This window comes from Argentina silus, assembly GCF_951799395.1.
Source record: "Argentina silus genome assembly, chromosome: Y".
Classification (NCBI taxonomy): domain Eukaryota; kingdom Metazoa; phylum Chordata; class Actinopteri; order Argentiniformes; family Argentinidae; genus Argentina; species Argentina silus.
The window spans coordinates 17,601,805-17,673,893 of NC_139654.1; the positions used below are offsets into that span (position 1 = coordinate 17,601,805).

General features: G+C 46.1%; 2 protein-coding genes across 2 annotated transcripts in view; both read right to left on the minus strand.

Annotated features, from left to right (window-relative positions):
* Nucleotides 1-21,910: 21,910 nt before the first annotated feature.
* LOC310824191 (transcriptional coactivator YAP1-like) lies at nt 21,911-60,151 on the minus strand. The gene is made up of 8 exons (XM_083697001.1): nt 59,769-60,151; nt 58,568-58,803; nt 41,581-41,699; nt 40,851-40,964; nt 37,021-37,196; nt 32,120-32,250; nt 28,228-28,340; nt 21,911-28,098 (listed from the first exon to the last, which is right to left on the minus strand). Exons 1-8 carry the CDS (start codon nt 59,970-59,972, stop codon nt 27,863-27,865), a joined length of 1,329 nt encoding a protein of 442 aa, XP_083553127.1. The 5' UTR covers nt 59,973-60,151; the 3' UTR covers nt 21,911-27,862.
* A 7,995-nt stretch (nt 60,152-68,146) lies between these two features.
* LOC310824014 (guanylyl cyclase-activating protein 3-like) overlaps nt 68,147-72,089 on the minus strand; it is a gene marked incomplete at both ends in the record, with an annotated part of 4,437 nt that continues 494 nt past the window's right edge. The window contains 4 exons of the mRNA XM_083696918.1: nt 68,147-68,277; nt 68,769-68,808; nt 69,351-69,398; nt 71,771-71,920. Coding sequence (XP_083553044.1) covers nt 68,147-68,277; nt 68,769-68,808; nt 69,351-69,398; nt 71,771-71,920 — 369 coding nt within the window. The remainder of the gene's footprint in view (nt 68,278-68,768; nt 68,809-69,350; nt 69,399-71,770; nt 71,921-72,089) is intronic.

Here is a 72,089-nt window from a genome sequence, read left to right on the forward strand (position 1 = left end):
GGGATCCCCGTGGACATCGTCTCGGACAGGGGACCACAGTTCATATCCCTGGTATGGAAGGCCTTCTGCCGGGCTATTGGGGCTACTGTGAGTCTCTCCTCGGGTTACCACCCCCAGACCAACGGGCAAGCGGAGCGGGCAAACCAATACCTGGGAGCTGTGCTGCGCTGTGTGACGGGCCGGAACCCCTCCTCCTGGAGCACTCATCTTCCCTGGGTGGAGTATGCTCACAATTCCCTGCCTAGTGCCGCCACCGGTATGTCACCCTTTCAGTGCTCCCTGGGTTACCAGCCGCCACTATTCCCTGCTCAGGAGGTAGACCTCGCCGTGCCCTCGGTCCAGGCTCATCTTCGCCGCTGCCGCAAGGTGTGGAAGGATGCCCGTTCCACTCTGCTTCGCTCCACCAGTCGCACCAAGCGACCGTCGCCGGATTCGGGCACCCCTCTACCAACCAGGTCAGAGTGTTTGGCTATCATCTCAAAATATCCCATTGCAGATGGTGTCACGGTTACATTGGATTACATTGTATGTCATTGACTGTGTCATCAATCCCTCTGCTGTCACACTCAAGTTGCCTCCTTCTCTGCACATCCATCCTACCTTCCATGTCTCCCAGTTGAAGCCTGTGTCTGTCAGTCCCTTGTGCCCTCCAGACCGTCCCCCTCCTCCCGCCCGGGTGGTGGCCATTCGCCGCCGGGGTCGTGGGTTCCAGTTTCTCGTTGACTGGGCAGGGTATGGTCCTGAGGAGCGCAGCTGGGTGTCCCGCCGGCTCATCTTGGACCCTTCTCTCATCCGGGCCTTCTACCGTGTGCACCCTGGCACGCCTGGTGGTTAGCCTGGGGGCTCCCGTTGAGGGGGGGGGTAACTGTCACGGTCCCGACCGTGCCTCCCGTTTTCCCCTCTGTCTATGTTGGTTGTCCCTGTGTTTCTTGTTCTCCCCTGTCGGTGTGTGTGTGTGTGTGTGTGTGTGTGTGTGTGTGTGTGTGTGTGTGTGTATGTGCAGTCCTCGGCACTCTCCGGCTCCTGGCTCACCCGCTCAGCTGTTGAGCATCAACTGACTACTCCCTGGCTCAGCTGTGTTCCATCAGCTCATCAACGTCCTACAGTTTATCTACCCCGGTTATCCACTCACTCCTCGCCAGATCGTTGATTCACCTTCAGTGGTAGCATTCGTTCTCGGCCCCTCTGGTTTTCATTGTTATTATTGAGTATTCCAACCCTGACTACGGTGTACGGTTCTAATTGTTTTTTTCTGTGGCTCCAGGATCTCACTGCCTGCTTGCTTGCCTGCCTGCTTGCTTGCCTGCCTGCTTGCCTGCCTGCTTGCCTGCCTGCCTGCCTGCCTGCCTGCCTGCCACTCTCCACCCCGAGCCTGCCTCTTACTATCACAAACTTTTACCCTGCTCCGGAAGCAAATAAACTGTCCTTATTTTTATTCCCGTGTCTGTCTGCATTTGAGTCCGCCTATTGTTCTTAACACAGTTGAATCTGTATGCTAGGATAATCTGCTAGAACTGTACTTTGAATATTTAATGACCCGGTTAAGCCTAGATATATCTTTATAGTCAATTAGTTTGTGATTGCACAACCCAAAGATCAGCGCACAATATGGTTCAGGTGTTCGGTTGGTATTTGTAACATTGTGATTTTGCAATTAGAATCTTATCTCATAATTAGGAAAGATACCTCCTGACATGTTGAAAGTATCTCTTATTTAACTAGTTATTTGTAGACTAAAGACCCATCTCTTCAGGCTACATCTTGACTGTCCCTCCTAAATACCTCCTCATCCCCACTACCCCCCTGTACAGTTTCTCTACTGTAAATAAATAAAAATAAAAAATTCTTCCTTCTTCTAGCATTGTGACTGCCAATGGCCCCTGGTCCTAGCATAGATTTGTTTTTCTTATGATGACTGATGTATAGATGATTCACTTACTTAGGAAAATGTACTTGTTGTAAGTTGCTTTGGATAAAGGCGTCTGCTAAATGTCTAAAATGTAAAAATGTAAATGATTCCCGACTAAATCTGATATTCAAAGAGTCCAGTGTGTTGCTCTTGTTGCTGGCCACAACATTTAAGAGTATTCACACTATAAACTTGATTGTGTTCATTATATTTGGCGAGTGTACGCAAGTAGAGAGCCTCTGAATCATCTTTTGTTCTCTTGGAGTTGGATCAAACTTGTTCACTAACTATTCTACATTCCCTTGGTCAATTCATACTTTTTTACCCATACTATACTTAAGGATAGCTGGTCTTTCCCTGATGGTACTGTTGCTATTAACAGCTGTCAGAAAAAACACCCCTGCCAAAAATACTCCTCATCCCTATTCAACTGCTTGTTTGCGATGGGACCTGTTTCTCTGCTTATTGTTTCGCTTCCACTGTCAGAGCCTGCTCTAGCCCCTCCATCTTCCACTATTTATACTGACTCTGTGGGTGCTGGTGCAGATTTCACCTGGGACACTTGGATCTAGGCTTTCCTCCCTGCCACCTTCACCACGGTGTCTGTTACCAGTAGGATGATGAGGGGCCCAGTCCACCTGGGCTTAAGAACAGCGGGCTGGATGGACCCACAGGAACACCTTGTCACCTGGATGCAGAGAATGAGCCCTTCAGTCGAGTGGTAGACTCTGGTGTGCCTCTTGCACCTGTGAAGATACAGACCGCAAGAGTAAGTTGTTTGCAGTAGTTGAGAAGCCTATCTCCCATCACTTGGAGATCACACTCCTCTGTCTGAGAAATAGAGGTACCTGGCACCATTATGGGCCTTCTCATAGCTATTTCAAATGTTGCCACTGCCCTAGTTGAGTTCAGTACTGCAGGTAAATCATTTACCCATGACCCCTGTTCTGTCAGAAGGGCCTTAGTTAGCTTTTCTTTCAAAGTTCAGTTAACCCTCTCTACCACCCCTGAAGACTGGGGATGATAGGGCATGAATGGAATGAATGTTTAATTTTTAGAGCTTTACACACTGCCTGAATTACTTCCCCTGTGAAGTGAGTTCCTCTACCTGAGTTCATTTAACAATGACTTGGCCACCCACTCTGCAGTTACTCAGGGTGTGGGAAATGCCTCTACCCACTTAGTGAATGTATCCACACACACCAGAACATATTGTTTCTCCTGGCTTGCTGGTAGTGGCCCAATATAATCAATCTGCCAATTGCAAAATGGTCCGTCTGGCAAAGGTATTTGTGTGGTGCTGTGACAGTGGGCCGCGTTGCACTGACTAAACACTATGCATCACTTAGTAAAATCCTCAAATACTGCCAGTGCTCCAGTGCACCATTTCAAATCCAAACTTTTGGAGAGAGAGAGAGACATAGAGATACATGATAGACACAGACAAACAGACACGCACGCACGCACGCACGCACGCACGCACGCACGCACGCACGCACGCACGCACGCACGCACGCACGCACGCACGCACGCACGCACGCACGCACGCACGCACAGGCGACTGATATATGAAAGCCCATGTCTCTCCTCTGAAAAAATAAATGCCACCCATTGGCCTATAGGTGGTGGTGTAACAAGCACCTAAAATCTAAGGCTCAGCCCCGTCGCCCCTGTTGAGTTAAAGTTATGAAATTTGGTATACTGATCCCTCTCCTCACAAGTAACAAATGTGCCTCAAGGACCCACAATTTCCTTCATTATGGATTTTCAGCCATCTTGGATTCTTTTGAAAAACCTTTAAAAATGTTCTTCTCATGAACCGTAAATCAGATTTAATTGAAATTTGCTACACATGCTCGCGGTACTTGTCTCAAAGAAAATTGCGAGAAATCACAAGTCTGTATACGCAACATCGGGCGTAATCACACCTTGAAGCACTTTCATGCTTTGCTTTCATGTAAAATAATATTTTTGTAGCTCAAAAGCTGAATGAAAACATTACATTACATTCAGAGTCCGGATCTCTTTATCACACATATGAGTGTTACCTGCCTATATTTGTAAAACATTTTTATATATACAGTATATTCTTTTTTTCGATTAAAAAAGCCATAGAGACATGAATAATAATGACATGAGTGTTGAATTATTTCTTTTTTTCCCAGAAATTTGTTATTTGGGGTCTCCTTGAGCAGTCATAATTACTGCTTACTTTTAATGCAAGGGAAACTGGGTCCAGGTATCTAAGGGTTAAAGCAGTTCTAAATACTTTGTTCAATAAACATATAATCTGTCACTTAAATTGCCCTAACCTTTGATGACCAGGGTCAGTTAACCCCCCCTTCCTTAACCATTAACCTTACCAGAACCAACCATATCTCCGTTTCCTACCTTATTGCTCTTGCACCTTTTGACCATGATGCAATTTCATAACATTGATGATGATACGTACATGGCTTGAACCCTGTTTTATTGCTGCTTATTATTATTTTTTTATTATTTTTTTATCTGAAGAATCGACTTATGACAATGTTTCTTTTTCTGCAATATGAAAGTCCATGTACGTCACTACTCTGACAAATGATATGGCATCCATTGGCCTATAGGTGGCACTATCATATGCATCTGTAGTCTAAGGCTCAGCCCTGCCGCCCTGTTTGACTTAGAGTAATGAAATTCAGTATACTGGTCCCTCTCCTCACCAGGAACAAATTTGCCTCAAGGACCCATAACTTATGCAATCTTGGATTTTTTGAAAAACCTTCAGAAAGCTTATTTCCATGAACCACTAATCCAATTGACTTGAAATTCGGTACACATGCTCACGGCACTTGTCTCTAACAGGGTTGACAAAAGCTAAGCATTTAAATTTACCGAATGCCACACTAATCAAACTTCTGGTTTCATATAGCCTGTCGTGGAAATTCTCCACTGTGAGATTCAAGAGCCAAGGGTCTTGTTAAAGCCACAATATGAGTTTATTACACTTGCAAGCGGAGAGATACTCCAAACAGAAGTCCAGTGAAATCTCTGAGACGCAGCTCAGCAACCTTCCTCCTTAAAGAACACAATCAAGGACAAAGATAGGGAGGTCGGTGGTTTGGAACTTGTGTCAATAACAGGTGCCACAAGGACTGTTTCCCACAGTCTGCTCCCAACCTTCAACCCCCATTTTACCCAGCAACAATACTCTAAAGTTTCAAAATTTTCCACAGCTCGCCTCGCCATAAGGGTAGGCAGGCCTAGTACATTGTTATAAGCATACAGCAGTATTCTGTCTAAACACATTTCTATCAATAATATTTCTATCACAAACCCCATTAAAACAGTTAAAAACACACTAAATCCAGGTCACTTGGTTCATTCACATGCCAGTTGACACGGGCATCAAGGACATCACTCTGAAGACCTGTACCAAGTTTGGTAGCGATCCGTCAAAAAATTACAGAATAGCAGGCTACTCAAACTTTCAATTTCATATATCCCCATTAAAGCAGTTCTAGATACAGGTCACTTTGTTCAATTCACATGAAACTGGACATCACCCAAGACCAGTACCAAGTTTGATGAAGTTTGGTCGAAGAATCTTTTTGTTCAATGGGACTGGTTGGATTTGGGTCATATCACCAAGTGGCAAGAAGACTGAGGCAAGTACCATGATGTCACCCCTGAGGGTTCTGTCCGGTGACTCTGGCGCCCCCCTCTGGCTATACGGGTCAGTGCCTCCCAATCTACCTTGAATCACCCTCATTCATATCACCTGTGTGTTCCGTCCCCTGTTTGTATAAATAGCCTGTGTGTTCCCCATGTCTTCGTCTGAGATTGTCCCCGTCGTCTGTTAGTATCGCCAGTCCCAGTGATTCCCGTTTGTATTATTTTTCCACTTGTTAAGTGAGTACCTTGTTTACGGAGCTTGTTTTCTCCACCTTTGTTTTACCGTTTGGTCCCAGTGTTTGTTTGTTCCCGAATCCCTACCTTTGCTATTAAAACCCCGCTTAAGAACTTTACGCTGTTGTCTGAGTATCTCTCCGCCCTTGGGTCCACCACACTACCACCCAGCCCTAACACCATGAGGTGCCTGGTGACATTGGTCACTTTGTTAAATTCACACTTGTCATTGAAATTGCCCTAACCTTTGACGACCAGTGTCAGTTAACCCCTTCCTTACCCATTACCCTTACCAAAACCAACTATCTCTACATTTCCTACCTTACTGCTCTTGCGCCTTTTGACCTTGATATCATTTGATAACCTTGATGATGCTTACTGTCACGCCCTCCACTTCCACCTAGCCTGTACCAGGCTCTCTCTCCCCTGTCTGTCTGTCTGTGTGTGTATGTGTGTGGCCGTGGCCCCAAGCTCCAGCTCGATCCAGTTCACGTCTTCCACTCCACCTGCTCTGTCTACACACCTGCGGTTCATCATCCCATCATCATGCAGTATTTAAACCCCGGCTTCCCATCCACTCATCGCCATATAGTTTGTTGTTCTACACGTCAGTTTCGCTCTCGGCCGCATTGCAGCATTTATTACTCAGAGCATTGCTATACTTAGTATTTACTAACGGAGCTCTCTCTGTTGTTCAGTGCCACTCCCCGGTTTCTGCCTGCCTGCTTACCTGTCCTGCCTGCCCTGCATGCCCTGCATGCCCTGCCACCCTACCCTGCTTGTCATTCTGCCCTGCCATTCCGTTCCCTCAACTCCTTCATTAAAAACCGGTTCCTGTGTTATACGTGTCCTGACTCTGTGTCCTGCGCTTGGGTTCTCTAGCTCTGACCGTAATACTTACATGGCTTGAACCCTGTTTCTTGCAGCTATATATAATTTTTTTTCCTTATTTGCTCAGTATATTGATGCACTTGTCAAAATGTGACTGTATTGAATGTACCTTTTTGTTTGTACACATTTTATTGCAAAAAAAAATTTGTGCTATCTGACAATGGGTTCTCTATGGGAGTCATTGACAGAGAACATAGATGACAAGGTGTCAGTTTCATACGTTTTGGCAGTTTTTTTACGGACAACATCTGAACTTTCCACAGTCTGTCCGTCCGCTGAATCAATTAGAAACAAGGTTTCGTATTGAGTTGCTAGGTTGCGTTGTTCTTTGCTGCATGGTGACGTCATTTTCATCACTAAAGTGGTGTCTCCATTGCTTGTGCTCGGTGTGCACGTAGCTCCCAGCTGCAGAGCAAAATTGTAACTTGCGCGCCCTTGGCTGGCACCCTTTTTGGATTTATTTTTTCTTTGTGTCACACTGAGTTGGATTTCCCACAGACTCACATATTGATCAATAACAGTGGCATTGGCCAATGCTACACATACATTCAACAAGAAAAAGGGCTTGTAGGCGCCTGGCAATATGTTCAAACTGTATAAAAGACAAACCTGATCATTGTCTCTTCAGACTTGTGCTGAACGGACCTCCGGTTCTACGCTGGGCTGCTGTGACGCTCTTGTCTCTTGTTTGCAAGCAATAAATACCGGACTCAGATATTGTGGCTACTCAGGACTTGTTTCTTGATTCTTACCTCCGAAGAGCTAAAGTACAGAGTGGTAAATCCTAGACTTCCACCACAATTTGGGGGCTCGTCCGGGATCGCCTGCCCTGAGTTCGTCGTCTCTCTGCCAAGAAGGTCAACTCGTATACGGTCAGGATATATTCCTGGAGCCGAAATCCTCCCTTTGAAAGTTCAGAACGCAAAGGTTGAGAGAAAGGCGCTTGAAAGGAGAGGGACGGAGTTCTCAGGCACGGCGAGTCCATAAAGACATTGAACTCGGAAGAGGTAAGACCACAATATTTGTACTAAAAACCCCAGCTGGGTGCGGGGTCGCTGATCATAACATCTTCAGTGTAAATCCTATTTTGATAATAGGTCTGCAGTTGTAAATCCTATTTGATGTGGGTGTACTGTTGAAAAACCCCAGCTGGGTGCGGGGTCGCTGTTTATAACATCTTCAGTGTAAATCCTATTTTTGGTAATAGGTCTGCAGTTTTTTTTGGTATACCTAATAGTTAGAATTTTTATGAAACGCGTAAAAGACCGGTGAGTAGACACGTGAATAAAAGGTAAGGAACTCACCTATTGTCGTTGACGACACTTAACCTTTCTAAAATACCTGAAAAAGTTGCTATACTAATTTGATAATGGGGAAAGCGGCCAGTAAAGCCAACCCGCTGCCTTTGAGCACGGATGGATGCGCTAAGATAATGATTGAAAAATATGGTCGATGGACATGTGAACAATTGCCTATGTGGGAGATTTTGGGTTTTCCATTGAACGGTAGCTTTAGCCAACGACAGATTAACATGCTAGAAGACAGGCTTGAAAATTATGCTACAGGTAAAATTAAGAAGTTACAAAAAGGGTCACGGCGAGTAGATTGGAAGGCGTTTTGGGCATGGAAAACGGAGGGGGCAATTAGACAGTCACAACAAGAACAGGCTGAACAGCTTAAGAAGGTAAAACAAGTCGAATTAGAGAAGGTAAAGCCAGTTGAATCAGGAAAGGAACCACTAGTTGAGTCAGATAGGCCAGGGCTTTCTAACCAGTGTCCTATAGTATTCTTGTCCGAACAGGTTGATGCGGATCTCGACTGCTCCTCTGTCCGTCCTCCACCCTACAGACCCCTGACAGCACCACGGGCAGATATGGCTTGCCCGAACCCAGCGCCGACCTCGCCGATATCTTCGAGAACGAGACAACACAGCCACGACCCCGGCAGCCAGGGCATGTTCCCTATGGTGGAGATGACTAATCCACAAGCTGGGATGGACGGTCAGCCAAATACCGTCCTGGTGTATTGTCCCTGGACGCCTGCCGACCTGAGAGAGGTGGCCTCAGCACTGCCAAACCCCGATAAGGAAGGGGGAGAGAGACTTGTCACGGCCCTTGAGCTGCTAATTAGCCAATACAAACCCAACACGGCCGAAATCGAGATGGTAATGATGAAAGCCCTTGTGCTAAGGTGGACATTACTAAAGGGGACCTGGCCCCAGTATTCTGTCGTATGGAGTAATGCAGAGGGGAATCACTACCGAACAGCCGTGCACGCATTATATGATCGAATCAGAGAGACTTTCCCTTTGCGAATGAACTGGGAGAAAATTAAAGACTGCCATCAGATAGCGGGCGAAAAAGTGAGCGAATTTCCGACTGCGATTCGAAAAAGTGTTCAGGGATCATAGTGGCCAGGCCAAACCCAATGGGGCTGATGACACTCCCTGGGAACAACAGTGCAAACATAACCTAATAGCAGGACTTTTGCCGGATATTCAGGATTACGTGAAGAACAATTGCATCATCTATGAAACCGGGAGGATGAGAGAGGTCTGGCCGTACATTAAACACGTCGAGAAGGTGGTAGAAAACCAGAAGGCTGAGAAAGGGAAAACTAAAGAGAAAAGGGAAACGAGGTTGCAGTTGGCCCAACTTAACCACTACGACCAAGCCAGAGGAGTACGTGATCGGAGGCGAGGAAAGTTCGGAGGCAGGCGCAACAAGAACGATCATTACAGGTACAAGAAACGGCATGGGTGTTTCCGCTGCCTAGCGGAAGACCACTGGATGAAAGACTGTCCCGAGCCAGCGGAAGGAGAGAAACGGAGCTATGGACAAGGGATTACTGTCAACAATCCGAGGGGAACGGAGCGAGAGGGCGGTTGACGGTCAGAGGAGGCGGGAGAGGTCCCATCGACAGCATTACCCGGTGAGATAAAACCAATACGCGAGCACACACGTACACCACAACTAGACATACAGGCTATTAGGAAAGAAAGTGCATATGAGGTACTACCTAGAATAACATTGAAGGTGGCTGGCAGATCGGTTAAATTTTTTAGTAGATTCAGGAGCAGGGTACTCTGTCTTAAGAACAGAAGATTGGCAACCCCCACCGAAACTCAGTGGAAGGGTAATCACCATAGTCGGAGCAGAGGGAAGAGGGGTGTAACAAGTTCCGTGACACAGAGGCGGAGTCGAGGTTGTGTGGTCTGGGAAATCCCGTTTATTTTATAAAATGTTCGTAATACTTTCGTATTTATCAAGTTCGTAAAACCAACACACTCGGCGACTTTCCAGTCGCCCTCCTTCTTCCTCAAACGCAGAGGTACACACATCTTAAACCATCTAGTCAACGAGGCTTCATTTGCAACAGGTGTGCAACGGAGCCTCGCCGACGTCACCCTGGCCACGGTCCTGTAGCTCCCTCTACAGGCCGAACGCTGCATGTCCCCCCACATACCCCCACCGCCCGACACAGGCCGGGGACACGACGACAGACAACCTACTCCCCCCCCCCCCTGCACGGGAGAGGAAGTCTGCCACGACCATCTGCGCCCCCGGTCTGTGCACGACCGAAAAGTTGAAGGGCTGCAACACGAGATACCACCGGGTGATCCTCGCGTTCACATCCTTCATGCGGTGGAGCCACTGGAGGGGAGCATGGTCGGAGTAGAGGGTGAAAGCGCGACCCAGCAGATAGTAGCGGAGGGCGCCGACCGCCCACTTGATGGCCAGGCACTCCTTCTCCACCATGCTGTACCGGCCCTCCCTCTCCGATAGTTTGCGGCTCAGGTACATCACCGGCCGGTCAGCCCCCTCCACCCGCTGGGTCAGCACTGCTCCCAGGCCTCTATCTGACGCGTCCGTCTGTAGGGAGAAAGGGAGGTTAAAATCAGGTGCATACAGGACCGTTTCTCCACAAAGAGCGCCCTTAAGGGCCTCGAACAACCCCTGGCACTGGCCTGACCATTGGACCGGATCCGGGGCACCCTTCCGGGTGAGGTCTGTCAAGGGACTGGCCAGCTCGGAGAAGCCCGGCACGAACTGCCGGTAATAGCCAGCCAGCCCCAGGAACGCCCTCACCTCCTTCTTAGTCCTGGGCCGCGGAGAGGCGGCGATGGCCGCAGTCTTTTCAACTTGCGGCCGCACCTCCCCTCGACCCAAGTGGTACCCCAGATACCGGATCTCACTCCGCCCGATCACGCACTTCTTCGGGTTGGCCGTCAGCCCCGCCTGCCTCAGGGACCGCAGAACAGCAGCCACATTCTGCACATGCTGCGCCCAGGTGTCACTGTGAACGACAATGTCATCCAAGTAGGCAGCAGCATAGGCAGAGTGCGGCCGCAGAATGCGGTCCATGAGGCGCTGAAAAGTGGCTGGGGCTCCGAACAACCCGAAAGGGAGCACCGTGAACTGGAATAGCCCGAGCGGAGTGGAGAATGCAGTTTTCTCCCGGGATACCGGCGAGAGTGGAATCTGCCAGTATCTCTTCGTGCAATCCAACGTCGTGAAATACTTGGCCGTGCCAAGCCGGTCCAAGAGCTTGTCAACCCGGGGCATCGGGTAGGCATCGAACTTGGAGACCGCATTAACCTGTCTATAATCCACACAGAACCGTATAGCCCCATCCGGCTTGTTGACAAGCACGATGGGGCTACACCAGTCACTGCGGGACTCCTCGACCACACCCAGCTCCAGCATGGCTTCCAATTCCCTGCACACAATGTCTCATTTGTGTACCGGCAACCTATAGGGACGCGTGCGCACCGTTAACCCCGGCTGCGTTTCTATGTGGTGGTCGATAAGCGTAGTCCGACCGGGCAGGGGAGAGAACACATCCGCGAACGTAGCTTGCAAATCTGCAACGTCCGTGGCCTGGCTAGCAGAGAGATGGTTATCAATACCGACCGGAGTGCTAACTTTTGATTTTGGGACTTCCGGACCGAACTCATCTCTCTCTGGAATTATTGTAGCCAGAGCAACAGTGACCACGTCGTTCCATTTTTTTAGGAGATTTACGTGATACACCTGCAAGCTATCCCCCCGGTCCGAGCGTACTACCTCGTAATCCACGTCCCCCATGCGGCGTGTGACCACAAACGGCCCTTGCCACTTCGCTAGTAATTTCGTGCTGAAGGTGGGTAACAGTACGAGCACCTTATCTCCCGGTGTAAATTCTCGTAGGGTAGTACCCCTGTCGTACTGTCGCTTTTGACGCTCCTGGGCTTGCAGCAAATGCTCGCGTGAGATAACCCCTAGGGCGTGGAGCTTTGTGCAAGTCCAGGACGTATTGAATCTCATTCTTACTGTCGCTAGACCCTTCCTCCCAATTTTCTTTAAGAAGGTCTAGGACACCCCGGGGCTTACGCCCGTAGAGTAATTCAAACGGGGAAAACCCGGTGGAAGCTTGGGGGACTTCCCGTACCGCAAACAACAGGGGATCTAGCCATTCATGCCAATCCCGACTATCCTCGTGTACAAACTTCCGGATCATTGACTTCAAGGTCCGATTGAACCTCTCACAAAGGCCATCAGTGGCCGGGTGGTAGACACTGGTTCGAACCGCCTTGATGTTCAACAAGCTATACAGTTCTTTGAGGGTGCGTGACATAAAATCAGTGCCCTGATCGGTGAGAATCTCTTTTGGGATTCCCACGCGGGAGATTACTTGAAACAATGCCTGCGCTACACTCCTGGCAGAGATATTGCGCAGCGGTATTGCCTCGGGGTATCGGGTTGCGTAATCTATCAAGACCAACACAAATCGATATCCCTGTGTACACCGATCAAATGGCCCGATAATATTCATGGCTATGCGGTCGAATGGGTTCTCGACCAATGGTAAGGGCCGCAAGGGGGCCCGTGGAATGGCTGGGGGATTTACCAACTGACATTCGCGACAAGAAGCGCACCACCTACGCACCTCTGCCCGAAATCCCGGCCAATAAAATCGAGCCATTATACGGTTTAGTGTCTTATCATACCCTAAATGGCCCGCCATGGGGTTGAAATGAGCCGCCTGGAAGACCATTTCCCGGCGGCTACGGGGAACCAACAACTGGGTTACTTCCTCCTGGCTATGTGAGTCACGACTTACTCGGTACAACCTGTCGCTGATAATCGCGAAATAGGGGTGGGCGCGTACTGTGTCCGGCCGTACCAAAGTACCATCAATCGCTATCACTTGGTCATAGGCCGATCGTAGGGTCTCGTCACGAGACTGCTCGAGGGGGAAGTCACCTAGCAGCGGATAGTTCGGCGGGGAAATCTCGGGTTGAGACCCCCCCGCCGGCTCCGGCTCCTCGGCAGTGTCGCGAGGCGCCGCCTCAGCACAGAGCACATTACATGCCTCACACCTCCCTCTCTGTCGTGCACGCACCCCGGTAGCCCTCTTTACCGCTTGAGGAAACCCCTCCCAATCTACACCCAGAATAAGGGGATGCGCGAGGCGCGGTCTAACCGCCGCCTGTACACTATGCTTTTTCCCCTTCAAAATGAATTTCGATAGCGACCACAGGGTATTCGTGAATGTCCCCATGCACACACTTCACCAACACCCTCGATGCCTTTAACAATGCCCTCGGCCGAACCAGGCGCTCCTGGATCATGGACTGCATGCAGCCCGAATCCAAGAACGCCTGGTGCGTATCATGTTGTATCCTTACCGGAACACGATACGCCGCTCCTGGTCCGGGGGGAGGGCCCGGTATGTCGCCGATGCGGACGACCTGCCCCACCTCCCTCACTGGGCACTCCGCTTGTACATGGCCCAGCCGTCCGCATCGCCAACACATCCCCCCTGTCGCTCGGGGTGCTTCTTGTGGGGCCAGGGCTGGTTCTCGACATGCCTGCCCCTGTCATCTCGTCCTCGGGGCGGGCGCCGGTCTCTCCTCCTCCGGCACCATGGCTCCTTCCGGGTGCTTGGTCGCCGGGGCTCCTGTGGCGGGAGGGAGAGATGGTCCTCCGCCAAGGTAACGGCGGCCGCGAGATCCTGGGGCCTGTGGTACTGGACCCAGGCGGCGGTCCGGGCCGGGAGCCCCGTGAGGAATTGCTCCAACACCACCCGGTCCCCGACCTCCTCCGCCGAGCTGTTCCCTGGGTCCAGCCACCGCCATGCGCTGTCCCGCAGCCACTGGGCGTAGGCAAAGGGCCGGCTCCCCTCCTCCATCGTCAGGGCCTGGAACCGGCGACGGTGTTTCTCCGGCGTGAGGCCCAGGCGGTCTCGAATTGCCCGGGCCAGGGACGGGTAGTCCCGTTGGGCGGCCGCTGGCAGGCTGTGGTCAGCGAGCTGCGCCTCACCTGACAAGAGGGGCAGCAGATGGTGTGCCCACACGCCGTCCGGCCACCCCGAGATCCTCGCCGTCCCCTCGAACACCGCCAGGAACGCCTCCGGGTCGTCCAGGTCCCCCATTTTCTGGAGGTGGACCTTGTGCCGACCCAGGCGCCGGCCCTGTCTTGATGGCCCCGACGAGCTCCAGGAGGAGGGTACGGTCCTCAGCCCTTGCCGTCACCATCTCCCTCACCGCGGTCTGGTGCTCCTGCTGGAGGTGGGCCTGCTGCTCCAGTATAAGGGCCATCCTTCCGATAGCCGCGCTTAACGCCTCCATTCCCTTTTTCTCCGCCTTCGCTGTGCCCCATGTTGGGCGCCACTGTAACAAGTTCCGTGACACAGAGGCGGAGTCGAGGTTGTGTGGTCTGGGAAATCCCGTTTATTTTATAAAATGTTCGTAATACTTTCGTATTTATCAAGTTCGTAAAACCAACACACTCGGCGACTTTCCAGTCGCCCTCCTTCTTCCTCAAACGCAGAGGCACACACATCTTAAACCATCTAGTCAACGAGGCTTCATTTGCAACAGGTGTGCAACGGAGCCTCGCCGACGTCACCCTGGCCACGGTCCTGTAGCTCCCTCTACAGGCCGAACGCTGCATGTCCCCCCACAAGGGGTAAAAGAGAGATTCACAGTCCCTCTAGCGGTGTATGATGAAGATAGTTATCAATATAGTAAACATTCATTAATATTATCTGACTGCTGCCCAATCAACTTACTAGGTAGAGACTTGATGTGTGGGATAGGACTAAATCTGTGGTGTTCAGAAGATGGAATTAGAATAGAAAGACGTGTAATGCAAAATATATCGTTGGGTAATGCACCACTAAATTATTTTTACGGATGGAACTTGCCCGTCTCTCGGCTGAGATCAATTGCACAGAAATTGTTGGCGGAAGCCAAGCTAAGAATTAGAAATTGTACGTTCACAGATGAAGATAATTTTCATTGTACAGCTAAGGTCTCGGAAATTCAGGATGAGTGTTGGAAAAGTTTAGTTCAGAGAGAAGCCATAGATGATATTTACACTAGCTTTTTAGGCATTATTGGAAAGAGGCATTAAAAGAGGCATGTCCTGACAGCCGTTTGTCATACTCTCATGTTCCCCGTAAAAGAGGCCAAACAGGAAGGCCAACCACAAACCTGGCGCTTTGTTCGGGATCTTAAAAAGGTTAATGAAGCAGTCCAAGCGTGCGCCCCTATTGTTACGGATCCATATACTAAATACACATATAAGTAATGCTACATATTTCTCAGTGGTCGACCTAGCTAATGCGTTCTCCAGTATTCCTGTACATAAGGATTCCAGTTCTGGTTCGCATTTCGCTTTAAGGATAAGTGATATGATATGATATAATATATATATATATATAGATAGGTATAGATAGATTGATTGATTTATAGATAGATACATGGTCTAGAGCCCCTAGGGGCTACGTTGAGAGCCCAGCAGTATTTGGGCAGCTTTAAGAGATAACTTGGTGTTGAAAGGGGGTAGGCACCCTTAAAATATTTGGCAGATATTACTATATGTAAAGGTTGTTGCTGTTGTTGTTGTTGTTGCTGTTATTGTTGTTGTTGTTGTTTGTTTTTGGGCCATAAGCTCACCAGGGCTTTTTAAAGCTTTTCCATTGATCCTCACAGCTCGGCGAGGGAGGCCGAGGGCAAAGAACGGCCTGTCCTGACTGGTAGACCAATGCTACGTGAATTACTCTATGCTAACATGCTGTGCTAACTTGACGAGAGTTTTAAGAGGCATCCACAGAACCATGAAGGAGGCACTCCTCACACCACTAGGGGGACCTCTCCACGACATCCAGCAAGGGGAGTGGGTGCTGATCGAGAACTGCAGGAGAAAACACTGGAGCAGTCCATGGTGGTTGGGTCCTTTCCAGGTACATCTCGTCACGCAGTCTGCAGAGAGAGGCACGTGGGTACATGCCACACACAGCAAGAAGGCACCACCACTGGAAAGACCAGCGGGGACGTCAGCAGGCAGACACTGAGTGACCCGGTGAGACCAGCCATCGGCGGGCAGGCCAGGAGCGACCCAGTGAAACCAGCCATCAGCGGGCAGACCAGGAGCGACCCAGCGAGACTAGACGTCAGCGGCCAGCCCAGGGGCAACACGACAGGACCAGGTGTGACCAGCCAGGAGGAGAGAAGTAGCAAGGCCCAAGACAAGGACAACACTGAGCCACCGCAGGGCTCCAACAAGAATCACGTGCTAGTAACCTCTGATTCCAACATAATTGAAACACCATGAAGCCGCTGAGACGATTGCGGCCTACGGAGTGGCTGTATATGAGCTACATAATGTGACTGTAACAAAGTCCGTAGTACACAGAGGCAGACGCAGTATCGTAGTGAGGGATTTTGTCCCGTTTATTATCACAAATATTCACTTTATCGGCTTTCCAGCCCGTCTCAAAGTTCCTGCGACTTTTCAGTCGTCTCTCTCGGAAGCCACTCCTGACGTTCCCAGCCCACCTCCTGAAATGACAAAGACACACACATCTTAAGCACTAGCCAACGAGGCTTCATTTGCAACAGGTGTGCAACGAAGCCTCGCCGACACAACCCTGGCCACGGTCCTGTAGCTCCCTCTACAGGCCGAACGCTGCATGTCCCCCCACATACCCCCACCGCCCGACACAGGCCAAAGACACGACGGCCGACAACCTACTCCCCCCCCCCTGCACGGGAGAGGAAGTCTGCCACGACCATCTGCGCCCCCGGTCTGTGCACGACCGAAAAGTTGAAGGGCTGCAACGCGAGATACCACCGGGTGATCCTCGCGTTCACATCCTTCATGCGGTGGAGCCACTGGAGGGGAGCATGGTCGGAGTAGAGGGTGAAGGCGCGACCCAGCAGGTAGTAGCGGAGGGCGCCGACCGCCCACTTGATGGACAGGCACTCCTTCTCCACCGTGCTGTACCGGCCCTCCCTCTCCGAAAGCTTGCGGCTCAGGTACAGCACTGGCCGGTCAGCCCCCTCCACGCGCTGGGTCAGCACTGCTCCCAGCCCTCTATCCGACGCGTCCGTCTGTAGGGAGAAAGGGAAGTTAAAATCAGGCGCATACAGGACCGTTTCTCAACAAAGAGCTCCCTTAACCCATTTGTGCCGGATGCTGCGCTACGCAGCATTGCATCTACCGCCGGTTGCTGCGTTACGCACATTTGAATTTGCCGCCAGTTGCTGCGTAGCGCAGCATTTTTGATTTGTCGTAATTTTCATGAGTGCAGCATATAATGCACTGTCATTGGTTTAAATACACATGAGGTGGGTCTTGTTGATTTTTTAAAACCACGTGAGCACCCAAATGTCGTGTAAATTCAAATGTGCGCAACGCAGCAACCGGCGGTAGATGTCGCGCGCCAGTCGGCACAAATGGGTTAAGGGCCTCGAACGACCCCTGGCACTGGCCCGACCATTGGACCAGATCCGGGGCACCCTTCCGGGTGAGGTCCGTCAAGGGACTGGCCAGCTCTGAAAACCCTGGCATGAATTGCCGGTAATAGCCAGCCAGCTCCAGGAAGGCCCTCACCTCCTTCTTCGTCTTGGGCCGAGGAGAGGCGGCGATGGCCGCAGTCTTTTTAATCTGCGGCCGCACCTCCCCCCGACCCAAGTGGTACCCCAGATACCGGATCTCCCTCCGCCCGATCACGCACTTTTTCGGGTTGGCCGTCAGCCCCGCCTGCCTCAGAGACCGCAGAACAGCAGCCACACTCTGCACATGCTGCGCCCAGGTGTCACTGTGAATGACAATGTCATCCAGGTCGGCCGCAGCATAGGCAGAGTGCGGCCGCAGAATACGGTCCATGAGGCGCTGAAAAGTGGCTGGGGCTCCGAACAACCCGAAAGGGAGCACTGTGAACTGGAATAGCCCGAGCGGAGTGGAGAATGCAGTTTTCTCCCGGGATACCGGCGAGAGTGGAATCTGCCAGTATCCCTTCGTGCAATCCAATGTCGTGAAATACTTGGCCGTACCAAGCCGGTCCAAGAGCTCGTCAACCCGGGGCATCGGATAAGCATCGAACTTGGAGACCGCATTAACCCGTCTATAATCCACACAGAACCGTATAGCCCCATCCGGCTTGTTGACAAGCACGATGGGGCTACACCAGTCACTGCGGGACTCCTCGACCACACCCAGCTCCAGCATGGCTTCCAACTCTCGGCACACAATGTCTCATTTGTGCACCGGCAACCTATAGGGACGCGTGCGCACCGTTAAACCCGGCTGCGTTTCTATATGGTGGTCGATGAGCGTAGTCCGACCGGGCAGGGGAGAGAACACGTCGGCGAACTTGGCTTGCAAATCTGCAACGTCCGTGGCCTGGCTAGCAGAGAGATGGTTATCAATACCGACCGGAGTGCTAACTTTTGATTTTGGGACTTCCGGACCGAACTCCTCTCTCTCTGGAATTATTGTAGCCAGAGCAACAGTGACCACGTCGTTCCATTTTTTTAGGAGATTGACGTGATAAACCTGCAAGCTATCCCCCCGGTCCGAGCGTACTACCTCGTAATCCACGTCCCCCATGCGACGTGTGACCACAAACGGCCCTTGCCACTTCGCTAGTAATTTCGTGCTGGAGGTGGGTAACAGTACAAGCACCTTATCTCCCGGTGTAAATTCTCGCAGGTTAGTTCCCCTGTCGTACAGTCGCTTTTGACGCTCCTGGGCTTGCAGCAAATGCTCGCGTGAGATAACCCCTAGGGCGTGGAGCTTTGTGCGCAAGTCCAGGACGTATTGAATCTCATTTTTACCCTTCCTCCCAATTTTCTTTAAGAAGGTCTAGTACACCCCGGGGCTTACGCCCGTAGAGTAATTCAAACGGGGAAAACCCGGTGGAAGCTTGGGGGACTTCCCGTACCGCAAACAACAGGGGATCTAGCCATTTATGCCAATTCCGACTATCCTCGTGTACAAACTTCCGGATCATTGACTTCAAGGTCCGATTGAACCGCTCACAAAGGCCATCAGTGGCCGGGTGGTAAACACTGGTTCGAATCGCCTTGATGTTCAACAAGCCATACAGTTCCTTGAGGGTGCGTGACATAAAATTAGTGCCCTGATCGGTGAGAATCTCTTTCGGGATTCCCACGCGGGAGATTACTTGAAACAATGCCTGCGCTACACTCCTGGCAGAGATATTGCGCAGCGGTATTGCCTCGGGGTATCGGGTTGCGTAATCTATCAAGACCAACACAAATCGATATCCCTGTGTACACCGATCAAATGGCCCGATAATATCCATCGCAATGCGGTCGAATGGGTTCTCGACCAATGGTAAGGGCCGCAAGGGGGCCCGTGGAATGGCCGGGGGATTTACCAACTGACATTCGCAACAAGACGCGCACCACCTACGCACCTCTGCCCGAATTCCCGGCCAATAAAATCGAGCCATTATACGGTTTAGTGTCTTATCATAACCTAAATGGCCCGCCATGGGGTTGAAATGAGCCGCCTGGAAGACCATTTCGCGGCGGCTGCGGGGAACCAACAACTGGGTTACTTCCTCCTGACTATGTGAGTCACGACTTACTCTATATAACCTGTCACTGATAATCGAAAAATAGGGGTGGGCGCGCACTGTGTCTGGCCGTACCAAAGTACCATCAATTGCTATCACTTGGTCATAGGCCGATCTTCGGGTCTCGTCACGAGACTGCTCGAGGGGGAAGTCGCCTAGCAGCGGATAGTTCGGCGGGGAAATCTCGGGGTGAGACCCCCCCGCCGGCTCCGGCTCCCCGGCAGTGTCGCGAGGCGCCGCCTCAGCATAGAGCACATTACACGCCTCACACCTCCCTCGCTGTCGTGCACGACCCTGGTAGCCCTCTTTACCGCTTGAGGAAACCCCTCCCAATCTACACCTAGAATCAGGGGATGCGTGAGGCGTGGGCTAACCGCCGCCTGTACACTATGTTTTTTTCCCTCATAATAAATTTCGATAGCGACCACAGGATATTCGTGAACGTCCCCATGCACACACTTCACCAACACCCTCGACGCCTTCAACAATGCCCCCGGTCGAACCAGGCGCTCCTGGATCATGGACTGCATGCAGCCCGAATCCAGGAACGCCTGGTGCGTATCATGCTGTATCCTTACCGGAACACGATACGCCGCTCCTGGTCCGGGGGGAGGGCCCGGTATGTCGCAGATGCGGACGACCTGCCCCACCTCCATCACCGGGCACTCGGCCTGCACATGGCCCGGCCGTCCGCATCGCCAACACACCCCCCCGTCGCTCGGGGTGCTACCTGTGGGGCCAGGGCTGGCTCTGGATGGGTGCGCCCCTGCCATCTCGTCCTCGGTGCGGGCGCCGGCCTTTCCCCTTGGCATTTCTCCGGTCCCATGTCCCCCCACAGTGACATACTGTTCTCTAATAAGACAAGAGGCCAATTTTATCTGGGAAAGAGTGATTGTTCATGATAACGCAGGAAACCAAACCCAGCTACTCACCGTAGCTAAACCACTGCCAGAGCAAGTGTACTTAGTCTGCGGTCCAAAAGCATACAGTTGTGTACCTAAAAATGCAGGTGGAACTTGCTATTTGGACTATGTGATGCCCTTAATCTTATCGCTTTCTTGATGAAAAATTTTGTATAGTGATGTCGGTGGTTTGCAAGGCATGTACAAGGAGGGCGGCCACCCACATGATGACAATTAACATGGTACTCGAACGAATGGAGACAGGGACCTTTCTAACCTGGATCCCTTTCCCGGGTTTAACTTATTTGATGAGGAGGATATGAGAACCTCCGTCCAGTGAAATATGATATTTAGGCTGAAGTGTTGTTAACATTCAAGGAATTAAATGTTAAAAGGAGGGATTGTTATGGAAAATACATTCATAGAACTATTTTCAGGTTATACACTTTCACATGACTGATACAACTTGTGTAACTACTGTGATTACATTTTCTCTGGCCACACCTCTAAGGTTCTATAGCCATTGTTCTGAGAAGCACTGTATGATTTACCATATGAACAGCGGTGATCTCTGAGGGAGTGGTGGGAGAGAGCAATAATGGGGGGACAGGCGCATCCTGCCAATAGGTGTGAAATGTTGAACGGCGATTTATCAGTAGGAAAGCCTCCCCATTGTTCATTCTCTCCCGCCTTTTCTCACGTAAGCACAAGCCCATCAGCCGATAGCCTTGTAGGCTCCTGGCAATATGTTCAAACTGTATAAAAGACAAACCTGATCATTGTCTCTTCAGACTTGCTGAACGGACCCCCGGTTCTTCGCTGGGCTGCTGTGACGCTCTTGTCTCTTGTTTGCAAGCAATAAATACCGGACTCAGATATTGTGGCTACTCAGGACTTGTTTCTTGATTCTTACCTCAGAAGAGCTAAAGTACAGAGTGGTAAATCCTAGACTTCCACCACAATAATGATCTACATTCCTTCCGTTATAGCCTCAACAAATATATGTCTGTAAGTACATAAATCCTGATTTGAATAACTGAATATGAGTTATTGTAAGTCTGACACTGTTTTTAATGCTAGTAAGAATAACCTTATTTATTATTACAAATATCTGATTTTCTAAATCAGTATACATGTATATGCAGATTGTATCATTTATGCAGTTTTACAGTCAACTTTCTCTGGACAGACAAGTAGTGTGCTCGTAAAGAGAAAGGCGTTCGTAGAATGAAAAGTTATTTTGGGCATTGATAATGAAAATTACCCATTTGTTACAAAGGTGCTAATTGTAGCTTTGATGCAGTCAAATGCAAGTACAGTATCTTTTGTCTTGTAAGACTGTATGGCTGTAATGAAGCTGTGTATAAATAGATGTCAGAAGTATTTGATCAGAAGTAGAACAACACAGAAAGTATTACCACAAAGTATATACTTTATTTCAGGCCAATTTTAAAAGTATTACATAAAGAGTATAATGTAACAGAATTGATAGTTCTAAAATACATACACATACAGTATATCTATTACAAAATTAACAGATCATCATTACTGAATATTTTGTGTGCATTTAGAAAGATCGAAATACCGATCCTTTAACTTGTGTGATTAGTACTACTGCTACAAAATACAGTTACTATATTCTGACACATTAACTAAGCATAAAATCACACTTGTGACAAATACATAATTTAGTCCAAATTCTGTCGACGGGCAATACAAGCACTGTAGTGGACCACCAACTTTATTTATAAAAAAATAAAAAAAATAATACTTTAGTTGCATTGTTCTCTTAAACACCATTTTCCATCCACCAGTCACCATCAAAACTATACTTGATGCCAGATAATCAATATCTAAATGGAAATGTCTGAAACAGATCATTTCCATGGTAACACAATGTCTTTTTGCTTGTTTTCTCTCTGATCTAAATATTTGTTCTGTGAAGTTAATGCTGCCACTTTAGCATCTTGGCTATGTACATCAACTGAGTATGTACTTTGTCACATATTGCATTATCAAAATGTACTCATGTTAAAGACCTCTCTATGGTAGACTGATAATTGTAGATTACTGAACTATTGAATGAATACCCAAGTGTAGTCAAACATGTAAATCACTTGTTTCTCCACCGTTGCTGTTCTCTTGCTCCAAGAATGTAAACAACACATGACAAAAAAAGCACTCTGGAAGAATCACTTACATGCCTGTTCTACAACTCAGGGTTACTCACTCAGAATGACCACCATGTGGAAAATGGCATTTCTTAGCTAGAACTATTCTGACATTAACACACAAACCCTTTTTTTGAAGTTGGCAAATCATTTTGTATGTTGCTCACAGAGGGAGATAATAATCAGTGAATAATTATAAAATAAGAAATAAAAACTCTTTGGAATCTGTCACAACAATTCCTGACTAAAATCTGATTGTTTGAGAAATTATACAGTCTTCCTAACTCACCATTAGCAATCAAACCCTGACTAACTTCTAGTCCTTCTAAGACATGTCCTAGTGACCATAATCTGTGAAAAGACCCTTGTTTCAACACAGCATAGCACAGGCCTAGAAGGCATAGGCCTCCTCTCAGGGGAAACAACTTTGCAACAAGTCTCATTTATAAAGCTGTCATGAGTTCTTATTGATCAAAGTGCATTTGTTTTTGTTGTCATATTACTTTTACTTTTTTGGTTAATGATTTGGAATATCTTAACATAATAGAGAAATAATGAAAGCTGCATGTAATCAATAACATTAAAATTGATAAGTCATAGACATGACTTATCAATTTTGACAAAAAAAAAAAAGAAGCTCACTGATGAAATGTGCCCTTTAACTAAATTAATTTGTGTTTTGGAAGTTCCATGTAAGTTAATATCATCTGCTGCAGTGATGTGCTGAAAGGTGACCCTGTTAAAAAAAGTATAAATTCACCTACAAAACAAGCTAAAGTGAAAGCAAAAAATTTGATCTATAAAACATATCTAAGAATCTAACAAAAGATTATAAAAAGATAAACCAACAATTAATTAAATAAGACTGAAAGAAGCGATGGTTCATGAAAAGAAACCAACCAAATTCCCATTATAATACGCTTTTATAAAACTTTAAATGTACAGAAATATACTTTAGATAACTGAAGATTAGTCTAAGTAGAGGAGAGTGTGGTTGGTGTTCATCAATACAACTTCTTGGATATTGCAATACAGAAACTTGGTAACGCTTTGTTTTGCTCTTCTTTCAAAAATACAACTGAAGGCACTTGAGTTGACAAAGGTTTAACTTTGACTTGCTGGCACAGCCAAGCAGCAGAGTAGGTCCCCCAACCTCCAACTCCACCCCACCCGAGAGCTAACATGTCTGAACTGGGCTTCATGTTACCTTAAAGGGTTGGTTCGGGATTTTTGAACCATATAATATACAGTGCCTATAGAAAGTCATCATACCCCTTTGTTTAGTTACTATATTTGTCGTACGGCCTGAAATCAAAACCCATTAAAAAAAAAGCTAGCTTTATGTACAAATTTAGCCATACAACATCAAACTAATGAAAAAAAAGGCGACAGTTCTGAAAATTTATAAAAAATTAATAACAAGAATAACAGGGTTGGAAAAGTCATCAGTCCCCTGATTTAATACTTTGTAGAGCCACCTTTTGCTGCAATTACAGCCATCTGTTTGGATATGTCTTTACTAGCTGCACACCTAGATTGGAGAATATTTGCCCATTCTTCCTTGCAGAATTGTTCGAGTTCAGTCAAATTCCGTGGTGAGCGGCGATGGACTGCTCTCTTCAAGTCCATCCACAGATTTTCTATCGGATTTAAGTCAGGGCTCTGACTTGGCCACTCAAGGACATTGACCTCTATCCTTAAGCCACTGCGTTGTTCTTTTGGCGGTATGTTTAGGATCGTTGTCGTGTTGGAAGGTGAATGACCTGCCCATCTTCAGCTGTCTAGCAGAGGGACGCAGGTTGCCCTCAAGAATTTGGGTGTACTTGGCAGCATCCATTTTCCCTTCAATCCTGACCAATTGCCCAGTGCCTGCTGAAGAGAAACATCCCCACAACATAATGTTGCCACCACCATGCTTCACGGTAGGTATGGTGTGTTTTGGGTGGTGTGCTGTGTTTGGTTTTCGCCAAACATAGCGCTTGGAGTTCAGTCCAAAAAGTTCAATCTTAGTCTCGTCTGACCATAAAACCTTTTTCCACATGGCAACAGAATCTTCCAGGTGTGTTTTTGCATAGCACAAACGAGACTGACTGTGGCACTTTTTCAGAAAAGGCTTCTTTCTTGCTACCCTGCCATACAGGCCAGCTTTGTGTGAAGCTTGTGAGATTGTTGTCACATGCACAGAAAAGACCAGTCCCAGCCATAAAGACTTGCAAGTCCTTCAAAGTTGCCTTTGGCCTCTTGGTAGCTTCTCTGATCAATGTCCTCCTGGCTCGGTCATCCAGTTTGGACGGACGGCCTGATCTCGGCAAGGTGTTGGTGGTGCCATACGCCTTCCACTTTTTAATGATGCTCTGAACGGTACTCAGAGGGATAGCTAAAGCCTTCACCTAACTTGTGCCTTCCTACAGCTTTATCCCGGAGGCCTTTTGAAAGTACTTTTCCAACCATGGTGAATTCTTTGCAAAACCATGCACTTCTAGTAGTGGAATCCTCAAGAAACAGCTGGTTTTATTCTGAAGTAATCAAAACCACTACAATTGATGTCAGGTGGGGGGCAATTAGCCTGGTGTTTGATCTGGAAGTTGATTGGTTGCACCTGAGCAAGTTTATAATGGTATACACTAAGGGGCTGATCACTTAACCAAACCAGGTATTTCACTAATTAATTTTTAATAATTGTCCAGAATTTTTAATTTTTTAATTTTCACTTTGATTAGGGTTATAATGTGTACATACAGCTCAAAAAAGTTAGATTTGATTTATTTTAATTTCCAGGGTGTAATGTGACAAAAGGTAAAGATTTCACAGGGTATGATGACTTTCTATAGGCACTGTATGTATTCTACTTAGCAACAAAATTGTATTTTTTCTGTCAAAGTATGCATTACTGTGACCCTCCGCACAGCAGCTGCGGAGCGATACATTGTAGCTTGTCTCAGCCTGAGAGTGTATCGCTCCGCAGCTGCTGTGCGGGGGGACATAGTTATGCGTACTTCGACAAAAAAAAGTTAACCACTACTACTTTCACCAGTAATGGTTTGAACGTTGATTTCACTTCAAAGTGATGGTGTTAAAAATTAGTTTTGATGGACTGCCGCCGCTTGAATGCCATATCAATGACAGCACAGACAGGTTCTAAAATAGTACCCATCGATCGCCAGCACTGCTGGTCAGTAGAATACATAGATGTGGTTCAAAAATCCCGAACCAACCCTTTAACTCCAAATCAGTATGCTTATTTTTTCACTTCAGACACATACTTTTTGGTTTCTTCATTCAAAATAAAACATCAACATGTTAAAACATGAAAATAAAAGGCCAAATTCACACTATTGCAAGAGATGAGGCTCCAGGTGATGACTGATGATAGAAGTCCTTGTGAAGAGTACATGCACCTGTCCAGTTCAGCCATGAGGGCGGGGGGGGGCTTGGGGAAGGAACAACCCCTGCCCCAGGTAAATAACACCTTAGATGAATGGACAGCCATGTGAAGGATTTGGGGACCCTTGAATAATTGTCTGTTCATGGGCCAGCCTTGAAGACACAGAGAAAAAAATAGAGAAATACAGTGTCCTGCATAAGTAATGGGACATTTAAACATGTTTTCTTCTTTTGGCTCTACACTCCAAAAGTTTGAATTTGAAATCAAACAATTACTATGAGGTTAAAGGAGAGATTGTGTAGATATTGGTTTCACCATTCAGAAATTACAACACTTTTTATGCATAGTCCCCCTAGACTAGTGACAGGTGTTTCTGGTCTTCAGGTGAGTTCAGTCACATCATTTGTGCAGTCATAAGTGAGCTCTCAATGTCTCGTATTGATTCTAGGCTTTTCGTTTGCCTTTGGAGTCTGCTATTGGTGTCTGTCAACATGAGGACCAAAGAGACGTCAATGAAAGTCAGGGGAACCATTATGAGGCTGAACTATCAGACAAAATCAATCTGAATCATAGCCAAAACCTCAAACCTACCAAAATCAACAGTTTGGAACATCATTAAAAGGAAAGAAAGCACTGGTGAGCTCAGAAATCACAAACAGACTGGTAGGCCAAGGAAGACTTCTACAGTGGATGACCGAAGAATGCTCACCATGATTAAGAAAACCCCCAAAACAACTGTCCCACAGATCAGGAACACTCTCCAGGTGGTAGGTGTGAATGTGTCAGAGACTTCCCATCCGCAGAAGACTTCACCAACTACAGAGGCTACACTGCAATGTGTAAACCACTAGTTAGCCGCAAAAACAAGGTGGCCAGGTTACAGTTTGCTAAAAAGTACATAAAAGAGCTTGCAGAGTTCTAGAAAAAGGTATTGTGGACTGATGAGACAAGGATTAACATGTACCAGAGTGATGGCAGAAGTAAAGTGTGGAGAAAAAAAGGAACTGCCCAATATCCACAGCATACCACCTCATCTGTGAAAGATGGTGGAGGGGATATGATGGTTTGGGCATGTATAGCTTCCACTGGCCAACTTCCTGAATTGATGATGTAACTGCTGACGTAAGACAATGACCCCAAACATACTGCCATAGCAACTAGGGAGTTTTTCAGGGCCAAAAAGTGGAAGGTTTTTGACTGGCCAAGTCAATCTTCAGATTTAAATCCAATTGAACAAGCATTTAATTTCCTGATAATAAGATTTTAGGCAAGAAAAGCTCAAAACAAACAACAACTGAAGATGGCTGCAGTACAGGCCTGGCAGAGTATCACTAGAGAAGATACCCAGTGTCTGGTGGGGTCAATGGGTCACAGACTTCAGGCAGTTATTGCATGCAAAGATTTGTTGAGCAAATACTAAACATGAGTGTTTAATTATATGAATCTGCCCCACTACTTTTGGCACCCTAAAATAGGGGGACTATGTATAAAAAGTGTTATTTCTAAATGGTGAAACCAATATGCACACAAATACCATAAAATAAAAGCTGAGAATCTACACTTTAACCTCATAGTAACCTCAAACTTTTGTAGTACAGAGCAAAAAGAAGAAAAAATGCTTCACTGTCCCATTATTTACGCAGGGCACTGTAAGTGAGCAAAACAACAGAACAGGCCACCACTGCCTCAAAAGAGTTTGGCTGTGTAAGCCGAGACAGAAAAACAAGTCCAGAAAGGGGAGTTGAAATGTCTTTTACAAGCATCTACACATCCTTCACAGATTTGACCAGGCAGCAGTTCAGAGTGTAGAGAGCAAGGAGTGTCCTGCTCTGTAGGCGCTCTATAACCATGTGAGGAAGCTCTCCTTGTCGATCTTGGTAGCTGCCAGCACAGACTCCATGTCGTTGAGGATGTCAGAGCTCAGGGCCTCCTGAAGGCTGGGCATCAGCTCCTCGCTCTCCACCGCCATGCTCTCACCCTCCAGAGTGCCCAGGTCCACATCGGTGCCCGGGATGGCATCCAGGTAGTCAGGGAAATGGCTGGGCTGCGTTACCATAGAGGCTGGAAGGGAGTCCCCTGATAACAAAAGAAATGTATATGTCCATGATCAAGCTTTTTCTTGAGAACGGTGTCCAATAAATGGCAGTGACAAACCACTAGCATTTTGTGAGTTAATAAGGACATGGCACTGTTCTCACTGCTCACCTGTGTCCATCTCATCCACACTGTTGAGGAAGTCATCTGGAGTGCGAGGAACACTGTAACTGCTCATGCTCAGGCCACTGTCTGTGCTCTCATCCCTGGAGTGGTATGTCCCGCTGGAGAGACAAGACAACAGGGTTCTCTCACATTTAGTTTGGGCTTTCACACACCAAGGCTTACTTCATACAGTACACTCAAAAGAAAAAAAACCCAGTAAAGACAGGCCAACATTATCCTAAACATCAGAAGGAAAGTTGTTTTACTCAAGCGAATTGGTAGATTACTTTAATCAGTCAATTTTGAAACAAAGCTACTTTAATCAAAGTAACAATACAGACTAACAGTATTACAAAGAGCTCATGGGCAAAAACAACAACTACACATGCTTGCATGATAACAATGACCTAAATTCCCATGAAGGGGATTTAGCATATACATCCAGCTTTACACCAGCCTTTAGCTACATCTTTATTCTACAGCCAGAGTGAGAACTTAGTGAGAGGTCCAAAAGCACCACTCTCTCAGAACAGAATCCCCATGCTAACTCTTTCACAGTAAGAGGTAGTCACAAGGAGAGACGGAAGGACATATTGAGAGAGCTCTGACAAGCCTATACTAATTAGCAGAGAGAAATGTGTAGGCAGAGTATGGCAATGGCAGGATGAATGAGGCCACTGTGAGACAGCAGTGGGGAGGGGAGGGGAGGGGTGGACCAAACTGGCCTGTCTACTGACTGGACCACATGTTCTCACGGGCTGCTTGCTATTCTTAACAAGACTGAGCTGCTCTTCCTCCCGGGGAAAGCCTGCCCTCTCCAAGACTTCTTCATCACAGCAGAGAACTCTACTGTGACCTCCTCCCAGACAGCCAAGAACCTTGGGGTGACAACCACTTATCCTGTGTGGCAAACATCACAGCGACAGCACGCTCCTGTAGATTCTTCCTCTTCAACATCAGAAGGATACGTCCATTCCTCACCAGAGAAGCAGCACAACTTTTGGTCCAAACACTTGTGATCTCTCGCTTTGACTACTGCAACACACTCTTGGCTGGGCTCCCCGCCTCCGCCATTAGGCCTCTGCAGCTCATCCAGAATGCTGCCGCCCGTCTGGTGTTCAATCTCCCCAAATTCTCCCATGTCACGCCCCTCCTTCGCACCCTTCACTGGCTCGGGCGGCAAAGGGAACAGCCCCTCCCTACTTGCAAGCAATGGTCATCCCACTTCTGTCATGACTGCAGAGTCACTACCGACAGTTGTGGTCAGAAGTTTACATACACTTGTAAAGAACAAGTATGTCATGGCAGTCTTGAGTTTCCAATCATTTCTACAACTCTTATATCTTCTGTGATGGATTGATTGGAGCACATACTTCTTTGTCACAAAAAACATTCATGAAGTTTGGTTCTTTTATGAATTTATTATGGGTCTTCTGAAAATGTGACAAAATCTGCTGGGTCAAAAATATACATACAGCACCTTGAATTATCAAAAAAGTTGTGTCAATCAAATTTGCTTTGTGGCATGGCCTCTTAACTTCTTATGAGTGACTACAGCTGGTGACTTATTTCAGCCCATTTAAATAGGGCTCGTTTGATACACTCATTACACTCAGCCAAAAACGCTACAATGGGAAAGTCTAAGGAGCTCAGCACGGATCTGAAAAAGCGCATCATTGACTTGAACAAGTCAGGAAAGTCACTTGGAGCCATTTCAAAGCAGCTACAGGTCCCAAGGATCAACTGTGCAAACAATTGTTTGTAAGTATAAAATGCATGGCACAGTTGTGTCACTGCCACGATCAGGAAGAAAACGCAAGCTATCACCTGCTGCTGAGAGAAAATTGGTCAGGATGGTCAAGAGTCAACCAAGAACCACCAAAAAGCAGGTCTGCCATGAATTAGAAGCTGCTGGAACACAGGTGTCAGTGTCCACAGTCAAGCGTGTTTTACATCGCCATGGGTTGAGAGGCTGCCGTGCAAGAAGGAAGCCGTTGCTCCAGAAGCGGCACCTTAAGGCTCGACTGAAGTTTGCTGCTGATCACATGGACAAAGAAAAGGCCTTCTGGAGGAAAGTTCTGTGGTCAGATGAAACACAAATTTAGCTATTTGGCCACAATGACCAGAAATATGTTTGGAGGAGAGAAGGTGAGGCCTTTCACCCCAAGAACACCATACCTACCGTCAAGCATGGTGGTGGTAGTATTATGCTCTGGGCCTGTTTTGCTGCCAGTGGAACTGGTGCTTTACAGAAAGTAAATGGAATAATGAAGAAGGAGGATTACCTCCAAATTCTTCAGAAAAACCTACAATTATCAGCCAGAAGGTTGGGTCTTGGACGTAGTTGGGTGTTCCAACAGGACAATGACCCCAAACACACATCAAACGTGGTAAAGGAATGGCTAAATCAGGCTAGAATTAAGGTCTTAGAATGGCCTTCACAAAGTCCTGACTTAAACCCCATCGAGAACATGTGGAGTGTGCTGAAGAAACAAGTCCGTGTCAGAAAGCCAACGAATTTAGTTGAACTGCACCAATTCTGTCAAGAGTGGTCAAAGATTCAACCAGAAGCTTGTGGATGGCTACCAAAAGCGTCTAATTGAGGTGAAAATGGCCAAGGGACATTTAACCAAATATTAGCATTGCTGTATGTATATTTTTGACCTAGCAGATTTTGTCACATTTTCAGAAGACCCATAATAAATTCATAAACGAACTAAACTTCATGAATGTTTTTTGTGACAAAGAAGTATGTGCTCCAATCAATCCATCACAGAAAAGTTGTAGAAATGATTGGAACTCAAGACTGCCATGACATACATGTTCTTTACAAGTGTATGTAAACTTCTGACCACAACTGTATCTTCCGCCGTAGATTCAAGACCCATCTCTTCAGGCTACATCCCTGTCCCTCCTAAGGACCTCTTCATCCCCACTACAAGTTTCTCTCCTGTAAATAAAAAAATAAATAAAAAAATGTCTTCCTTTTTCTAGCATTGTGACTGCCAATAGCCCCTGGTCCTAGCATAGATTACTTTTTTTTATGATGACTGATGGATAGATGATTCACTTACTTAGACAAATGTATTTGTTCTAAGTCGCTTTGCATAAAGGCCATAAATGTAATGTAAATATTCAGCTCAGTCCTCAGCTCATCCGCTAACTGTATGGAACAGAGGCAAGGCCAGTCATGGAATTATACCTTTGACTTCCACAGAGTGTCGTGCTTCCCGTAATACATGTGCCATTTCCCACTTTTCCATATGATCAACCTCTGCGATAAAACAATGTTTTTTGCAAGCAAATGTTTGGACACATATTCTCAGTGTATCCAGCTCTTTAAAATACAATGAAATTGTTTTAAAATGACCTGACTGTTAATAGAAGCTCATGGGACACACTTAAAGCCACTGCAATATACAAATACTCCATTACAAAGTTGGACATTAGGCCTCAATATTATATTTAATTTCTCAAAAAGCACAGAAAGTTCAGTGGGTAATGACATCAGTGTTCCATTTCCCTGGTCCTGTACAGCTCGTCCACCAGAGGTCAACATTGTGCAGCCACTTTGAACAACCTCCTGGCCTGAATGAATCATTACCATGTAAAGAGGGTTAAACCCAGAGACTGGCCTTTTGTTTACAACTTGTAACTCAGGCAGCTCACACTGGGGTTCAAACTCCCTCCACCATCAGGCACACACACTCTCTTTGACAGGACAAACAGTTAGCAAGACTAGCTAAAGAAAACCTCACAGTGTAAAGACTTATCAAGCTCTGATCTTTGCTCAGACTGACATCATTGACCTGTAGCACAACAGCCATTATTACACTTCCTTTTATTTTGCAAGAACAGTCAATGAAACATGCACATGTTCAACAGATAAAAAACTCACCTGTTGAGGAATGGGTCAGAGCTGTTGGCTGTCATGGTCCTGGCATCCTGGGCCATAGGGGAGGACACTGGGTTGGGGGTGCCCCCGTCCTGCTCCATGCTGGTGGGCAACTGGTTCCTCAGAGCCAGCTCCTGTAGACACACACAAACCCCATGTTAGATCAGAGCACTCTTCAGCCCAGCTCAGAGCTTACGACACTAATACACTCAGGCAATGTGTTGGTGAAACATGAAGTCCTTGTATGACAAATGAGCTTGATATTCAAGGTCTGATTATGTGACAGAGTTCATCTGTGTTCTATCTACCACCTTGTCATTGTATATATACAAAAGTTACATCGAGGGATTACACAGACACCATTACACTGAGTGAACCTTCTTCGCCACACAAGTTTCCAGTTACGTAAGAGGCAGACTACAGTTGGAAGGGTATCTGCTATTGATGGGGGGATGGGTTGTCGAGGCAACTTAAACTGAGCAGGATAAGTTTTATTAAAAATGTAAACATTTAGCTAGACACCCTGGTGGTTTGTAGGAGCCTTTATTGGTTGAGGTTAGGGAGAATGGACACAATGTTCCTTTCAAATTATTTTAAATTAATTATTTGCTTTCATTAGCTCTCAGAAATGAGGTCTTATAGAGGTTGTTTTTTTTGGGCTGAACTTTTATATTGTTTGTGTGAATAACCACAAATGATTGCTGTATATCAGGAAACCTTTTTTTTTTTTTCTCCAGAGATTTCCAAAAGGTGTTCCCTGTGTTGTATTGGGCAATACAACAAGACCCATCCCACACCCACAAGTAAACTATCTGGTTTGTTTTATAGCCCTTCTGCATGCATGACTGATCAGTGACAGTGCTGAGCTGTCACCAGGGAGTTGCATACATCTTTTCCGACAGCGCTGATCACACACTGTGTGTTTATTTTAGGTGAGGCAGGTATGAGCTAAGATCAAAATTGCAAATAAAGCCTAAAGCTTGCACTTTTTCAATCACTTTGTTAATAATTGTCCAAATGACACATTCTCTGACTGAGGGATATCCTTCAATAACCCATGACTGATACCATATCAATACCACCACAGATAGTCACATCACAGGATACTTGACTTGGCTTGAAGTCACCCTTTACAAACTAAACGATTACCTGAAATCTAATGACCATTTTGTCTAATCAATGCGGGAGTCATAACAGTCAATTTAACACTTTAAAATATCCATATATACTGATTCTGGACTATCTAGTTCATGTTTGGGCATACCATGTCCTAACCATGTCTATTTATTTTGTTCTCTTGCATGAGAACAAAACACACACACACACACACACACACACACAATGTATTTAGTATAATATATATACACAATCGGAAGGATGGCCCTTATCCTGGAGCAGCAGGCCCACCTACAGCAGGAGCAGCAGTCCGCGATGGGAAAGATGGCGACGGCGAGGGCTGAGGACCGTGCCCTCCTCCGGGAGCTCGTCGGGGCCATCAAAGCGGGACCGGCGCCCGGGTCGGCACAAGGTCCCCCCAAGGTCCACCTCCAGAAGATGGGGGACCTGGACGACCCGGAGGCGTCGGCGGTGGCCACGGCGGTGTTCGAGGGGACGGCGAGGATCTCGGGGTGGCCGGACGGCGAGTGGGCGTACCATCTGCTGCCCCTCCTGTCAGGCGAGGCGCAGCTCGCTGCCCACAGCCTGCCAACGGCCGCCCAGCGGGATTATCCCTCCCTAGCCTGGGCGATTCGAGACCGCCTGGGCCTCACCCCGGAGGAACACCGTCGCCGGTTCCGGGCCCTGACGATGGAGGAGGGGAGCCGGCCCTTTGCCTACGCCCAGCGGCTGCGGGACAGCGCGTGGCGGTGGCTGGACCCAAGGAACAGCTCGGCGGAGGAGGTCAGGGACCGGGTGGTGTTGGAGCAGTTCCTCGCAGGGCTCCCGGCCCAAATCGCCGCCTGGGTCCAGTACCACCGGCCCCAGGATCTCGCGGCCGCCGTTACCTTGGCGGAGGACCATCTTTCCCTCCCGCCGCGGGAGCCCGGCGACCAACCTCGAGGAGGGGCCGGGGCCCGTCCCGAGGACGAGATGGCAGGGGCAGACACGTCGAGAACCAGCCCTGGCCCCACAAAAAGCACCCCGAGCGGCAGGGGGGGTGTGTTGGCGCTGCGGGCAGCCGGGCCACGTCCAGGCGGATTGCCCAATGATGGAGGTGGGGCAGGTCGTCCGCATCGGCAACATACCGGGCCCTCCCCCCGGACCAGGAGAGGCGTATTGTGTTCCGGTAAGGATACAACACAATACGCACCAGGCGTTCTTGGATTCGGGCTGCATGCCAATGATCGGCCTATGACCAAGTGATAGCGATTGATGGTACTTTGGTACGGCCAGACACAGTGCGCGCCCACCCCTATTTTGCGATCATCAGCAACAGGTTATACAGAGTGAGTCGTGACTCGCATAGTCAGGAGGAAGTAACCCAGTTGTTGGTTCCCCATAGCCGCCGGGAAATGGTCTTCCAGGCTCCGGAAGTTTGTGCACGAGGATAGTCGGAATTGGCATAAATGGCTAGATCCCCTGCTGTTTGCGGTACGGGAAGTTCCCCAAGCTTCCACCGGGTTTTCCCCGTTTGAATTGCTCTACGGGCGTAAGCCCCGGGGTGTCCTAGACCTTCTTAAAGAAAATTGGGAGAAAGGGTCTAGCGACAGTAAAAATGAGATTCAGTACGTCCTGGACTTGCGCACAAAGCTCCACGCCCTAGGGGTTATCTCACACGAGCATTTGCAGCAAGCCCAGGAGCATCAAAAGCGCCTATACGACAGGGGAACTAACCTGCGAGAATTTTCACCGGGAGACAAGGTGCTAGTACTGTTACCCACCTCCAGCACGAAATTACTCGAAGTGGCAAGGGCCGTTTGTGGTCACACGTCGCATGGGGGACGTGGATTATGAGGTAGTACGCTCGGACCGGGGGGGATAGCTTGCAGGTGTATCACGTAAATCTCCTTAAAAAATGGAACGACGTGGTCACTGTTGCTCTGGCTACAATAATTCCAGAGAGAGATGAGTTCGGACCGGAAGTCCCAAAATCAAAAATTATTTGCAGCGTTCGGCCTGTAGAGGGAGCTACAGGACCGTGGCAAGGGTTACGGAAGTGAGGCTTCGTTGCGCACCTGTTGCGAATGAAGCCTCGTTAACGAAATGGTTTAAGATGTGTGTGCCTCTGCTTTAGAGGGAGGAGAGAGAGAGCTGGAAAGCTCTGACTGGAAAGTCGACGAGAGAGAGAGTTGGAAAGCTCCGACTGGAAAGTTGACGAGAGATTGAGCATTAATAAACGGGTTTTGCCCTTACCAGACCAACTGAGTCCGCCTCTGTGTCAAGGATCTTGTTACAGAAACGCTGTATAATTACCATATGGATAGCGGTGGTTTCGGAGGGAGTGGTGGGGGAGAGCGACAATAAAGGTACATACACATCTTGCCGACAGGAAATGCCGATTGTGAAATGTTGAATGCCGATTGATCAATAAGAAAGTCTCCCCATTGTTCTCTCTCTCTCTCTCTCTCTCATTGTCCCTCTGATTTACGCTGGGCTGCTGTTAGGCTCTTGTCTCTTGTTTGCAAGCAATAATAAATATCGGACTCAGATATTGTGGCTACTCAGGACTTTGTTTCTTGAATCTCACCTCCGAAGAGCTGAAGTACAGAGTGGTAAAACCTAGACCATCCACCACAGTACACCTGTTCAACTCCTTGTTAACGCAAATATCTAGGCAGCAACTCAATGCATTTAGGCATGTAGACATGGTCAAGACGACCTGCTGAAGTTCAAATCGAGCATCAGTATTTCAGAAACTGCTGATCTACTGGGATTTTCACGCGCAACCATCTCTAGGGTTTACAGAGAATGGTCTGAAAAAGAGAAAATATCCAGTGAGCGGCAGTTCTCTGGGCGATAATGCCTTGTTGATGCCAGAGGTCAGAGGAGAATGGCCAGACTGGTTCGAGATGACAGAAAGGCAACAGTAACTCAAATAACCACTTGTTACAACCAAGGTATGCAGAAGACCATCTCTGAACGCACAACACGTCGAACCTTGAAGCAGATGGGCTACAGCAGCAGAAGACCACACCGAGTGCCACTCCTGTCAGCTAAGAACAGGAAACTGAGGCTACAATTTGCCCGGGCTCACCAAAATTGGACAATAGAAGATTGGAAAAACGTTGCCTGGTCTGATGAGTCTCAATTTCTGCTGCGACATTCAGATGGTAGGGTCAGAATTTGGCGTAAACAACATGAAAGCATGGTCCATCCTGCCTTGTATCAACGGTTCAGGCTGGTGGTGGTGGTGTAATGGTGTGGAGGATTTTTTTTTGGCACACTTTTCTGCCCCTTTGAGCATCATTTAAACGCCACAGCCTACCTGAGTATTGTTGCTGACCATGTCCATCCCTTTATGACCACAGTGTACCCATCTTCTGATGGCTACTTCCAGCAGGATAACGCACCATGTCACAAAGCTCAAATCATCTCAAACTGGTTTCTTGAACATGACAATGAGTTCACTGTACTCCAATGGCCTCCACAGTCACCAGATCTCAATCCGACAGAGCACCTTTGGGATGTGGTGGAACGGGAGATTCGCATCATGGATGTGCAGCCGACAAATCTGCAGCAACTGCATGATGCTATCATGTCAATATGGACCAAAATCTCTGAGGAATGTTTCCAGCACCTTGTTGAATCTATGCCACAAAGAATTAAGGCAGTTCTGAAGGCAAAAGGGGGTTCAACCCGGTACTAGCAAGGTGTACCTAATAAAGTGGCCGGTGAGTGTATATCCCAGTGCTAATAACAAAATGATGATGTCATGAGGCTTTCTTGGCTGGGGGCTGGCTGCTTACCTGAGGCCTCTGGCGGAGCAGCTCCTGGTGTTTCAGTCTCAGTCTCTCCTTTTCCATCTGCAGCTGTTGCAACCTCATCTGGTTGTTGCCCCCCATTACTCCACTCTGGGGGCTGGTAGGCAGCGGACCCCCCTGCTTCACTGGGGCACTGTGGGTGATGCGCTGTGGGTTCATGGCTATGAGGAAGAGAGAGAGGGGGAGGTCATTTCTGATTAATCGATATTTTATCACACGCACACACAAAAAAATCTTCTGTTGTAAACACACAGACACCAGCCCCAATAGTACTGATGAACCATATAGTACATGCAAAACTGCCATCACAGTAATATTCCTACAACTTGTAGATTGTATGCTATTTTTCAAGCATGTGGTCATATTGCTAAACAGCAACAAGTATGACAACTTCAGCAACTTGTCTGTTAGTGTTCGTGTTAGTGTTGAGCCAGTGAAGCAGGTTGTGTCGGGTGAAAGAAGTGAGCTAATCGATGCATGAACAGAAGTCTGCCGCAACCCCTCAATCAACAATTATTCCTGTAAGACCTGATTTCTCCCCACTTCCTGACACAGCATACATACAGCATGTACATAACATGTTACAAAGATACAAATACACATAAAAGACACGTGTTAGCAATGCATTTGAGGATTAGCAACAATCGCAGCTATCAAGAACATTTTCATTGATCAATTGACTCATTTTGATTGAGTCATTCATCGATTAGCTCATTGATCACTGCGAGATCAATTTGCCTGCAAGGCCTCTAGGTCTTAGAGCCCTCTAAACACTGTGCTACTGGTTGCTGCATTCAGATCTATCTACATAAGCTCCAAAGGAACTTCACTCAACCAAGGTGATTACCTCAAGCACTCACAAGAAAACTAAATACCTCAATACCAACAAGAGTTGCCTTAGCATGCATGCGCAGCTGTGGCCCTCCATAATCCTTTTTCATTCTTGTAAAAAGCCAGCCATATATAAATGCAAAATAAGTCACATTTTATCACCATAGAGAAAAATAAAATAAACAAATGTGCTTGACAACAAGGGGTGTTACTGTAATCAAACCAATGAGGAGTCGTGTTTACTTATGCGCTCGAGGCACCAATGAAAACAAGGGCCTTGACAGAGGCGCAATTTTCATGCGGAGCCGCTTTTCTCTATGGCGTCCCACCCGCCCCAGCTCTTCTCATCACCATTCAATCAACGTCTGTTTACACTATCTCCAATGCTGAATGAGCCTTGGCTCAGGGCTCTACCTGGGAAGCTACAGAGGCCCTGACTCCTGGCTCCCCACCTCCTCCGACATTGCTACAGCCAGCTACCTCTCCCCCACCACACCAAAACCTTGGGAGAGTGTGCTTCTTCTCTCTGTTCCTTATCTCTGGCAAGTAGGAGGCCTTTGTAACTTGATCGCCCCACCATCAGGGCACCATTAGCAGTTCCCAGGGCAGAAGTGCACGTCAGTGACTGTTGATCTGCTAAGGCATGAGCTCTTCAATGCATGGTTAGGCTAGGGGTCCACTAAACATAACTAAAACATGATAAGAGAGAGTAGTAACTAGTACAAGGTTTCCTTGATGTACTTAGGTTAAGCAGGTTATAAGTCAAGGACTCATTCACAGATCATCAAACAAACAGACTAAAGTTACTGATAGAATATACTGTACACAAACAGAGAGACAGATGTATCCAGGGAAGGAACTATGTCTGTGGATCAAGCAAGAAGTGCAGGTTCATTGGAACATGTGCCTGTCAAACTGCCATGCCGCTGGCTCACAACACTATTGGAAAAGATGAGTACTTCACAAGAGTGACATCATTAAGCACCTGTCAACAAGGAGCAGAGGCGGAAAAAAGAACATTGAGGTTGGAAAGAGCTTTTCATATGGCTTTAAAAACTAAACACTTAAACACGAGGGAACAAAGCAAAAGTGTGTCTGTGGGCCCGAGTTTCTTTTGGGTGTTTTTCCTTGCTGTCCTCACAAAGGATGTGTGAAAAACAACATGAGAGCTCCAGGATACCCCCACATGCCAGCCCCCTTTTGAACTGAGCCCCATTGCACCCATGGCTTGTTCGCTGCTCACCACCTCTTTGGACTTAAAAGGGAACACATGCTTAACCCCCCTTTCACCCTGCCTCTCCACCTCCCCTCTCACACTGGAGTTCTTTGACTGAAAAGGTCTAGAATATTTAAGAGCTGGACCGCAGAATAAGAGGCCTGGAGTCTGTCTGGGGCTGCAGCAGAATTGGGCTGTGGCTGCCCTGAACTGGGCGTCACACAGGGGAAAGCCAGTCGGCAGCAGCCCTCAGTTGAAGGCACTCTGGTACTTTTCTTCTCAGAGCTCAAATTAGCTTCCATTATTAAAGAAGCTGGCTTGTGATTGGAGACATAGATAGCAGCAGTGCCGAGCTCTCAGAATCATCAGAGCCCAATCCCATAAACAAGCAGGAATTAGAAAAGAACAGGAGGAATTTAAAAACATAAAATCATGTTAGATTACCATGTTAAATGATCGCAAAACTAATTTCAAGTAACGCTGTCCTAAATGTACTTCTGAGAGGCCATACCAAATCTATCAACCAAATACATAAAATGGCTGCTAAATCAGACATTAAGAAATCCATAAGAACTATACTATTTTGTACAAGCACAAAATACAAGAGGTCAAAATGTACTGTGATATAGATACAGTCCAGGAGACTTTGAAAGGCACAAAGCCTGTTGCATGTGGCACACAATGAGTTAACGCCATTGCTCCTTCTCCCACTCCCTCTCTTTCTCCCCCTTTCATTACGTCTCTGATTCAGGGGCCCACCAGGCTTGTGCGTTCAAGACTTATACATCTTCAAAGAGCTTACCCCATCTGAGCCTCCTCCCCTTCCCAGCTGCCCCACTCCTTTTTTACCACACTATGTTTTTCATGCCCATAGTCAGAGTGGGGCCAGCATTTACTTGCACAAAACTGCTCTCCAAGGGCCCTAGTTTAGTGACAATATTGCTAAAATTAAACAAGACAACAGGCCTGTGTGCCACACGTTGCCTTTGTGAGTGGGACAAGCTTCCCTGGGGAACAGCTCTGTAATGAAGGGATGGCACCTCAAGCGTAAATGAGTCAGAGTGACACAAGCAGGAACCTTCATCTCTTTAAGCCTTCCTGGCACACAGAGGGATTAGCCAGAGAGAACTCTCACCACGTGTACCTGTGTCTGTGCCTGTCACCAGTTCTCCAGAACCAAAACAGGACTGTGAAAAACAAACTCAGCCTAAGGGATCAATGACCAACTCAGCTGTTGCTGGAACACTGAGATAAAAAAAAGCAAAAAAAAAAATAATTAAAAAAGTTGTTTTTAGTTACTGCTTTTTTTTTTCTTCCTTCCCAGACCCAGTGAAGCCATGTCTAGCTCGATGTTGAAATGTGGCTTTGGGATAAAGTAATGGTCTGACTAGTCACCTCAGTGGAGTAGTTAAGTGAGCTGTGAATCATATTGATTTCAACTGAATTGTAATCTCGATGCTGTGTCCAAAATGAATAACAGATTGGGCTAACCTCAGTATGGGTTTTATGAGTATGACCAAATGGTTTGTTTAAACCCTCCCTCTGTCATATGGCCTACATAACACTACCATGATAAATGACAGAATAGACAGGAATGACAGCTGATGTTGATTTATCAACAATGCCATTGGTGACAATTTTTTTTAATAAAAAATAATAAGCTTTGCTTCTTTATCAAATCAAATGTCAGTGCTGTTATTTCACTGATATGCCAATTGGAGGAGATGAAAAAAAAACAGCCAATTGGAGGTGTGTGAGTTAAGCTCACCATAGCGTGGGTCAAGTCGTGGGTCCAGCCAAGAGGTGGTCTTGTTCTTGTGGTTGATATAGTAAATCTCTCCCTCTGAGGTAATGGCTTGTTCCCAGCCATCGGGAAGAGGACCTGTGGGAGGACAGTGGAGGTTACACTGTGCAGTGATTTTGCTATACTAGGCCTACTACGCTACAATCACTGTACGCTGGAGGAGGGCTTGTGTGGAAATAGGGTTGCATCACAGAGTGATACAGAACAGATGAGCAACAGCTACTTACAGGAAAAACACACAAAAATATATCTGGATGGAAATGTAAACATGGTGTGTCACCACAAAAATCATCATCATCTAATCACTGCTGAAATGTTAAAAATGATGTTTGTCCTGAAAGTACTTATCATATTGACTTAATACAGAAAAGTTAGGAACAGAACTTGGTCCACAAAGAGATAGAGCAGCGGAACTTAGCTTAAGTAATAACAATGGGCCTGATAGAGTGATGGTTGCCAAGAACAACAGAGGGAACGAGAAACTAAACTGCCAATCAAGACCGTCCAAAACATGTCGGACAGGACTAGTCATGTTATACGTCATCCCAACCCCAAATTCCATGTTGGACACTAACTGAAGCAGCTCAATGAGACACACACACACACACGTTCCAATGGTCTCAGTTTGTTTTAGCCAAATGTCACTAACTTAGCAAAGTAACATAATGGTATGTGACTGAAGAAACCAGCTCACCACTGGCTGGGCTCATTATGTTCTGTTGCTGTACTGGCACTGGACTGGCAGGGGCTGCCTGGTTCATCTGGAGTAAGGCCTTGCGAGGGTCTAGCCAAGTGGTGGATTGGTCAAGATGGCTGTAAGGAGACATAAATGGAGAGGAAATAATCACTGATAGTGGTGACCAAGTTTACTTCCATGGTGAGAATTACCAAGGTATGAGGAGTGTAGGATATAAAACAGCAATAAGTTACACGAGTGCGAATGAGTCTTTACAGTTCCAACAAACCCACCACAGGTTTGGCCAGAGCATGGAAGTCTGTGTGACAGTAACTAATTTGGTAAGATTTAGGCACCCCATTTGGAGCTTACACACAACTTTCTGTGAATGATGGCTTGTACCACAGGAAATGCAATCCCATTCTGTCTGTTTGAATAGATATAGACTATCTTCCTTTAAGGAAGAAGTTCCCCAAAAATAATTATTGCCTTCCACTAGATTTGTTTTACTAGTTTTCTTATGTTATAAAAACATAGTTATAACCATAGAATTAGAATTGATATTAAACTCCCAATTACTATTACATCCCTTTCCGGTTTCTTTTGATAATCATTCAGATCACACACTCCTTCCCATATTCCGATACAATTTCTTACTCTTGAAAGTTAGGCTGTCAGAGTTATCAAAGTTATCGATCAAATGTTAGGATCATGATCACTGCACAGAGAACATACATTTTGAATACAAAAATCTAAATCCTCTGTATGCATAATGCGTTTAAGACTCAAACTCAATCTTTAAAAAAACAGTGTAAATCCAGCTGCTCCAGCAATACTCTTGGGAATCAAATAGTCTGAAATAAATGAGCAAAAATGCTTGCAACAGTTTTAACTCAAACATTCTGTAAATTGCACACTTTTTAAAAAGGGCTATGATTGGTTGCAAAATAACCATTGTGAACTCAGACAGTTGCATGGAGATCCTATTAGGGGCTGCTTTTGCCAGGGGGAATGGGTTGCCACATTGTCTTGCGTACTGTGAAGGCATTGAACATTAGTGTTTTGTTGGTACTTGAAGATGAAAAGCTAATATAGGAAACCCTTCTCTCCCGAGCAGGACCCTCTCTATTCAGGGAGGGTAACTCCCAGGGTTCAAGGCAGGGGGCCCTTTTTCCTGGAAGCTGTTCTGACACCACGGAGTGTCAGGGTCTTTAACAATCTGGCGCCACATTTACAAAGCCTTCACCTGCTTGACAAAGGCACAGACTGAGCTACAACCCAACACCCCACTATTCTCTTGTTTTTTTTTACTATCCATTTAAGAAACCACTCCTTTCATGCAAATGGCAAAAGATTAATCAATAAATGTGACTATGCAAGGCTGAAACTATAACATACATATGCATTACAACAATTTTATTCAATACACATTCAAATACACATAGGATAAAACAAACAAAAGTGGACCAAATAAGCAAAATTATCATTGCTCAGCTTACTATCTGTGCAGTTTAATTCACGTTTTTGTGAATGAAAATTGGGGTCGGGACTATGGATCTTTCTCTGTTCGTATGTCACACGCTTCTGTCCATTCGTATGTCACACTCTTTATCTCCGACACCACTGGGACAATTTTGAGAAAACTTAGGTGAATGATGAGTCTTGCCATAGAGATTGTTTTGGAGTTTCGAGGTGACGCTGATTCATTTTGCGATGGTGTGGCTAAAGTGATACGTCCGTCATAATACGGTGCAAAGAGGAGAGCACATCAGACTGCACCTTTTGGCCAATTGACTGTTTTCAAATAATACTGGGAAATCCTGGGAAATTAATCAAATAAGGACTACAAGCTCCAGTAACTACTACAAGCACTACAAGCTCTGGTAAGCCTACCTCAAATCCGTGGACTGTCTGCAAATTAATACAAAGCTGTAAAAAGCAAAACTGATAATGAATCAAATTCAAAAAAGCACTACACTTTTCAGTCATACGTTTGAATTACCAATTATTACCAATTCACACAAGGAGGGGTGCTACATCATTCGTGGGGATAAAATGTTTACTGTACACTTGTTAAACATTTTGGCGTAGGATTCCACCCCATTCCAATCCCCATCACATGAGTGTTGATTTGATCCAAAAGTTCCATGAACACAGATAGTGGAGCAGTTGGAATGAAGTGTGAGATTCATAGAGTTTCCCTAGGCCTCTGAGGTAATCCCTGCCTGCCTGTCTGCTCTCTATCCCAGGCCAGATAGGGCCTGACTCAGCACTTCTCGCCACACACAAAGCCACTAATTTTCAAGCCCCCTCTTATTTATGCTTTACTGATCAAAGGAGCTGCCAAATCACTGCCAAATCCCTGCCCCCCCCGGGATACATTGTTATTGGAGCACAGGACTGAGGTGGAAACATTGCACATTTTAATGTGGGCCGGTAGAGCACCCAGACTGACTTCACTACCCAGGAAACAGGCAGCAAACTAGACCTTTTCCTGGCAACAATTCAATGACTAAAGATTTTACCACGCAATAGGTTTTAACAGCAAGATTGTCCAGTCAGTCAGATAATACAATGACAACAACAAAAAACCTATATGGCTGCAGTATACAGTACTTCTTGTAGATAACCATTATTATATGTTATGCTAACTGTTGGGGTTGGAGGAAGCCACCAGCTGTGAGGCATTACTGAGGTATGCAGGGCCAGTCATAGCTCTGGGACCTGGGAGGACGGGTCACAAACCCCTTGGTGTAGTTCTCACAAATGTCCTTCAAATGAACAGAGGCATGGTCAGGGCAGCCTTTCTCCCCTCCCTTGGGCCCCTGGCAGTACACTGGCTACTCTGTGAACCGGTTGTGGGTCAGTTTGAGACTTAGTGGTCTCTGAAACGCTGGGCGCTCACTGTAATCCCTCCCATCATTAGCTCTATCAGCAGACCCTGCACAGTACAATGCCAGAGCACTGCTGCCAGTGAGTGAGGGCATGGCTTCCTGTGCAAACTCCAGGATACTGATCCATGACCGAGCCGGATCTGGTGCAAAGAGCCCGGGCTTGGCTTTCACATTTCCACTCCAGCTGTCATCACCGCAGCCTGAGGGTAAGGGGAGCACAGAGTGGGCTCTGGATCCACCTAAGCACTCAACATCCCCTTTGATTGATGGCCCAACTATCAGGCCAGTGTTTATTGCGCTAGTGTTATTTATAATGTCAGATGCTAGAGGTGACCAGGCTTTGGGCTCTTCACATGAGGACTAAACCTGACTACACTTAATATATTTGGCACACACTGTCTGTGGGACTGAACTCCTCACTGTTTATGTCTTTTCATTAACTAATGTACTTTTATCAAGAGTCACCTTTATACTGCATATAGAGACATACAGTAAATGGAAAAGTTACTGAGTTTATCATAACTGACAAAAGATACTGTAAGACACATTTTGTGTTGCTTACATCTGCATCATAACATCAATTATCTTTTCACTCTAATGAGGTCTTCAACTGTTACCTAAGAGAGGTTCTGAGAGCAGCTACAGTGCCCTTCATAAATATTGGAAAGAGCATTGTCTTCTTTTAGCTCTATACTCCAACAGTTTGGATTTGAAGTCAAATTACTATGAGGTTAAAGTAGATATTCTCAGATTTAATTCAATGTTTTATTTTTTAAGATTGGTTTCATCATTTAGAAATTACAAACCTTTTTATACACAGTCCCCCTATTTCAGGGAACCAGCAGTATTGGAAAATTGACAGGTGTTTCCGGTTAGTCAAGTGTGTTCCGTCACATCATTTGTTGCAGGCATAAGAGAGCTGTCAATGTCTAGTATTGATTCTAGCCTTTACGTTTTCTTTTTGTTTGTTATTGGTGTCTGTCAACTTGAAGACCAAAGAGTTGTCAGTGCAAGTCAAGGAAGCCATTATTGGGTTGAGAAATCAGAAAGAAATGATCATAAACATATACAAAACAGAATACTTCACCAGCAGAACTACAGTGTAAGGCCACTAGTTAGCAACAGAAACCAGAGGGCCAGATTACAGTTTGCTAAAAAAGCACCTAAAAGAGCATGCAGAGTGCTGGAAAAAGGTCTTGTTCCAAACTGTTGATTTTGGCAAGCCTAAGGTTTTAGCTATGTTTTGGCTAAGTTTCAGATTTTTCAGCCTAATAATGACTTCCTTGACTTTCATTGACACCTCCTTTGGTCCTCATGTTGACAGACACCAACAGCAGACTCCAAAGGCGCAAAGCCTAAAATGAATACGAGACATCGACAGCTTTCTTATGCCTGCACAAATGATGTGACAGAACACACCTGACGTACCAGAAACACCTGTCAACCCAATTTTCCAATAATACTGGTTCCCTGAAATAGTCTCCCTATGTATAAAAAGGGTTGTATTATCTAAATGGTGAAACCAATCTGATAAAAGAAAACACTGAATTAAAGCTAAGAATCTCATAGTAATTGTTTGATTTCAAATCCAAACTGTTGGAGTACAGAGCTAAAAGAAGACAAAATGCTCCCTCTTTCCAATACTTATTGAGGGGGTGTTATGGCTTGGACGTGTATGGCTGCCACTGGAATTGGCTCACTTGTCTTCATTGATGATGAAACTTCTGAAGTGTACAGAAACATCTTGTCTGCTAAAGTACGAGCAAATACTTCCAATCTCATTGGACAGCGCTTCATACAGCAAGACAATGACCTCAAACATACTGCCATAGCAACTAGGGAGTTTTTCAGGGCCAAAAAGTGGAAAGTTCTAGAGTAGCCAAGTCAATCTCCAGATTTAAATACAATTGAACATGCATTTCAGTAATGTTTTGGCATAGTAATCAGACCCAGATGCCGTGCAGATAAAGGGAGGCAGACGAGTAGGTAGCAGTACCAAACAAAAGGATCTTTTCTTAACCCATTTACTCCTAAAACGCCTGCTAAAAACGGCTATCAAAACCTATGGTATTCTAGGATTAATGTCCCTATCTCCTGAGGGTTTTCCGAAAAAATACTAAGAATTGTCAATGTCTACCAAAACCTTAATATCTAAGCCTCTGTAGCACATAGAAACATGAAATAAATTGCATTTTAAAAGGTAAGAATCACAGGTTGTATTAAAACATGCTCCCTTAGCACTAACATACCAACACATTTTTCTAAAAATCCTCAAAATCAGGGGAAGAAAAAATATATTTTATTAGATTTATTTATATAACAAATAACATTTTAAACATGCCAATACACAGACCAAGGCACCTTGGTATGAGAGAGAGGTGGGAAAGGAGTGGGGAGGGGTGGGGAAGGAGTGGGGAAAGTCCTGAGGTGGAACTGGGAACAGTCTCAGTTTCACTATATCCTGAATCGAACGACGTGGTGCATGAAGCACTCGCGGTGCAGTGGAACGTCACACTGCTTGCACCCCATCAGAGTTGACCCAGGACTCACGTTGGTGCCGTAGTGCTTCAGAGAACACTCCCTACAGGTCTTCCTCTTATTGTTAATCTGGACCAGGTCATGCTCAGCAGAAGCTCCAGCTGGGGTGGTGGGGAGCACCTGGGGAGCACTTCTTGCAGTGACGGGGACAACTAGCTCCATGGTCAGATCCTCCAGCCAGTCCTTGTAGCCGCCCCTCCTATACTTCCACTCGGCTCCTCCTGCAGACCTGGCAGCCACAAAGGCATTGTAGCACGCCACCGTAGCAAGGAAAAAGAACAGCCTCCTCCACCACTTTGTAGACCGATGTTGGATCTGGTAGTAGCCCACCATCTGGTCCAGAAGGTCTACCCCCTTCATATATTGCTGATAGTCAGCAAGGCATGCTGGCACCCGAACCTCCATCTGGCGTTGACCATTGGCCTTCCTCCTCACTGACCCATAAGCTGTCGGGTCATGGTAGTTGGAGAGGACCATCACTGCCTTGGTGTCCTGCCAGATGCAGAAGGTCAAGTCATCCCGCTGCGCCACCTTGAACTCATGCCTGTTCAAGCCAGCCTGCTTTGTGAGGTCCTTGTTCTTGGGGAGGTCCTTCCTGTTGGCACGCACCATTCCACAAGCTTGCACCCCCCTGGTCTTGAGGTCCACCATCAACTTCACACCGGTGTAAAAGTTGTCCATGTATACGGACAGGTTGGACCCGAAATAAGGTGTCGCCAGGTCTGAGACTATCCGGTGAGCCAGGTCTTTCTCCGTCTTACCCTGAATGGCCCCCGTGTACACCTGAAAATTGGTGACACAGCCTGTATTGCTCTCCGCCATGACCCACACCTTTACTCCCCACTTCACCGGCTTCATGGGGAGGTACTGCCGGAAGCCCAGGCGTCCCTTGAACTTTACCATGGACTCATCCACGGTCACGAAGCCATTGACCTCATAAAGTGCCTGGAATCTAACCAGGAGGAGGTCCATGAACCCCCGGAGCTTCCAGAGCTTGTCTGATTTGTCCACGGCAGGGTCCATGTTATCTTGGAGATGGAGATATCTGAAAATGCATATGATAAGATTAATGAGTTTAAGCCTAACATGTATTGCCATCATTGTATTTATTTATATGTATTAAGTAAGAGAACGGAACTCGGAAGAGAGCGCAAGAAAACAGAACACAAATCTTTACCTCCAGATCATGTCAAAGCGGTCCCTTGCCATGGCCTTGGGGACGTGGGTCTGGTACAACCATTTGGTCTGCCTCCAGTAATCCCTGCGTGCTGGCAGCTTCAAAATGCCGAAGGTGAAACACAGCCCGACAAATGTCTTCATCTCCGTTTTGGAGACAGGGTTCCACTTGGAGTTGGTGGGGGTCTGACCGCGCGTCGCTTCAGCGTACCGATTCGTTTCCGTCACCAACATGTCCCAAAGCTCATCGGTAAAAATTCGCGAAAAGACATCCAGGGGGCTAGCATCCACGGGGATCGGCTGCTTCACCCCCGGTTTGCGGGTGAACTGTTTCGCATTGCGCGGCTGGTAACCCTCGGTTTTCCAGTCTACCTGGAATCCGAGAAAGTCGTCGTCCTCCTCCTCTCCGTCTGTCTCGAAATCCCACTCCTGCGCTCTATCCAAAGGATCATCGGGTAGATAATCATCCTCTACCTCCTCCTCCCTCTCAAACTCCTCAATCTCTCCCAACTCTATGTCACTGCCCTCGCTGTCAAAATGTTCCTCTGCCGTAGCCATTTCGCCGCTCTCGAAATAAAATCTACAATAAACGCAAGTGTATGTCTGATTGATTGACGTGATTTTCGGCGAACCACACGACATTTGGGTGGTCAAGTATTTTTTTTAAATCAACAAGACCCACCTCATGTGTATTTGAACCAATGACAGTGCATTATATGCTGCACGCCTCATGAAAAATACGACAAATAAAAAATGCTGCGCCACGCAGCATCCGGCAGGAAAGGCTATGCTGCGCTACGCAGCAACCGGCGGGAGAGGCAATGAAGTGCAGACAAAACAGGACACAAACACAGACTTAAGCTCGAAAACAAAGGGGGAGAACACAGTCTCCAAAAACAGTACTCGTATATTCAATTAGCTTACGTTCTCAAAGTGACCAACAAACGGTGAACACACGGTGAAGACTCAGCAGGGAGTGAAGGGAAGTGAGAGCACATAAAGCATCGGTGACAATTACACACAGGTGAGGTGACAAGTCCGTGATTGAGGCGGCACAGTGGACGGCCGGAGGAAGACACCTAGGGACCGCACTGGGGAGTGCGACCCCCACCCGTAACACATTTCATTTGCTGAAGAGGGAACTTAAGGCAAACATACCTGAAAACAAACAACAACTGAAGATAGCTGCATTACAGGCCTGGCAGAGCATCACCAGAGAAAATACCCAGCGTCTGGTGGGGTCAATGGGTCGCAGACTTCAGGCAGTTATTGCATGCAAATGATTGTCTACCAAACACTAAACACAAGTGCTTTATTTAGACATTATATGATTTTTTCAAATACTTTAAATACTGAAATAGGGGGAGTATGTTTTAAAAATCTTCTAAATGGTAAACCCAATCTGAAAGAAAAAAAACATTGAATTCAAGCTGAGAATCTCTACTTTGACCCCATAGTAATTGTTTAATTTCAAATCCAAAATCTAACCCTAACCTCCAAACTGTTGGAGTATAGAGCTAAAAGAAGACAAAATGCTTCCTCTTTCCAATACTTGTCCAGTCAGTCAGATAAGGAGGGCACTGTATATCATATTTTTCTTGATCGTTTCCGATTAACAAACAAAGGTGTGACAATTTATCCAGCACGCTCTCCCCCTTCAAACTATCCGCCAAAAAGTGCTAAACAAAATAAATCCATTATTATCCAACTGAAACCCAAAACCTTACTCCTGTCTCCCATGAAAATTCGTTGCATGATTAAAGCCGAGCTTATTCATGTCAGACTGCGCTAAACATTTCCCCCGCTTCTCTGCGCATATGAACATATTTATGTCTGTGTAGCTGAAATGCGCGGAATCAACTGAGAAACATTATATCCGATGAGTTAATCAATATGCAGTTTCGCGGACACACTGCCACATACAGTATATTCCATGTCTGACATCATTTCATGAAGTGTCCATGAAGACATTAATTATTTCTAAATTAAGGTTCAACCAAAGATATCATCACCCGCCTCACAGCATTTCAGGCAGCACCCCCTCACAAAATATAATTAAGCTAAAACATTTACCCCGCTTCTCTGCACTGTGAGAGAATGCTTGATGACGTTATGAGAGTAGATAGGACTTGGTCCCATTGCTTAGTCCTCATTAAAATAACGAGATATTTACTTCCTACAGTACGTCCCTTCCCCCAAGTATTTGAGCGGCGTGGGAGTGAGTAAGTGTTAATGTTAGTGTTAAAGTGTTAAACGCTCCTTGCTTTGTGAGCGCGCTTGGGGTGGCGGAATCGGGACAAATAGCCAAAATGCGAAGTGGTGCGCGGTGACAGAGTAGGCGCCTGTACTGTAGATTGCAGTGCAGGACAAATATATGCAACGCTTATCAGAGCTGTTTACAAACTGCTCTGATAAGCTGTCTATAGCTGTGTTATTAACCTGAGATCCGATTTCATGCTTTTCACTCACACTAAACACTACGTTATTCTCCTGTCAAAAGTAACCAGATTTGCTTGTTTAACAATATTTTCCTGTCCTTGATACTGTATATTAGCTTCGTAACACGGCGTTACAGTAAAACTGCCCGTTCGGCTCTGACGCAGGTATATCTTCCATTGTGAGATCATCCTCCGTTCGCGATGTAGCGATTACAATTCACAATTTATTACATTACGTGTGAGCTCATTAGTGATCAAAATAATTAACTAAAACACTTTCCAGAAAATGAAAATAATCCGATGGTGGTTATTGTTTGTGCGCGTTGTGAAATGTGCGCTGACAAATGGAAACAAACATGGATAGTTGTAAGTGCAAGACGCATATCCCATGCTTCACAGCTCATCACCACCTTGTGGTGGCTTTCGGCAGCACTTCACACCGTGAAATTTCTGCAGCGACGGGACTTCGACGTACCCCACTGCCTGTACCAATTAAACCCCTGGTTTATAATCTCTTTCCCCTCTCTCCCCTGATGATGTCTCTCCCCCTCATCCAATCGGGCAACCACCTGCCCTCTTGAATTTAAACACCACAGCCTACCTGAGTATTGTTGCTGACCATGTCCATCCCTTTATGACCACAGTGTACCCATCTACTGATGGCTACTTCCAGCAGGATAACGCGCCACAAAGCTCACATCACAAAGCTCACATCATCTCAAACTGGCTTCTTGAACATGACAATGAGTTCACTGTACTCCAGTGGCCTCCACAGTCACCAGATCTCAATACAAAAGAGCACCTTTGGGATGTGGTGGAACGGGAGATTCGCATCATGGACTTGCAGCCGACGAATCTGCAGCAACTGCGTGATGCTATCATGTCAATATGGACCAAAATCTCTGAGGAATGTTTCCAGCACCTTGTTGAAACTATGCCACAAAGAATGAAGGCAGTTCTGAAGGCAAAAGGGGGTCCAACCCGGTACTAGCAAGATGTACCTAATAAAGTGGCCGGTGTGTATATATATTATATACAGTGGGGGAAATAATTATTTGATCCCCTGCTGATTTTGTTAGTTTGCCCGATTACAAAGAAATGAGCGGCCTATAATTTTTATGGTACTTTTATTTTAACAAATAGAGACAGAATATCAACAAAGAAGTCCAGAAAAAACACATTATATAAAGTTATAAATTAATTTGCATTTGATCGAAGGAAATAAGTATTTGATCCCCAAGCAAAACATGACTTAGTACTTGGTGGAGAAACCCTTGCTGGCAAGCACAGAAGTCAGACGTTTCTTATAGTTGGTCACCAGGTTTGCACACATCTCAGGAGGGATTTTGGTCCACTCCTCTTTACAGATCCTGATTACCCTCGTTCTGGTCAAAGGTTAGTTTGAGGTTTAATCCTCATCGTGGTCTATGAGGCTGCCAATAAGCGGTATACACTCTGGATAAAGACATCTGCTTATTTCTTGTTTTCACCCAGAATCCCCAGTGACCAGCAGGAGAGACCAGAGTCAGAGATTCCCAGTGGTCAGTTTGTCCAGAGTCAACATGAACTGGCCTCCATATTCAGGGTGAGCTAAATAGAAAGTATGACATGGAAAATGGCTAAGTAATCCCCATACAAAAGTTATTTTTTTCTTGTTTCAATTGCATGCCAAAGTCAAGTGATGTGTTTTTTTGCATTTAGTCTCTCTACTATATATATATATATATATATATATATATATATATATATATATATATATATATATATATATATATATATATATATACACACACATACAGTGTGGGAAATAATTATTTGATCCCCTGCTTATTTTGTTAGTTTGCCTGATTACAAAGAAATGAGCGGTCTATAATTTTTATGGTACTTTTATTTTAACAAATAGACACAGAATATCAACAAAAAAAGTCCAGAAAAACATATTATATAAAGTTATAAATTAATTTGCATTTGATTGAAGGAAATAAGTATTTGATCTCCAAGCAAAACATGACTTAGTACTTGGTGGAGAAACCCTTGTTGGCAAGCACAGAAGTCAGATGTTTCTTGTAGTTGGTCACCAGGTTTGCACACATCTCAGGAGGGATTTTGGTCCACTCCTCTTTACAGATCCTCTCCAAATCCTGAAGGTTTCAAGGCTTTTGCTTGGCAACTCGAAGCTTCAGCTCCCTCCACAAATTTTCTATAGGATTAAGGTCTGGAGACTAGCTAGGCCACTCCATGACCTTAGTGTGCTTATTCTTGAGCCACTCCTTTGTTGCCTTGGCGTATGTTTTGAGTCATTGTCATGCTGGAAGACCCATCCACGACCCATCCTCAGTGCTCTGGCTGAGGGAAGGAGGTTCTCGTCCAAGATCTTACGGTACATGGCCCCGTCCATTGGCCCCTCAATGCAGTGAAGTCGTCCTGTACCCTTAGCAGAGAAACAACCCCAAAGCATAATGTTTCCACCTCCGTGTTTGACGGTGGGGATGGTGTTCTTGGGATTGTAGCATTCAGCATTTCTCTCCCTCCAAACACGAAGAGTCGAATTTATGCCAAAGAGTTCAATTTTGGTCTCATCTGACCACATCACCTTCTCCCAAGCCTTCTCTGAATCATTTAAGTGTTCATTGGCAAACTTCAGATGGGCCTGTACATGTGCCTTCTTGAGCAGGGGGACCTTGCGGGCACTGCAGGATTTCAATCCGTTACGGTGTAGTGTGTTACCAATGGTTTTCTTGGTGACTGTGGTCCCAGCTGCCTTGAGATCATTACCAAGCTCCTCCCGTGTAGTTCTGGGCTGATCCCTCACCCTTCTCATGATCATCCTTACCCCACGAGGCGAGATCTTGCATGGAGCTCCAGGCCGAGGGCGATTGATGGTTATTTTGTATTTCTTCCATTTTCTAATAATTGCACCAACAGTTGTCTCCTTCTCACCAAGCTTCTTGCTGATGGTCTTGTCGCCCATTCCAGCCTTGTGCAGGTCTACAACTCTTACCCTGATGTCCTTTGAATGTTCTTTGGTCTTGCCCATGGTGGTGGAGAGGTTGGAATGGAAGAGATTGATTCTATTGACAGGTGTCTTTTATACCCATAACAAGCAGAGATTAGGAGTACTTTCTTAAAGTGACAGGAGTAATCTGTGTGCCTCATGGGCATATAACCGGTCTGTATGAGCCAGAATTCTTGCTGGTTTGTAGGGGATCAAATACTTATTTCCTTCGATCAAATGCAAATGAATTTATAACTTTATATAATGTGTTTTTTCTGGACTTCTTTGTTGATATTCTGTCTCTATTTGTTAAAATAAAAGTACTATAAAAATTATAGACCGCTCATTTCTTTGTAATCGGGCAAACTAACAAAATCAGCAGGGGATCAAATAATTATTTCCCCCACTGTATGTATATATATATATATATATATATATATATATATATATATATATATATATACACACACACACACTCACCGGCCACTTTATTAGATACACCTGTTCAACTGCTCGGTAACGCAAATATCTAATCAGTCAATCACATGGCAGCAACTCAGTGCATTTAGGCATGTAGACATCTCTTGGGTTTACAGAGAATGGTCCGAAAAAAAGAGAAAATATCCAGTGAGCGGCAGTTCTCTGGGCAAAAATGCCTTGTTGATGCCAGAGGTCAGAGGAGAATGGCCAGACTGGTTCGAGATGGTAGAAAGGTAACTCAAATAACCACTCATTACAACCAAGGTATGCAGAAGACCATCTCTGAATGAACACGTCGAACCTTGAAGCAGATGGGCTACAAAAGGGGGTCCAACCCAGTACTAGCAAGGTGTACCTAATGAAGTGGCCGGTGAGTGTATATACATGCCCTTCCAAAGCAAAAAAATAATAATTCCAGCAATAATTAAATGACTCCATTTTGATAATCCCAGACAACACAAACATATGTGCAAGACGAAGACATCCTAAACATCATGGAGGAAGTCTTTGTTTAAGAATAAACAAAAATAATAAGAAAATCACCAACCGTAGTTGACATCAACATTTAAAAACCTCATGGTGGGTTAGTGGTGCCAGTGAACTATAAAAGTTTCCCATTTAGTAAGGTTTGTAAGCACATACTGTAACAAAAATAAGGCTATGACTGTACAACTTTGCTGTATAATTTGAAAATGAACATAATGCAAAGAGCAAAGATTTTAAAACCAACAATATTAATCAGACTACTAAAAAATAAATACTAAAAATAAAAAGTACTAAAAATAACTCCCCACCAAAATGTTGCCGCTTTTAACTCACTCACTGACAGAGCTCCCGTTGTGCCTTCCTGGCCCCTAGTACAACCACTATCTACCAAGTTTACTTTGGATCATTGATGTGAAAGAGATTCACTCATCCTATTGGAAGATGTGTTTTGCAGACCTGTCTTTCCTGTGCAGTCAGGGGTAGCTATAGTGGACCATTGTGTTTCCTGAAACTTGAGCCCAAGAAACAGACGCCAAGCACACCAATCCTCTGCTTTGCAGAGAGGGTTTATAGAGCCCAAGCAGAGATCAGAGGAGATAATGGCCTGCAATTTGTGTATTGCAGTTGTTGCTATGACTTTCATACAGACCACTCTTGTATAGTCTATATTACCTCTGCAGACTATTGTCCAACTTTATTTCCTTCAGCGTGGAGATTTAAGTCGAAGCAACTGAGTAACACTTGACCTCAGACTAGATAGATTTGATTAAAGGGGCCATGTAGTAAAAAAAAATATTTTCCTGTGTTTTTATATGGTATTTGCACACTATGAGTTTGAAGTAACACTGATAAATTGTATGATATGATAAAAAAAGTATGATGACCATCTCTTGAGTATGACAGCAGTTAGAAAAGTATGCCTCACATACTTGTTTTCCTTGGGTGTGGTATTGGCTCCTCCCACTAGTCAACAGAGGATCTATTTTAATACACCAATAAAAAATAAAACAATAATATGATTTGGTTACTTTTTACATCAATCCCGAAAAAACTGGGTAACTTGCCTTAATTGATTATGTTACTGCTGACAGCAGCAGCAGAATGTATTCTGAAGTGTACAGAAACATCTTATCTGCTCGAGTACAAGCAAACGCCTCCAAATTCATTCAATTCATTCGATGGCGCTTCATCATACAGTAAGAGAATGACCCCAAACATACTGCCATAGCAACTAGGGAGTTTTTCAGGGCCAAAAAGCGGAAAGTTCTTGACTGGCTAAGTCAATGTTCAGAAGCTTGCATTTCATTTCCTGACGATTTTAGGCAAAAAGACCTCAAAACAAACAACAAAGTCAGGTACGCCACATGCTGCGTGCTCGCTCTCTTGCATTTAGATCAGGCAATGAGACGGAGTACAAAGCTGTGAAGTATGGACTGAAAAAAGCCATGACAGCGGCCAAGAGGCAGTACAGAGAGAAGCTGGACGGCTTCTACTCCACTGCTGACTCCGGGCGGATGTGGCAAGGCCTGCAGCACATCACAGACTACAGGACCACCACCAACACCATCAGCTCCACAGACAGCCTGCCGGACGACCTAAATACCTTCTACACCCGCTTTGAGACCTCCAACCACAGCACAGAGAGGAGGCACACACACACCGGGACCACCCGACCCCCCTCCCCTCCACTAACCATCTCATCAGGCCAGGTAAACAAAGCCCTGAGGAAGATCAACCCCCGCAAGGCAGCAGGACCAGACAACATCCCTGGGCGGGCTCTCAGAGCATGTGCCAACGAGCTGGCTGATGTGCTCACCTCCATCTTCAACCTTTCCCTCAGTCACAGCACTGTTCCCTCCTGCTTCAAGACCACAACCATCGTCCCCCTTCCCAAGAAGAGCCAACCTGCCTGCCTGAATGATTACAGGCCAGTAGCACTCACTCCAATCATTATGAAGTGTTTTGAGAGAGTGGTACTGGCACACATTAAGAGCAGCATGCCGGACACCCTAGACCCCCTGGAGTATGCCTACCGGCCCAACAGGTCCACCTCAGACGCTATCGCTGCTGTCCTCCACTATTCCCTCTCCCACCTGGAAAACAAAGACTCCTACATCAGGACGCTCTTTGTAGACTACAGCTCCGCTTTTAATACAGTCATCCCCCACAGACTCATCCACAAAATGTCCACACTTGGCCTGCACCCCACCCTCTGTGACTGGCTCCTAGACTTTTTGACTGGCAGGCCCCAGTCTGTCAGGATTGGTAATAGGACTTCAGCCAGCATTATTACAAATGTTGGCACTCCACAGGGATGCGTCCTCAGCCCCATCCTCTACACCCTGTTCACCCACGACTGTGTCGCCTCCCACAAGGACAACACCATCCTAAAGTTTGCAGACGACACCGCAGTGATAGGATGCATCACTGGCGGGGACAAAGCGGCTTACAGGAGGGAGGTGGCCAGTCTGGTAACATGGTGCGAGGACAACAACCTCACCCTCAATACGGACAAGACGAAGGAGATGATAGTGGACATGAGGAAGAAGAGGGGACCTCATCGGCCACTGTACATCCGGGAACTTGAAGTAGAGAGGGTGAGCAGTTTCAAATACCTGGGCGTCCACATCAGCGAGGACCTCATCTGGACACTTAACACCACTCAGCTGGTTAACAAGGCCCAACAGCGGCTGTACTTTCTGAGGAGGCTGAGGAAGTTTGGCATGTCGCCCAAGATCCTCAGCAACTTCTACAGCTGCATTGTTGAGAGCATCCTAACTAGCTGTATCACTGTGTGGTACGGCAGCACTACTGCTATGGACCGCAGACGCCTGCAGAGAGTGGTGAAGACTGCTGAGAAAATCACCAGGACTCCACTGCCCTCTCTGCAGAGCATCTACCACCGCAGAGTCCACAGGAGAGCCGCCTCCATCCTCAAGGACCCCACCCACCCCCAGCACGGACTGTTCACACTTCTACCCTCAGGCCGGAGGTACAGAAGTGTTAAATGCAGGACCACCAGACTGAAGAACTCCTTCTTTCCCACTGCCATCAGGCTCCTAAACAACCCATAGGAGATTAATATAACCGTACTACCTCAAATAACTGAATTTTCCAGTTTGCATAATTGCACTGCTACATTTGCACTGTTTTATTATTATTATTGCTGCTATTTTATTTTATGCCTTAAATTTTGCTGTCTTGTACATTTGTTTAATATATATTGTATATTCTTTAGTATTGTATATTTTACATTGGTTGGCATTCTGCGGACAGCAAAGCAAGAATTTCGTTGTACAGGGAAACATGTTTTCTACTGTGCATATGATAATAAACACTTTGAATCTTGAATCTTGAATCTTGAACAACTGAAGGAGTGCTACAGTACAGGCCTAGCAGAGCATCACCTGAGAATATACCCAGCGTCTGGTGGGGTCAATGGGTCGCAGACTTCAGGCAGTTATTGCATTGCATGCTATTGCATGCAAAGGATTGTCGACCAAATACTAAACATAGGGTACTTTATTTGGACATTATATGACTTTTTCCAATACTTTTGTAGCCCTGAAATAGGGGGAGTATGTTTCAAAAATGTTGTACTTTCTAAATGGTGAACCCAATCTGAAACAAAATACAACATTAAATTAAAGCTGAGAATCTCTACTTGGACCCCATAGTAATTGTTTGATTTCAAATCCAAACAGAGCTAAAAGAAGACAAAATGCTTCCTCTTTCCAATACTTATGGAGGGCTCTGTAAATGAACACTTTTCTGGAGAAAAAAAAACATGAAAAAAGTTAAACCTCAGCTGAAGGAACAAAAATGATATAACAACTAAATAGTTGTTAAGTACATAATGCCCCTCTAATGTACACATCTGTAACACAAAATACTGATAAATGTGTGTTATTATTATTTCAATCTTAGAGAAAGACTAAAAATAGTGTGTAGAAACAAACCAAAAGTAGATAAATAGGTGGCGGTGACAGCACACTTACTTGAGGAAGTATCGCTGCCCAGAGGGAGTCTTGGCCATCTCCCATCCTGGGGGAAGGGGCATATCATCAGGGATCTCAAAAGAGGACTGGCGGAGGTGCTGAGGGGGGGCCCCTGCTGGGACCATGCCAGACAGGGAGCCTGGGGACACTGCACCCAGCTGAAGGGAAGCAGGGGACGAGTGGGCACGAACATGCTGGGGGGTGAGGGCACCAGCAGTGCCTGCGTCTGTGCTGGCCTAGGTAGAGAGATAGAGCACACAGGACAGGACAGAGAGAGGAGTCAGGGAAGTGATTCATTGCATCAAGTGCATTGGTCAGACTGAACAAAATATAGTCGAAAACAAAAGTAGTAAAATGGAAAAGTGTTCAATCATGTTACTCACTTCAAGATAATTAGGTTCAAAATAAAACGTCAGTCTTATAAAAAGACATCTGTTGCTTGTAATAAGAAACGTTTAGTTAATTACCTTTATGAAACAAAATAAGATAAAAGGAAAACATCGATCAGACTATCGGGGCAGGGGAGACGTCTTTTGGGGCGGCCAAGCCTTGAGCAAAGAATCACTGAAAACAGAAACCACGGATATCTTGCCACCGTGACCGCGCATGCGCAGTGTTTCCTACACTCACGAAAGATCATAAACTAAAAGGGAAAATACGAGAGCTTCAATCATTTTTTAAACTTATTAAAATATTTCTTAAACGTATTGCTATTAAGTGACATTGTAAAACAATACTCAGCAGTATCGAGAATAGACGTTAAACTTTTAATAAGAAGCCTAGGCCCAAACAACAAATAAGAATTCCTGCTGATATAGTTAAATGAATCTTAATTAGTTATTCTGTAGGCTAGACTGCACAGAACTGTAGTATAGGCCTACAACCTTATAGCTTTAAATTATTGTTCTGAAACATTTCTCATCCTTGCATCAATAGTAGGCCAAATAAGCCGTGCACTTGGTTGAGTGGTGTGAAATTAGTCAACATAATGTTGTTGTTTTATCTAGATTTACTACTTGTTCAATCACTTCTTTCAACGATCCTAGATCATATTTATTGTTTTATTTTGTTTTATCACTTGCCCATAAGGCCTTACTGTGATATGCGCCTGATATGCGCCTTATAAACAACGACGTATAGGCCTAATCATAAAGTTGGAAAAGTCGGACATTGTTAGTGGGTTGAGTGAGGGTGGTCTTACTTGTCTGGAGTGCAACTTTGGCTCAGGCGGTTTAAAGAAGGAGTCTGGCAGCTTCCTCATCCTCATGGGTACAGAGGGGGGTAGAATAGTATTTTTCGGGTTCATAACAGCGTTAAAAAGAGCTTCCAAGTCGGTCTCGGAGTCACCCCGTACATGGACAATTTGGTGCCCAGCGGGTGGGTTATGCTGGGTCGGATCCATCATTCCAAAAATAATATTAAATAATGTGTCCGAAAATGTTGCAAAAATAACAGATCAGGAACAATCCAAAATGTAAAGGAGCAGGCCTACCAAAATAGAAATCTCGATAGCATCATCAAAAGTTAATCCAAGTCACCGCAAAAAGTAATTGGATGAAGTTTGGAGCTGTTTTCTCCAACAGTAGACTGTTAGCTATCGGAATACCCTGAAAGTGTGTTTTTTCTATTGTTTCCAAAGGACACACTGGTAAAAGTAACAACGCGCATATCTACTGAACTATAGACGTAACTTTCCAAGAGAAAACAGAGACGCAGCTGCCCCTTTCCCTGGCTAAATTTAAATAAATTGTCAAATCTATACAATAACTCTATCCAAAGAAGAGCGAGTGACGGAACGCATTGCTAATTACTGCCCTCTCACTGTTCAAAGTTCAGCTTCACTTCGTTCTCAACTTCGGGCAGGACGTCAAACTGTATGACTCATGTGATCTCTGCCTCAAAACAGGCGGGGCTTAGTGTCATTAATTGGGACAAGAAAAACCTTAAAAGCAACCACCTCTCTCTTTCTCGTATGGAGAGCAAACTTTCTCAAAAGCAAAATAACCGTGCAAGATCCTACCATGATTTAGATGGAAGGGATTTACGAAGAACATGTTTTTTATTTATGTAACAATTTAAATGAGTGATATTAAAAAAGAAGCTATAGATTAGATTAGATTAGATTAGATTAGATTCAACTTTATTGTCATTGTGCAGAGTACAAGTACAGAGACAACGAAATGCAGTTAGCGTCTAACCAGAAGTGCAAAAAAGCAGAAAAGTGCAGTGTGAACAGTATATACAGGTAGTGCAGTATAAGTATAAGTAGTGCAGTGTAAGCAGTATATGTATTAGCAGTAACATTATAAGCAGAATACATAGAATGCAGTATGAACAGTGTAAGCAGCATATGAGCTGTATAGGCAGTGCAGTATACGCAGTATATATGTATTAACAGTAACATTAGAGTAAATAAGCAGAATAAATATGGAATGCAGTATGAACAGTATAGACAGATTATGAACAGTATAGACAGATATGTACAGAAGAGCAGTAGTATAAGAGCAGTGTGTACAAGTGAGTATACAGTATGTACAGTTTATAGGAATACTGTAGGGTAAGAGTAGTACAATTGTCGGGGGGGGGGGGGGGTTGGTAGGTTGTCATGTTCAGTTAATATAATTTTTCTTTGGTTATTTGCCTCAGCAATTGGATCCAATTGGCAAAATGTAACACAACTGTTACATCTGGCACTGCTGCGTCAGTGCAATGTGTTTTACGGCAACGTGCGTTTCACGTGACCGTACCTGTTTTCTGTTAGTTGTATTTTGGTTAATAAACGGAGAGCACGCTCCTAAGTAAGCTCTGGCTTCAGTCTCCGTTATTCAAACATAACATTGGCGACGAGAGATGGCTGATTGCTCCCTACCACCACCCTCCCCCTTCCTAGCTCTACCGGGAGAACCACCGGTGCCGTGGCCTCGCTGGATTTCCTCGTTCGAAACTTATATTCTAGCTGCCGGCTTAGAAGATGTTTCGGCAGTGAGGAAACGTGCACTCTTGCTGCACTGCCTAGGAGCGGAGGGACAGCGCGTGTTTGGAACTCTCGGCAATGCAACAACTTACACAAATGCCGTGGAGCTACTAAAAGCACATTTCGCAGCTCCACAAAGTGCTCTGCTCCGTCGCGTCATATTCCGACGGAGGCACCAACGGTCGGGTGAGTCAGTGACGCAGTTCGTGGCTGATTTACGAGGTTTAGCTAGCTCGTGCAAGTTCGGGGCCTTACAGGACGAAATGATAAGGGACCACCTGATACTGCACACGAACTGTGACAAAATAAGGGAAAGACTCCTACTGGAAAATGATGATTTAACATTAGCAGCAGCTCTACACCTTGCAGTTCAGGTTGAATCTGCTCTGGAATGTGCAGCTAGTTTATCTACCGCTTCCAACTCTCTAGCACTGGCCAAGGCAGCGGGCCCACTTGAGTCACGGGTGCCCCTCCTCCACGTGAGTGCAGACAGCAGCGAGAACATATTACTAGCCTCTCAGTCACGTGACCGCCCACACCAGCCATGTGGTAATTGTGGCTCTTCTGCGCACAATTCAAGAGCTCAGATCTGTCCTGCCCGTGGTAAAACCTGCTCCAACTGCGGGAAACTCAACCACTTTCACAAAGTCTGTAGGTCTGCCCCAGCTAGAGCCTCCCAGCCACCTACCACAATCATCCACAATGTTAGCTCAGGACGAGCGCCATTTAAAACATGCTCGTTGATGGTTGGTGATGTTACTCTACCGCTCCTCCTAGACACTGGAGCCACGGTGTCCCTCCTGAACTTGGCGACTTACACACAGTTTTTCTCCCACGAGCCACTGGGGCAGCCCACCACCACCCTGCGTGGCTATGCCAACTCGAAGATTGACATCGTGGGCTCCCTTCAGCTGCCTGTGAAATACGGAGAGAAGACACTGCCACTCTTCAGGTTCAATATCGCACGCCACGGGACCAACCTCCTAGGCCTCGACCTTTTCAACAGCCTCGGTTTCACTCTGCTAGACACCGCTGGCTCAGAGATTCACACTGTTGCCATCCCCTGGCAGCAACAGTGGCCCATGCTGTTCAGCGGTGTGGGCTGCCTCGATGTTTTCGCCCACCAGCCCTTGTTAGACCCGCAGGTGACGCCTGTCATCCAGCCCCTCCGCGATGACATCTCCTCTGAGCTACAGAGCATGCTCGATGGCGACATCATCGAGCAGGTGAATGCATCGCCCTGGATCTCCAACATTGTGGTGGCAAAGAAGAAGTCTGGGGGGCTGCGACTCTGCGTGGATCTAAGAGCGGTAAACAAGGCCATCATCCCAGACAAATACCCTTTGCCAACGACAGAGGAGCTCACCGCCCAGTTCCACGGGTCCACCACTTTCTCCAAACTAGACCTCCGCCAGGGTTACCTCCAGGTGCCACTACACCCTGAGAGCCGCAACCTCACCGCATTTATCACCCACAAAGGGGTCTTCCGTTACAAACGCATGGCTTTTGGTCTAAGCTCTGCCCCCAGCTGCTTCCAAAAGATAATGGCCTCCATCTTCGCTGGGATCCCGGGTGTGGCCATCTACCTGGACGATATCGTGGTTCACGGGGCCACTGTCGAGAGCCACGACGAGCGCCTCCACAGCGTGTTCAGTGCACTGGCCAAGCACCACCTCACACTCAACGGCGAGAAGTGTGTCTTCGCTGCCCCGGCCATTGAGTTTGTGGGGTTCCGTCTCTCGGCTGATGGCATATACCCACTCCACTCGAACACAGACGCCATCCACCGTGTCCCGGAGCCCACCTCAGCCACTCAGTTGGCCTCCTTCCTGGGCATGACAGCGTTCTACCTACGTTTCCTGCCACAGTACTCGGCCACGACTGCGCCACTGCGACAGCTGCTGAAACATGGTGAGCCCTGGCTCTGGACGTCTGCCTGCTCGGACGCTGTGCGCCTCCTGAAGTCCCAGCTCACCACACCACCGGTCCTGGCGCACTTCGACCCAGCCAGCCCCACCCTCGTCACATGTGACGCCTCCGCCATGGCCATCGGTGCTGTGATGTCCCAGCTGCAAGGGGGTGTGGAGAGGCCGATCGCCTTCGCCTCACGGGCTCTCAGCCCCACGGAACAGAGGTACTCGGTGGGGGAGCGGGGAGCCCTAGCGTGCCTCTGGGCATGTGAGCGCTGGCACATGTACCTCTACGGACGCGCATTCACACTGAGGACGGACCATCAGGCCCTCACCACCCTCCTAGCCACGTCTGGCACCGGCCACAAACCACTCCGTCTCCATCGTTGGGCCGACCGCCTGCAGCAGTACAACTTCCGCCTGCATTTCACGCCGGGTCGGGACAACGTGGTGGCTGACCTGCTGTGACGTGCAATCCCCAACCCACCCCCAGATCCATCTTTGGCCCCCGGTCAGGACCAGGCCGAGCACGACCTCGTCCAGCTCCTCCACACACCCCTCCAGGAGACAGTGTCACTGAGGGAGATCCAGGACGCCTCAGCTGACGACCCCACCCTCTCTACACTCTCGACCTACATCAGACAGGGCTGGCCAGCGAGGGTACCAGATGAGATGCTCCCCTACTCCAGGGTCAGGGATGAACTGTCATGTTGGAACGACACCTGCATCGCTCGCGGGCTCTGCACTGTGGTCCCGAGTGCCCTTCGGGCGCGTGTCCTTGCTATGGCGCACGAGGGCCACTTGGGCATAGTCAAGCTCAAACAGCGGTGTCGCGACGCGGTGTGGTGGCCAGGCATCGATAGGGAAATCGAGACCCTGGTCAAGGACTGCACTGCTTGCCTTCTTAGTGGTAAGACCAGGGCCCCAGCCCCACCCCCGCCCATGCAACCGCTGGACTGGCCGTCCCAACCCTGGGAGCACCTACAACTTGACATCTGCGGCGAGCTGCATGGAGTACCGCATCACCAGAGGTTCCTCGTCGTTGTCTACGACCTCCACTCTAAGTGGCCAGAGGTAGCGCCTGTGGGCTCGGTCACAGCCAAGGTGTTGGTTGACATACTCTCTGTTCGCGCGTTGGGGCCTGCCCAAGAGGATCACGACCGACAATGGTCCCCAGATGGTCTCCCACGAACTGTCCTCTTATCTGGAGGGGAAAGGAATACGCCACATTCACACAGCATTCTACAACCCGGCTGCGAATGGGGGGGTGGAACGGCTGAACCAGTCATTGAAAAATGGCATCAGGGCCCATCTGGCACAAGGGTGCACACTCACCACCAGCCTCCTCCAAACGCTGCTGCATTACCGGGCCACCCGATGCTGGGGCGGGAGCTTCAGCTGCCTCTGGATAGGCTCCGCCCTACAGCAGCTTGGGCCCCAGCCCACCCGGTTCGAGCCGCCGTCGACACACGCCAGCGTCGGATGAAGGACCGTTTCGACAGGGCCCGACGTGCTAAGCCACCTGCCATCGCTGTCTTGGACTGGGTCAGGATTCGTCGACCTCATCGGGACAACAAGCTCCAGTCGTTTTGGTCAGACCCGGTCCAGGTCAGCCAACAGCTTGGCCCGGCTACATTCAGGCTCGCCGACGGCACACGCTGGCATGCTAACCGCCTGGGCAAGGTACACGCCCCCCCGAGCCCAGACCTGGTGGTGCCCGCTGCTAGAGTTCTGCCGGCTGCATGGTTAGAGGCTGCACCAATCCCAGCTCCTCCGGCCCAGCCCGACGGGCCAGTGGTTGTTGCTGCACCTGAACCCCGCCCAGCTCGGGCACGCGGCAGGCCCGAGCACCTGCGTGACTTTGTGACTGAGTATCACTCCTAGTTCTGTGAGGGGGGGGGAATTGTTACATCTGGCACTGCTGCGTCAGTGCAATGTGTTTTACGGCAACGTGCGTTTCACGTGACCGTACCTGTTTTCTGTTAGTTGTATTTTGGTTAATAAACGGAGAGCACGCTCCTAAGTAAGCTCTGGCTTCAGTCTCCGTTATTCAAACATAACAACAACATCACTGGAACACAAAATTGCCCTGCTGTAGATCTATGTTTTATCAAGTTAATATTGTTGGTAATGTAACCCTTATGGAAAACAAGCTGATGTCCAACCATTAGGCCCTATGGATGATAGTTTTAGTTTTCTTTCTCTACCCCAGAAAACATTTGACGGACCGTGAACGTCGAAATATCGTCCGATATGCGTCCGGGCTCCTTTTTGGCCGAAATGCCAACATTCAGAATGCGTCTGCGAATAGACCCGAAAGGGGTCTACGTAGAAACATTTTAACAATCTGGACAATATGATGGCATATATCGATGTATTTAGACATGCTGTAATTAGATACATACATATACCACCAAAACGGTTTAAACGTATTGAATGGACATGTCTAGTGGAACTATATCAACATGATCGGCGCATTATAACCTCTTATATTCTACTGTAGGAGTAACATCACCTTGCCTTCTGAGAAAATGAATACAAGAAAAGTGTGCTTTTCTCAAGAAAGATTGTATTGATTCTTAAGGCAACCCAATGTTTGAACAAAATACAGACACAATCCTTTAAATAACTTCTCAGGTACATGATCAGTTGGTAGGTATGACAATCGTTTTACAATCATACAAGTCAGCCAGTCAATCAATCGAGAGACCATTCCGTTTTGTTTTACAGCATACATTCTTCACATTCAGTCAAATAACAAACAACAAAAAGCAACTATGACACATTGTCATTAAGTGTCAGTGACCCAGGAAACATGATGTTTCACTTTTCTAAAACATTGCTTATGATTATAAATATTTTTTTAAGTGCCATAATTTATTAGCAACATTAAAATATGAAAGTTAAGGCGGGCATTTTAAGGAAAGTTGCAGCTGGACGTCAGTTGACGGACAGCTGTTCTCACGTTATGCAAAACATATCACATGTTCTTGGGACTAGGCTTTAAAAGTAGCAGCACTCTTCTATGGCTAAGCAGTGTCTCGCCACTGGCTATGAGAGGTAAATTCGTTGGTCACCCCAGCATCCACCTGCCTTTTCGCTCTGTGTTTACCTACCTAAGGGGGGTTTGAAAAAGTGTATGGGCTCCCCGCCTTGTCATATTGTTTTAATGTTGGATAACTTCAACCGGGGAGCAATATAAGAGCGGAGCCATCCGATTACGCCAAACCTATTTGTACTACCATATTCATTCAACTTATTAAAACGACGTGAAGTGTCCTGACTGAACTGGTTTTGAAGAGCAAACATGTTTGAGACATCCTATTGTATATTTGAATGAGAATACAAAAAGGGAAACATAGAATCCTAACCATCTACAATAGTGACACAAAAGTTTAAAACTCCACACAGCCTGTTTCTTCATGGTGAGGGCTTCCAGCAAGCATTGCATTCATTGAAAACCCATTAAAGGATCAACAAGCAGCCAACCATTTCTTAAGCTAATTAGTGAGCGACCCCATATATCTCTCTACTTTGTAGGTAGTGGCGTGGTCACAGCTTTGTGTGGAAGTGAAAGCAGTCTGAGACCCTCTGAGAACATATCACTTAGTGAAATGGGTTTTAAAGGTGAATATGTAGCTTTTTCTCCTTTAAAATGACCATGCTGAATCATTGCTTATGATGCATTGGCAGTCTTTTCCCTTCTGCCTGAATTTGTAAATAATAAATTCATGTAAATAATAATAATAAAAAAAAGTTATCCTTCCTTCTTCTAGCATTGTGACGGCCCCTGGTCCTAGCATAGATTAGTTTTTTCTTATGATGACTGATGTATAGATGATTCACTTACTTTAGACAAATGTCAAAATGTAATGTAATTTCCTTTTCCAAAATATTTGGAATGTTTCTGAGCGTCTACCACTTGCTGTGGGTGCATAACCTGCGACTTGCATGTGTGTGTCTACATGCCTACTGCCTGGGAGCCGCAAGCATTTCTCAGTGCTGGAAGCCGACCTAAGCAATACAAGCGTTTGTGTGCAAATAAGTTTGTAACATGTATTCTGATGATTTTTCATAGTATACGTCCTGTTTGACATTACAGCCTTGTCTGAGTTTTGATTGGGGAATGAGGGGATTTGTTTGAAACTTAATAATGGTTGCACTTTCAATCACTTTCACTCCTTTGCTAGTTTCAAGGTTATGTAACGAAGACATTTGCTGAATAAAAATGTGAAAATGACTGATGGATTAATTGTTTCAGATAAAAGTAGTTTGCATTGACAAAGGGGAGGGAGAGAGGGGGAGACTATTCTGAATTGTCATTGCAATTCCCATTGCAGTCAAAAGAGGGCACAATCCTGCATAGGGTGCCTTTAAGACCTTTACAGAGGCGAAGAGCATTGGTGAATGTAAGAGCAACGGCAGAGGGAAGAGGAGGACGAGTTCCCCTCAGCCTCACTCTTCACTCAGGTGACACACAAAGAGAGAACATAATATAGGTAGGCAGTGTTTGGGGCTCCTCACAATTTAGCTTTTGTTGTGGGGCTTGGCTCTTATGAAGTGCAGATTTTTAGTGTATTTTTATACAATTTTCTTTTATATACAAAATCACCATAATGTGTCCACCATTGCCCTCAGACAATAAATTATCTTCTCAACATTCTGTATAGTCCAGTCCACCAGAAACTGAGAAGATCAGCACTTCTTCTTTTGACCATTGACAATGATTTCCAGGACATTGGTAAGATCCATCATCTTGGTGAGCATCTCCATGATATCAGGATGGTCCTTTGCTCCACTGATGAACTCCTCCAATGTAAGCTCACCTGGAAGTAGTGATGCAAAGAGAGGGGTGAGATAAGCAGATCCATATACAACTATGAATACTGTACATGAAATTACTATCATAATTAGTATTGCATATAACCATAATTCATCAGTGCCTATGCACATAAGAGTTGTATATCTTATATAATTTGGACATTGTCACAGTCGATTGGGGTAAATTCTGTTTCAATTTCATTGATTAAGGTGAAGGGAATTAAAATTAAAATGTAAGAATTTAAATTAAATTAAAAAAATTAAAAAGACGATTTTTACTCCCTGGTCGGGCATTTGATTTACTTCAAAAAGTACTGAACATAGTTGCAATTACTTTCAGTGGATGAATTGCAATTTGAAATCACTTGAAATCATTTGAAATCACTGAACTGATGGAATTGAAACCACATTCAACCCAACCCTGATCAGAAGAAACTCAATCAAGTTCATCCTGTATAGTAGGCCCTATATCCTCTCATGTTGATCATGTTCTTACCTTCTCCATTCACATCAATCTTCTCATATATTGCACTATACTCCCCTCTATACTCCCCTCCCCTGCTCTTACTCAATACCACTGCTCTTCTGTACATACCTGTTCATACTGTTCATACTGTTCATAATGCACATAATGCACATATCCTATATTTTCTTTAATACTACTGCACATACTGTACATACTTGTTATACTGTTTATACGGCATTCCATATTTATATTTATCCTGCATCTACCTCATGTTACTGTTAATACATATATACTGCTAGACTGCATTACCCATACAGCTCATATGCTGCTACACTGCTCATACTGTAACTATTTATTCTGCTATAATGCTACTGCTACTCACATACTGCTATACTGCACTGCTATATTATACTGCTTATATTATACTATATCATACTGCACTACTACTGATCATATATTGCACTACCTGTAAATACTGTTCATTGCACTTTCTGCTATTTTGCACTTCTGGTTAGACGCTAACTGCATTTCGTTGTCTCTGTACTTGTACTCTGCACAATGACAATAAAGTTGAATCTAATCTAATCTAATCTAATCTAATATTAGGATCACAATCTCCTCTGGAGGAATCTCATAACTTCTGGTGATGTCCTGTATAGCCTGAATGAAATACAATTACAGTATGCTGAGTTTTAATCTACTCTATCTGAGGTATACAGCATCCATATCAGCAACATACTGTACTGTAGGTCACAACAATGACACCACTGCAACTAAATGATGAATAAAAGAGAGAATGGTTCATTTGTTGAATAACCATTAAATCCAGCAAAAAGGGATAATGCAATTAATTATATATTTGTGCTGTATGTGTCTTTGGAGTAGGAGAAAATTATTTCCCTCTACCATGTAAATCATGATTCATGATTCATGATCAAAGTAGCAGAATGTAAGGGATAGTAAGGGATAGATTTAGGTTAGGATTAGATCAGAATCAGAACTCTTTTATTTGGCCAAGTATATTTGCACATACAGGAAATTGACTTGTTGAGGTTGGTGCATGGGACATAAAAAACAATATATAAGCAAAAATATGAAGAAAAAAATTACAAAACAGCAAAATATTAACAAATAGCAATAACAAATGTACAAAATAGAACAATAAAACAATATATTTTGTAGGGTGTGCGAGGCTAAGTGGCAATGAGGCTAGAGGCTGTGAAATGGATATGGGTGAGCATGAGGCGCTCAAAGGTCAGTAGTCATTAAGGTCTGTAGTCATTAAGGCCTGTGATCCTTGACTTTTTGGGAACAGGGATGATGTTGTATGTTTTGAAGCAGGCAGGTACCATGCATTCAACCAGTGAGGTGTTAAAGATGTCCGTAAACACTGGAGACAGCTGGTCTGCAGTGCTTCAGTGTGGAGGGGGAGACAGCGTCTGGTCCAGCTGCCTTGCGGGGGTTCTGACTCTTTAACAGTTTGTTGATGTCTCTCTCCTGGATGGAGAGAGGTGTGATGGGGTGGAGGGGGCTGTCTGGGTCCATTGTGTAGGGGGGGTAGTGTCTCTGTCCAGGCTGGGAAGAAGAGGTGTGATAGCTGTGGAGGGGGGTTGGTTGTGTGGGTCAGAGTTAGGACTGGTCCATTGTCTGTCGAATCTACAGTAGAAGTTATTCAGGTCGTTTGCAAGTCTGAGGTCATCCATAGAGTGGGGGGATTTGGTTTTGCAGTCTGTGATCACTGGAAGCAGTTTTAAAAATGTGCCAGTCTGTGTTATCTAGGCAGCCACGCAGCTCCTCCACTGCTTCTCTGCTGCTCCAATTCTTGGATCTCCGCACAGCAGGTTTAGAAAGTTTCAGTTTCTGCCTGTATGCCGGGATCAGATGAATAAGAGCGTGGTCAGATAGTCCCAGAGCCGCGCGGGGAACTGCGTGATAAGCTCTGCTGATGGTGCTGTAAGATCCAAAATCTTCTCCTCCCTGGTCGGGCATTTGATTAACTGTTTATATTTAGCTAGTTCGTGAGTTAAATTGCCCGTGTTAAAGTCCCCAAGGACAATATGTGTATGTGGAGTATGTGTTCTCTCTCCTTCTCTCCACTCCTGATATTTGGTCGGCGAGATGACGTTGAGCCTCTTTCACATCAGCTTGCGGAGGGATGTAAACGCTAGCCAATATAAAATAAGTGAATTCACGTGGAGAGTAAAACGAGGTCAGGTCAGGTCAGGAGAACAAGTTTGCAAAATCACTTTCACGTCGTTGCACCAGCGGTGACTTATATAGAAACAGATCCCTCCACCTTTCGTTTTGCGTGAAAGTATGGAGTCGCGATCCGCACGTAACAGCTGGATGCCGGGCAGCTGTACAGCGGAGTCCGGTGTAGATTCAATCAGCCACGATTCAGTGAAACACAAAACAGAAGAGAGAGAAAAGTCTCTATTTGTCCTGATAAGAAGACGCAATTCGTCCATTTTGTTGCACAGTGAGCGGACATTTGAGAGGAGTATTCCCGGTAGAGGCGAGCGTAATCCTCTCTCCCTGAAGCGCACCAGAGCCCCGGCGCGCTTACCTCTCCGTCTCCGCCTCACTGCTTGGCCAAGGGCCAAAGCACCTTTGACCAGAATGTCCAGTAAATCCACAGATGACGCGAGAAAGTTGGTACATAAATCAGATGGTGTTGAGTCCCTGATGATAAGTATCTCGTCCCTCGTGAAAATAATCCGAGTGGAATCACAATTAACGGAATTAAAGACTAAAAACAAACAAAGAAGTCCGCACCAACACACCGTGGCAGCCGTAGGAGGCGCCATCTAATTGATGTCTGTTTATGTTGAGAAACAGATCCTTACCTGTACTTTATGCTGCCTGTCTAGTTCTTGGCTATTTCAATCTTTTCAACCCGTTCAGCGTTAAGCTCTCCTACTGAAGGCTATTTTGAGAGGAGATGGGGGGAGTTTGCCATACCACTGAGGCCTAAAGACTGCAACGAAATCTCACAGCAACGTAATGAGATGAGGATAGAAAATATAGCTTACCTTGAATATTGTCTCCAATTCATCTTTGTCAATTTTTCCAATTCCATTCTTATCAAAGAGCTTGAAATACCACTTCAGTTTCTGGTTGATTTCTCCTTTAAGTAATAAACTTACTGCTGCTATGTATTCTACAAAGTCTATATAGCCACCCTGGAAGAGAGAGAGAGAGAGAGATTGTTAGACAAAAACACAAGGAATAATGGCTTAAACAAAGAGAGCCAGATATAGGCCTACTGCTCTACCCTTTCATTTTGCTTCTCTCAAGGTCAAACATCATCAGATTTCACAAAAAGTGGGATTAATGCTTCAGAACACTTTG

Bases quoted from the DNA above. Each gene is read 5' to 3' on its own strand.
- LOC310824191 (XM_083697001.1), bottom strand. From the start codon at position 59,972: ATGATGGATCCGACCCAGCATAACCCACCCGCTGGGCACCAAATTGTC. The intron at 32,251-37,020 runs GTAAGCAGCCAG...GTGTGTCTACAG, and splicing joins TGCTCCGCCAGAGGCCTCAG to GAGCTGGCTCTGAGGAACCA. The intron at 28,099-28,227 runs GTGAGCAGTGAG...TTTTGTTATCAG, and splicing joins TGTGGATGAGATGGACACAG to GGGACTCCCTTCCAGCCTCT.